Genomic DNA, 72089 nt, shown 5'->3' with positions numbered 1-72089 from the left:
AATTTTGACCCCATTCATCTCTAAATTTAGCACATGTAGGTATATTTTTTATTACATATTTGAATTAACTAAGTGAAAAATAGCTTTATGCTAATTTTCGTAAAAAAAATCATCACCGTGTCATCAAAACTGTATCGTATGCCCTTAATGCATGATTTTAAACATGATATCTAAAGGCAAGATAAACAAATAAATGAAAGTAATTTGTTATATATTTCATACAACCGAAACTCTTTATTGATAAATCTTCAACAGGAACGCTCAAATCTAAACATTTGAAAGCAATGAATGTTCAAATACGTAGAAGTGTTAGGACCCATCAGACGTAAAGGGACATAAAAGCATAGCTAAATTCATATAATGTGAACTTTACCTCAGGGAGTTGAAACCTTAGTTTCGTAATAATTTCCTAATTTATCAACGGGGAATTTTGAAGTATTATGTTATAAATTATGTCATTAACGACACACTGACTACTAAACTGAGGATAACCTTGGGGACTAACAGGCTACCAACAGTGGTATCGACCCAGTGCTAGCAAATGAAAATTACATACTATAAATATCGTGCGTCCGAAGTGATTCATGATATCGAAAGTTATAATTTTATTATCTGGTTAAAAAAAAACCAATTCGATCATATTTTTTAACAAAATTAGATTTCTCTTAAAAGTACTTTTTATGGATTAAATTCTGGGGAAAAAATTTGTATCGCAAAAAAATTAAAATAAATCATATAAGTTATCAAAATGACATATCTAGCAGCTTTTTCATGAAAAAGCTTCCGTCTAGATTACAGGTCATCAGATTAATTTTGAACAATAGTTCAAGCAGTGATACGCATAATTTTTGTTTCATTTCAGAAGGTATTCAGTGGGAAAATGGCGCTATTTGTTGTATTTGTATACCGAATTATCATTAGCAGTATTAAGAGGTGAAAAATTCTGACTTCAGTGAATAGAATAAAAAAGTTTTCAGGGCTCTGAAAAATGGCATGAAATTTTAACAATTCGAAGAGAAAGCCTACATGTCTATTGTTAACATACTGACAATAGTAACCGAATTTTATCATGATTGTGTTCAGCTCATTTTTTTAAGCAATTCTATCAAAATAGAATATACATATAAGAACTTTCTCGCTCCTTCTTTGACATATGAAAGTCTTCTGTACCACAAGTCCTTTCATTTTAGATAAATAGTATTATCGCTTAATAATTCCATGCACTCATCTCCATGACCACTTCATTGGTCCACTTAAATCAAAATTACTTTTAAGAATAGAGTTATCAAATCAATTATATTTAAAGGCACTAGCCTCTTTATTACTTTTTCTAATAAGGAAATCATTATCCAAAAAAAGAATATGTAATTTCTTTATCCAATATATCAACAGCGTTGTTGACAGGTCTCTAGTGATCAATGCTATCTAAATCCTTGATGGTTTTTCTGATTAAAAGAAATAAAAAATTACCTGGGTAAGGATGGGTTTCTTTGAAGTTATAATTACAGAATTAACATGAAAGTCCAGCTTAATTGTGGGTTGATTACATTTTGTTTCTGTCATTCGAGATATTGTTTGTCGTTCGCTCTAATCTCGATATTCTAATGTTCATTTGTGTCAACTGCTTAATTAGTTCTCATATCATAAACAAAGTTTTGTTTTCAGAAGATTTACCATAAGGCCACACCAAATTAATTTCTAGTTGTTCGGACTCTTTCCGTAAAAAAGGATAGCGAGAAAGCGAAATTTTTTTATTTGTTTTTTTTTTCGAAGTTTGATTTTTGGCAGGCGAAAGCATTTTTTACTAGCGAGCGATATTATTTTTGAAATATTAAAAAAATAAAATCTATGAAAAGCAATTTATGCAAGCGAGCGATCAGAAATTTAAACAGTTTTGGTGCTTGATGTTTTTATTGTATCTCATATCCTAGTACTTATATTACCCTACTTTGCTACTTAATTTGTTCTCAGACACCCTGTTTAATCTTTTCACAATATTTCCAGTGCAAAAATGGTTAACTTGTAGCAAAACCTACAACTTCATATAGTCTGCTCAAATAAAGATCCAACTGAACATGAAATAGTACAACAGCATTGAATAGATAGATATCCATGTTTGATGTCAGTTATAATTGATGCATTATAAAAAAAATAAGGAGATGTGGTATGATTGCCAATGTAACAACTATCCACCAAAGTTAAAATAAATGGATATATGCAATCATAGGCAACCGTACAGCCTTCAACAATGAGAAAACTCATACCGTTTACTCGGCTATAAAAGGCCCCGACATGAAAAATATGAAACAATTCAAATGAGAACATTAACGGCCTAAATCATAACAAAAAAATTCACGAAAAACAAATATGACAGATATGAAATAGTGAACTACAGGCTGCTGACTTGGGACAGGCACATATAAAATGGTATTTTGTTTGAAATAAACGTATGTAAAGCATGTATGCGTGTATACAGATTTCATATACAACTATACATATTTGTGTATACAACAAGATGAAAATTTATAAAGGACTGTCTTTAAAAACTACACCAATTTTTACTACTACGTATGCATCACACCAGATGCGATATACTAATTAAACAAAAGGAACATTTCAATACATTCCACTTGGTCATTGTGATGATTGCTTTGTTGAAGAGATGTAATATGATTGATTGATTGTTTGTTGCTGAACATACAGTGGCAAATATTTCATGCATGTTCAGGACGAGAACAAATTAACAATAAATACAATGGGTAAGACATGAAACAGAGGCCGTCCGGGACAAAGGTCAATGAAATTTGGAATTACACGGGAAAATGAGGGTACATTGGATAGGAACAGAAATTCAACCTTGCAACAGGCCACCTACGGACCCCTCAATGAGTTGTTGCAAGGGTTCTTTACGTGCAAAGAGCGTATCACTCTCCCTACACGAGGCATCATATTCAACGTCCCTATTCTAACCGGACGTGTCTGCAAACTTGTACCCGCACAGCCAAACGAACGCCCAACTCTGCTGGGGGTTTTACTACCTATGGTGACCATATTTCTATTCTCCAGTCACCCTTGTGTGGGGGGGGGGGGGGGGGGGGGGAGAAGAATTAGCAATCACATCTATATGTATATGGGGATATTGCTCTGCGTTGAAGGCCATAACGTGTACTTTTCTGGTTGCAAACCTCAACAAACTTCGTCTCTGGTGGAAGTTTGTCTCATTGACAATCATACAAATTCTTATTTTTAGAAGATTTTGTAAATTGTAAAGATAGATTGATGTGTTATATTCAATTACCACAAACACTTTCTTGTCAAATTCCATGCTTTATCACTTTGTAAAGATACTAGCAAATATAAATAAAAGTTTCAAGGGAAAAAAACTTTATTCTTAAAGGTAAAAAAAAAATATATATATAATAGTATCATTGCGGTGCCATTTAAACGCATGTACCGTCATCTTCGGGACTATCTTTTATTTTCATGCATGTTATATTGCCATCATTCACATTTAAATATTTCAATTCGGAGGCGTTAGTGTTTTGTGGTCCTGCACGGAGTACTTCAAACATATCGGTAAAAGAATTGTCCAAATAACATTTTTTTAAATTTGGTTCATCTATATGTTTCGGAGTTTAGTGTGACGTCAGTTTTTTCTGAACTAGTACACATTTTTGTTTAGGGGCCAGCTGAAGCCTGCCTCCGGGATTTTCGCGCTGTGTTGAAGACCCTTTGACACATTCCCCGTTTCCATTCTTAATTTTATGTATTTCATGATATCAAATACAATGTACACAGATAAAAATTCTATCAATTCTTGAAAAAGTTCGAAAAGATATTTTCGTTTCAAAAGAACAAATTTTGAGAAAACCCAGAGCATAATCGAATTTTAAGAGGCGGAAGATACCAAAGGAACATCCAGAACTCATAAATCGAGAGAAATTGACAACACCATGGCAAAAACGAAAGACGACGAAAAAACAAAAAGTTCACCAAACACTACATAGACAACTAAATACTGAGCATCACGAACCCTACCAAACACTGAGGTTGATGTTAGTTGCTCCGGAAAGGTGAGCAGATCATGCTCCACTAGTGGCACTCGCCGAGTTGCTCATGGTAACAACAAATTCGGTGAGGAGTCTCAATCTTATATGTCTCATTCGAGAAAAAGAGGAAGGGTTTGTGGTTACGAAAATTGAAACATATCCGTGCGTGGTCATCAGCGACACCGATATTCCATAACGTAAAATCTTCGAAGGGATAACTTAATGTTTAGCGTTAAAATCCTTAGTTCAATAGCTTCCTTGTCAGCGGAAATTCTCTCATAATGATAGGAAACGCAAGCTCCGGAATATCTTGGAGATATATAATCAATATGCAGGCGCTGCTTAAATGTTGCTACATAGAAATGATACTTCACAATTGGAAAGCTGAAATCATCCCTTTTGTCGTAAAGATTTGTTATCAACCAACCCTCATTGTATATTTCTAGATATATCTAATTAAATAAAAATAGGCAGGGTTAACACTGCGGTATCCTTTATTTCCAGTTCGTTGGTATAGAAGCGTTCAACATAGTTACTAAACTTTGAAGTATTTAGTAAGAGGACAAGTACTACATGGAGGAACCTGAATATAAAGGATAATACTAGCTTCTTGCCTCATATAAAAAAAGGAAAAGTCGGTAAGAAGAGGAGCACATTTGGTTTATATATGAATGTCGATTGTTTGTCGAAAAACACGTCCTCCAAACGTAACGAATATGTTGTTAATAAAACAAATCAAGAAGCTTGATGATATCAGCGTATTGTTTAGTTTGTTTTTTTGCAAAGTATGAAATATCCTTTCCTCAAGCAAGAAATTTGTATCTGCGTTGGTCTTTCTTTTTAATAATCAAATTAGGACTTTTTATTTCAACATACTTTTCGAGTTTAGAACGGGAAATGCTAGTGTAAAGGATAGATGAGTCAAATGTATTTAAACTGTTGCAAGAGGAAAGAGATGTTGATTGTATGTACTCTAACAGATTTTTTTAAATGTTTAAGTATCTACATTAGATTCACACCTAGTCTAGAGCAAAGATATTGATGTTAATAGGTTTTGTGGGCCTACCAATCAATATAAAGGTGTTTGGTAAGAACACATGTGTAATTTTGGTATCCAGTACAGTGAAGTTAATTGTTTGTAAGGAATGGTTAAATTGTTATGTACCTTTACCAATGTTTATCGGCGTAAATAGAATTGGAATTATAAGTAAATATAGATAAGAAGATGTGATATGAGTGCCAATGAGACAACTATCCATCCAAGTCACAAGGTGTAAAAAGTAAACAATTATAGATCAAAGTACGGCCTTCAAACGGAGCCTTTGCTCACACCGACGAGCAAGCTATAAAGGGCCCCAAAAAGACTAGTGTAAAACAATTAAAAAAAAAACAACGGTCTAATCTATATAAAAAACGAGAAACGAGAAACACTTATGAACCACACCAACAAACGACAACCACTGAACAACATGTTTCCTGACTTAGGACAGGTGCATACAAATTATAATCATATCTCGTTTTATCCATTGATGATAGCAATTAACCTAACACCATGTAGAATTAAACAATACGGCTGTACAGACGTTGAGACGCATTTGACATAGCAAAAACTGCACTTGAAATGGCAATGTATTAATCGTCAGGTCAGACTGTGTTGACATTTTTAATAAGTCTAATAAAAAATTAAGAAGGAATTTACCGAACCAAGACTATGTAAGGTAGTTTTGATCATTTTATTATCAACTAATAACCTTGATAACACTAGTTTAAAATCCAATTTAATATGAAATGACAACAGTCATGGTTTCCTGCTCTTGGATACCAGTCAGTATACCTACAAATTCAACGTAAAATGTTATACTCTTGATTTCGTCTCAGTGGTTACAAAGGATTTTGTCCAAATATTGTCAATATTATTTGAATCAGTTGATTTTTTAAAATATTATTTTAAACATAACCTTAAATGATGATTCATAATGATTTATAATAATACCTTCTGAAATTGCCTGTTTACAAATTTTGAATTTATTGAGAAAGTACGATTCCAATCTCGCATCCAAAGTTGACCATAGATGGATCCGGCTATTATTTTTTTAGGTCCCTTATGGCTTCTTATGTGTTTCGGTACTTATACATCCTAGGCTTTTGAATATCTTTAACTTTTCAGAATCAGTGTATTTGTGACAGCGCTGAATTATGCTAAAAACAAAGAAATATATTTGTGGATATCTTAACCTTGATAATAAGGAGATATAAGAAGATATGGTATGAGTGCCAATGAGACAACTCTCCATCCAAGTCAAAATTTATAAGAGTAAACCAATATAGGTCAAAGTACGGTCTTCAACACGGAGCCCCAAAAATTACTAGTGTAAAACCATTCAAACGGGAAAACCAACGGTCTAATCTATATAAAAAAACGAGAAACACTTAAGAACCACATCAACAAACGATAACTACTGAACATCAGATTCCTGACTTAGGACAGGTGCAAACAATTGCAGCGGGTTTAAACGTTTTAATGATACCAAACCTTCACCTTTATCTGAAACAATAGTGTAACATCACAACATAGAAAGGCACACTATAAAATATCAATTGAAATGGCTTAAGGTGGCTCGGCCCTTTAACAGTGCGCATATTTTAACGCATGTTACTAACGACGAGCGCCTTGGAAACGGTCGCTTTGAGGGGTTTTCTCAAAAATAGTTTTGACGACATTGGAACGCGGGCGTGTATGAAAGCACCCTTTCCCGATGTCAACAAACCATGCAAAACGTTCTACAAAAGCCACAAAACAGGAAGTACGTACGGTCAGGACTACAGAGTGGTTTGTTCATTTTTCACATAAAAAGGAAAGAATTATACATGATATATTAAAGCATAACATTAAAAAAAAGAAAATATAAATATTGACTTGTACGACGTACGCCGGTACGGTATCTGGTGCGTTCGCTCCAAAAACACATTCTCACCCTACACGTTCGCCCCTTGGATGCGTTCGCACCCTATTTTCATTTAAATACTGGTTGAATATATCAAAAGATGTCTTTTAGATGTATTAGTATATATATATGAAAATATTTTGCCAATGACGCAATGTTTAACCGTAAACAAAGGATAGCGATGTAAACAACTGCATGTCACCTTTCGGCTTTCAAAAACAAGTAAAACCCATATAGTATGCTCAGAGACATATAATACATTATATTATAATGTATTATATGTCTCTGGTATGCTATAGTATAAAGGCATCGGGGTTCATCTGCACGCTATAAATAATAAATAAATAAAAAATAATAAATAAGCTTTATTTAGAGTCGGCAAAGTATACAAACAGAGTCAACATAAGCTCTAATGAGCTTTTAACCGTTTTATCCGTTTGGCGTTTTATAACATTTTGTTACTGTCATATATAAATCTCTTTTTTACTTGAAATATCTTCATTTCCAAGTATTGGTAGGATCTTATTCCGGAGTATGTGAAATATTTTCCCACTGCAAAATTTTGATAATATATATACTAGTAGTTACGTATTTTTATTTGCCGAAAATTTTTGAACATAACAATTCCGGAGTATGGGAAATATTTTCCCACTGCAAAATTTTGATAATATATATAGTTACGTATTTTTTATTTGCCAAAATTTTTTGAACATAACAATTCCGGTGTATGGGAAATAATTTAACACTGCAAAACTTTGATAATAGTTAAGTATTTTTTATTTTCCAAAAAATTGTTTGGACATTACAATTTTCAAATAAAGACTAAATACTTGACAGTCACACATAACATTTGTATTTAAAGATTTATATACTTTATCAAATAATGGGCACGAAAATATCTAACAAATTTTCTCGTATTATGATTCTATGAAATTTGGAACTCTAGTACTATAACATGAGACCTCGGGGCCAATGTTTTCTATTTATAATATTTTCCTTTTACTTATTTTGCTATTTGTTAATTTTCTATTTTCTGTTGTATCTATCAATATGCCAACAGAGTTCGCATTAAAAAAAAGAAAGAGGAAATAACAGCGTAAAAACTAAAATAATTGATTAAGAATGAGTTATTATAATAGACTAACGGAACTCGAGCAACACATTTTTTGTTTTACGCAGAAAAAAACCCGGACATTTCAATAATTTGCAGTTTTCAACCTTTGATCATGTAGATGAAAATTGGTCAATAGCAACCGGGACCTTACTAGTATTACGGCCTTATATATCGGTATATGCTATTATCCCTAAATACCACATGCTTTGCGGCGCAAAATATTTGGCTTGACCAAGTCGGGATTTTGTCTAGGACACACATCCGCAGTCTACCGGGCAGTTCCAAACACTACCAGTTAAAGACATTATATATACACAAAATCTATACTACTTACTAGGTTCAGGAAAAGTTGGGATTATAATTTTAAAACTCCGCCCAGTACACAGGGACGCTATAATAGTCGGTGATATTGGCAAACTTTAACTTCTGTCTTACTTTTTGACATGCGTTTTTTTCAAAAGGGAAGCTAATAAGGAAAGTTCTTGATTTAAAAATATTAAAGTGGAGTGTGTCATTGCGGCAAGAAATATGCATGACAACTTTTTTAATGATGTGTGAACACTGGTTTGACCCACCTGCTAGCTGCAAAGAAACGTAATTATCGGCCTATGATGATAATATGGAGATGCAATTTTTTTTAATATTGACTTTTAAATTTGAACTTTGGTGGATAGTTGTCTCATTGGCAATCATACCACATCTCCTTATTTTCATATCGTAGGGTATAGAAATATGACTTCCCTAATCTGACAGATAATCCCTTTCTATGACCGGGGGTTCATACAGCTGGATGTATAAATACCTCCGGCGGGGGGTCACTTCAATACATTATTGATAGGGGGTGCCGCTGGGGCCCACCTTTTTCAAATAAAATGCTTCGCTGGGGCGCAGCTTGATACGACCGCAGAGGTCGAACCCTGAACAGTTGGGGCAAGTATGGACACAAAATTCAAGCTTGATACAGCTATGACTTTGGATTGTCATTAAATATTTGACACAGCATAGGTTTCTGACACAGGATGAATGTGGTGTAAGAACTGGAAAAAATTTAATTTACCTATTATGGTGGAATATCCATAAACTAAATTGTTTGTTAATTTCAATATATCAAAGAATATGTAGAATTCAATGTTTGATGTAATGTAATAAAGTTGAAATTTGGACCGTTTTTGTTCAATGTGGACCAATTTGGTAACATGTATAAATAATCAAAAATCTAAATACATGGGAGCCCATTTAAATACATCATAAAGGTATTAAAATAGAAAGTGACATCATAGTCATGGCTAAAAATAAACAAAAATCCTTAATCAGCAACATTTAAAGTAATATCTAAAAATAAAATTCCTTTGTAACCATAAAAGCCCATTTAAATACATCATAAAGATATTAAAATAGAAAATGACATCATAGTCATGGCTAAACATAGCAAAAAACCCTTAATCAGCATCATTTAACAGTAATATCTAAAAAATGGAAATTACATCATAAAGGCATTAAAATAGAAAATGACATCATAGTCATGGCTAAAAATAAACAAAATCCTTAATCAGCATCAGCAACATTTTATAGTAATATCTAAAAATAAAATTCCTTTGTAACCATAAAAGCCCATTTAAATACATCATAACAGATATTAAAATAGAAAATGACATCATAGTCATGGCTAAACATAGCAAAAACCTTAATCAGCATCATTTAACAGTAATATCTAAAAATAAAAATTTCTTTGCAACCATAAAAGTAAAATAGAAAATGACATCATAATCATAGCTAAAAATAAACAAAAATTTTTTTTATTGGCAAATTTTAAATGGAGTTTATTATACTAAAACAATAAATTTGCAACCATAAACATGATAAAACCCCATTTAAACACATCATAAAAGTATTAAATAATTCAACTACATCATAAGGCTATAAAAATAGAAAATGACTTCATAGTCAAGGCTAAAGGTAAACAAAAAACCTTCATCAGCAAAATTTTATATTGGCAAATTTCCAATGAAGTTTATTACACTAAAATTGTTGGCAAATTTCCAATGCATTTATGAACAATAAAATTATTGGCAAATTTCCAATTTACATAATTTAAAAGCAGTGTAGATGAGATATTTAAATGACTGGTTTGAATTACCAACCTTACACTGCTTTTAAATAATGTTCTTTACTCAATTATTTGTCTATTAAAATGGAAACCCTTGTTTTTTAACCTTTTTTCCCCTTATTCCTTAAACATTAGAGCCATAACCACACCCCCCCCCCCCCCCCCCCCCCAAAGCCAATTATTACTTTCCAATGTAACCTAAATTTCCAATATACATAATTTTAAATTTCAATTCCTCATGATATATAACCGTATCATTATTATTTTCTTTCATATATAAATCTGAAACAACCATCTTTAAATGGAAAATTTTAAAGAAAAAAAAAGGAAAAAAAAAAATCCTACCCCCCACACATTTTTTCAACCCCCTTTTGATTCATCATCCCCCACCTCAATCACAACCTTCAATTTGTGGTATGGTACATTGCAATACAATTTCACAGAGATCCATACACTTGAACACAAGTTTTTGTTGCAAACTAAAAAAATCCTTATTTTCGACCAATATTTGGCCCCTTATTCATAAATGTTTGAGCAATTAACCCCAAAACTCAATTCCTACTTTCTCTTCGTGATAAAAAATAACTAACTTAAAATGTAAATTTTAAACAAAAAAAAAAGGAAAAAAAAAATTACCCCTTTTTTGACCCCCGCCCCCATTATGATTCATCACCCCCACCCCCCTTTCCCCCCAAACCAAGCTCAATAACAGCCTTGCCTTTGTGGTATGGTACCTTGTAATACAATTTTAGAGAGATCCATACACTTGAACACAAGTTATTGTCTAGAAACTAAAAAATGCTTATATTAAACCCCTTTTTAGGCCCCTTATTACTAAACGTTTTGGGAAATTACCACAACACTCAATTCCAGCTTTCCCTTTGTAAAATGGAACCTTGTAGTAAAATTTCAGAAAGATCCATACACTTACACACAAGTTATTGTCATGAAACTAGAAAAATGCTTGTTTTTTGCCCCCTTTTGGCCCCTTATTCCTAAAATTTTGAGGCAATTAACCCCAAAATCAATCTCAGCATTGACCCTTTGTGATATGGAATCTTGTGGTACAATGTCAAAGAGATCCATATGCTAACACACAAGTTATGTCTGGAAGTTACAAAAATGCTTATTTTCGGCCCCTTTTTGGCCCCTAATTCCTTAACTGTTGGTACCATAACCCCCAAAATCAATCCCCACCTTCCTATTGTGGTATTGAACCTTATGGTAAAATTTCATAGAGATCCATTCACTTAAACTAAAGTTAGAGTGCGAAAACCATTGTGTATTCGGACGACGACGCCGGACGACGACGACGACGACGCCAACGTCATACCAATATACGACCTCAAAATTTTTTTGCGGTCGTATAAAAATTATATTTCAAAAATGTATACCTTTTCATATATTGAGTAGGTAAAAATGTAACCTTTTCCCTATAATGCTTGGGTTTCATGTAGTGTAATGTAAGACTAGAATACCAAAGTGTTAAAAGAGAAAATTTGGTTGATAAAATCACACCCGGGAACACCAAGAAAGATGACAGACGAAGAAGTTATGGAAACTTTATTGACCTTTTCATATATTTTTGATAGTTTTCCCGACCTTTTCACATATTTTCAAGCTTGAAAAGGTGACCTATTCCAGCGGCACGTCCCATCACCTTGAATATAGGAAGTGCCCCCTCCCGAGATAAATACGCAGCCTCGTATGGTAAAAAGGAGGAATTTTGTCCATACCAAGCATGCATTGTCCATTCATTTTCTAGCGGCAGTCCATATAGTTTTTGTGTTAACAAGAGTGCACAAGCTGAAATGTCTCACCTGCTTTACTAATCATCATTCATGATTGGTTTTATGTTGATATTCCTAAAGATAAAGTTTCACTACAAGTATCAGAAAAAATTAATATTATCAATGATCATGAAAATGATCAGATAAACCAATCCAAGCCAGCCTTACACAGTGGCGGAGCCAGAATTTTTCATGAAAGTGGGGGGGCTGACTGCCTAAGAGAGGCCTGCTCCAGTCATGCTTCCGTGATTCCCTATATAATCAACCAATTGGCCCTCCCCCTAAATCCGCCTCTGTTACAATCACCCCATCAACCAAATATTTTAAACATATATATAGTATGCCAGTAACGGACAAAACCATGAACATAAGGTTAAGTTCAGATAGACCCTGCAAGACAGGCATATTTGTTTTTCGTTCATTATTTTGTACATAAATATGCCGTTAGTTTTCTCATTTGAATTGTTTTAAATTGTACATTTGTCATTTGGAGGCCTTTTATACCCAACTATGCAGTATAGGTTTTACTCATTGTCGAAGGTCGTATGGTGACATTTAGTTGTTTATTTCTGTGTCATTTGGTCTCTTGTGGAGTGTCTCATTTACAATCATATCACATCGTTTTACTTTATATTTCAATATATACATTTAATAATCATACCATACACCAAATATAATAACCCATTGATTACACAATGTAGCATGTTAAAAGAGGACTTACCATTGACCAATGAACCATGCAAATGTGGTCAATGACAACTGCCAGACAGACATGTACTCCTTACATTTGTGAATCATTGCATACATATAGTTTATCTACTACATGTACTTTTAGTATTAGAAAAAACAGACAAAAACACAAAAACATGACATTGACAAATGACCTATTGCTAACAGTATCTGATAAACAACCCTAATCAGGTAACTTTAACCTTGATCACTGATCCTTTTGGTTGTTTTGTTTGGTTGCTGTCTCATTGAACAAAACTGTATTTTATTTCTCCTTTTATCAGTTTATCCAGAAATTATAACTTTTGAAATAGGAACTGAATAGCATATGGATGGAAAACAAATGCCAAATGATGTAAAATAATTCCAGTGGCCATTTAGGTCAGGGGTTGGTGAGGTAAAAGATGAGGCAAAGGCATGTGCATTTACCACAACTGCCACTTGGTATTATGATTTCCAAAATTTACAAATCTCATAGCTACCTTCTGTATTAAAGACAACTGCATATATTGCAGTTTGCATATCATGAATTGTGTTTGCAGCAAAATTCACTACAGACAGCAAAAAAAAAAAAAATAATTCAGCTCTGTTAAAATTCATTTTTTGAAACACTTTTGATTTTTATTCCTAAAATGTCTATGAGATCAAATTTATAAAACATTTATTAGCATTGTTAATTTCAATATACTAGTAATTGTTGACATGTATACATCATGTACATGTACAATCATTAGCTGATCAGCTCTATATTTTCATTATTTTTATATCAATATTCTTCATCAGTGTTTTTTATAAGACTCAATAATCTGTATTCATCATTGGGACGGGTAGGTAAAGTAGGTCCTTTTGATCTTGGATTTTGACAGCACTAAAGCATATAGTTCCAAATTATAGTTGATCTTGGCTTCTTAAGTGGATTCTGACAACACTTTGCATATAGACACCAAGTGTAGATGATCTTGGGTTCTCTCATATGGATTCTGCAAGTACTTTAATTATACATGTAGTTCCTGAGTTTCTGCACTTTACATATAGTTCCCAATTGCAAGACAAGATGATACTGGCTTCTCGTGTAAATTCTGTCAGTTCTTTGCCAATAGTTTCCAGGTAAAGTTGAACATTCCAGGATCTTTCACAACAAATCATTCCTTCCTCTTACATGTACTTGAAGCCTGAAATTAAATGTCAGAGTAATTCTGTCAGAAAATCAACCATGATTGACATTTAAAAGCATAATGTAGTTCATATTTTAAATAAATGGGGAATGTGTCCATGGGACACAGATGATGCCCCCACTTGCATATAAAGTTATAAAGGATCATAACTAAAGAATGGTAAGAGTGACACTACCCAAAGTTTTACTTGATCTGAATTTTGTTGTAATAAGTAATGTGTATAAGTTTCATAACATTTGGATGAGGCAAACTAAAGTTAGAGAAAGGAAACAAAAAATTCAGCAATTTTTCCATTTGTAAAGGGGCATAACTCAAGAACAGTAAAAGTGACACCACAAAAAAAAATTCAAACTTGATCTGTGTTTGTTGGTAATAAGCATTGTGTATAAGTTTCATTCATAACATTTGGTTAAGGCAAACTGAAGTTAGAGAACGGACACCAATTTTGGGACATACGTACAGACAGACAAGGGTAAAACTTAATGCCCACTCCACTACGGCGTAAAAAAATGAAGAATTTGTGGCAACAATAATGAGCAAACAAAATAAAATTACATGCACAGCAAGTGTAAATAGTGATTTTGTTTTTATATATATGTTGAATACAGACTTCTCGGGGCATGCTGTTTTGATGCCAGGGACAAGTTATTTCTATGCCTAGAAATTCTAAAATGCAGCTGAGCTACATTTGTACTCCTCGTCAACCAAATTATGCTGAGGTGTCTTGTAACCTGTTTGGAATATGGGATATACAAATTTTGTGTTTAAAAATACTAAGCACAAAACAATAATGAATTTTTCAACTCAAATGTATGTGTTATTTGGTAAACAAGATAAGCCCTACATGTATGTTTAAACCTGATACTTGACGTTATGAAATTTTTTATACAAAAGAGAGACAGGAGGGGGGGGTGGGTGGGTCGTGTTTAATTGTAAACAAATTGTGATCAAGACGAATCCATCAATAAAATGTATTGCCTCGTACTGTAGTGGTTATAATTTACAAATCAGGCCATTTATATTCTCAAGAAGACAAAATCGAACCCCTTGAGCGGGTGGACAGGGATAAGGGAACATGGGAATGAGGGATCAGGAAGCGAGGAAAGGGGGTATCATGTGCAGGTCTGTTACCGTTAGTTAGCCTGGTCTGAGTGAAAATAAAAGTAACCAATTTGGTAGAAGTAAATCTTATGAAGATTATAAATAGAAAAAAAAACCTTTGATCTCGTGTGAGTCACTTTATTTTTAAACAATAAATATAAACTTAATATATCTTTATTTTATTGTTATAGAACTATACTAACAAAAGCATGATTTAGATAAAAGGAAGGGTACAAACAGACTCAGGGTGGGAATGTAAAAGGGATGAACGTGAATTGGAGGGAACATGATTTTGGGTGAAAGGGGATAGGGAGTGGTAATCATGAACCCCTGTCCGAGGGAAGTTATGGGGTACCCCATTTTACAGGTTGGGAACAAACCCTCTATATGGTGTTCAGGGGCGGATCCAGCCATTTATAAAAGGGGGGGTTCCTAACCCAGGATAAAGGGGGGGTTCCAACTATATGTCCCCATTCAAATGCATTGATGGTAAAAAAAAAGGGGGGGTTCCAACCCCCAGAACCCCCCTCCCCCTGGATCTGCCACTGGTGTTTAAACCTGTAAGGGGAATAATCCTTCTATAGAGGGATAAAATTATAGATTATAGCAAATATAACTAGAGAATGCCATTCTGCCCTATTTTGCTTTAAATCCAGTCTAAACAAAAAATACCCCTCTTTTATCCCTCTATAGAAGGATTATTCCTCTATACAGGTATAAACACCATATAGAGGGTTTGTTCCCAACCTGTTTTACTGGTCATTACAGACGCTAACGATAAATATTTAACTTCATTTGACCCTAACGTGGCTACGAAATTAGATTTTACGAATGACGATATAAAATCAAGACTCATTTGACGCTAACGGTAGCGCAGATCATGACATGAGATGCTGAAAATGACCATCCCCTCCTCTTTGACTGTTTGACAGGGATATTTTTTCAAAACAGGCTATACATGTTCACAACTTGCCAGTTAACAGGTTAAGGGTCAAGTAAACACATAAATAAGATACCAACCATAACGATTATACATAGAACAGAAATTTAGCCCATGCAAGGTTTCAGCCGCAGTGATTTTCTACAGTAGCGAGTATTTTGAGATAACCCCCCACTTTGTATTTTTCGTGATACTGATAACATTTGGCTGTCTAATATATTAAAATCTATGTTTTCTTATGTAATGACTCTACCTTCATCGTTGTCTATTCGCCACTATGTCTGTTATTCATGCACATGGTCGTATTTATCAGTGCAGTATGCTGCTCAGCAATGGCGACCCTGAAATTTCTGTTGTCCGATTATGGCGCCAGATTAGAGGGAAGCAACTCGCGCCAGAAAAATTACCGTATTTCACCAAAATAATCAAAATTTCGCTTTTTTATAACAAACAGTAAAATATTCATCACATTTATATATAGCTTTCGTCCATTGATATAATTACAAACATTATTTATTTAAAGACATCAATAAAAAAATCACAATAAAGTAATTAATGGAGTGCATTGAAATCAGACCTCATGGGGTAGAGGGGCTAAACAAAAGCTCGTAACTTTTTTAAAAGCCTGGTGACCCCCATTTTATTTTACCTTAAAATGTTCGAAAAGTTCATAGCTTTGACATATCCGTTTTTAAAAAAAATCTACCGGGGAAATTTTACGAAAAATCGATTTAACCAATATTTTTAGCCTTAAACTGAAATTAAAAAATGCCAAATTTAGACATAAATCTGAAAATAAAATGATTTTTAAGTCTAAAACAACCAAGGGGAACGTTTACATTTCACATTTAATTGTTTTTTCACATAGTTATCATACTGACATGGTTCTAAAAGTCTTTGAATTTGATGTAGTCGTTATTGTTGAAAGGGTGTAAAAGTTTGGAAATAGGGTCAAAATCGCACATTTCGCTTACATTTGAGGGGAAAACGAGCCTGGTGACCCCCTTTTTTCTTTGCATTTTTGGATTCAGCATAAAAAAATCTACAAAATAAGTGAAAATAAAAAAATTCTACCGGGGGTCCTTATTGGGGTGAGCCACCTTAACTCAATCAAAAGACATATTAACACCAGTGAACATACACTGAACAAGTAAATTTAATCTATGATACAATGTAAATATAAAATAAATTAACTTAGGGAAGAATAATTAAAGTAACATGTTATACCGCTGTGAAATGTTAAACAATTTAAGAAAAACAATGTGCTTGTACAAAAATATCAGCCATTTGAAATTACTTTAAACACAGGTAAATGAAAATAATTTTGTTGTTAGGTATACGTGTACAGTTCAAATGGAGAAAGGAAATATTTTTACAAAATAAATAGTTTTGATGTTCATAGTACGAAGAAGTGAAAATTTATAGTAACTCCAAACACTTATCAAAGCTGGTATATAGACCAGATATAACCCTGAATAAGTAAACATTAAATAACAAAAAAGCATTACAATTAGTATCAACCGGTCAAATAAACAAGAAGGTACGAATAAAGGCACATTTACATTTTATATTTATGACATGTTATTGACAGTATATATGTAGGACTCGGAGGTGCGATGGGGACGCTGCAGTGCGATGGTCACACTGAAGTGCGATGGTCTACGCCGAAGTGCGATGGTCCGTTCGCTGATGTTTGATGGTCTATTTGACGCATGATGGCTAGTTTAAAATCTACAGATGTGCAATCATTATGAGAATTAAGTTCATGTAGATTTCTTTAAAAGTTAGTAAATGAATTTACATTCATTATTGTATATAAAATTGAGAATGGAAATGGGGAATGTGTCAAAGAGACAACAACCCGACCATAGAACAGACAACAGCAGAAGGTCACCAACAGGTCTTCAATGCAGCGAGAAATTCCCGCACCCGGAGGCGTCCTTCAGCTGGCCAAATAATATATATACTAGTTCAGTGATAATGAACGCCATACTAAATTCCAAATTGTACACAAGAAACTAAAATTAAAAATAATACAAGACTAACAAAGGCTAGAGGCTCCTGACTTGGGACAGGCGCAAAAATGCGGCGGGGTTAAACATGTTTATGAGATCTCAGCCCTCCCCCTATACCTCTAGCCAATGTAGAAAAGTAAACGCATAACAATACGCACATTAAAATTCAGTTCAAGAGAAGTCCGAGTCTGATGTCAGAAGATGTAACCAAAGAAAATAAACAAAATGACAATAATACATAAATAACAACAGACTACTAGCAGTTAACTGACATGCCAGCTCCAGACTTCAATTAAACTGATTGAAAGATTATGTCTTCATCATATGAATATCAGGCACAATCCTTCCCGTTAGGGGTTTAGTATCATACCATCATAACATATATGAGAAGAACATAACCCGTGTCATGCCAACAACTGGTTTTTAAATAAATGTGTTTAGTGCCGATGCAAAGACCCTATAAGTGAATCAATATTAACGCCAAAATATGCAATCTTTAATGACCTGACAACAGTATCGTAACTATATCCCTTTTTAATAAGTCTATTTAAAGGTTTTGTTAGCTTCAGAGGTGAATACTGACATTTTTGTGCTTTATAAAGAATATTTCCATAAAAAATTGGATGTGAAATACCTGAACGTATAAGAAGTCTGCATGTTGAGCTATATTTACAAATGATGTCCTTATACCGATGATAAAATTATGTCTGTCCTTAATTACAGTTGCATACTAATTGAGAGATCGTCCTCTTTGATTTTCTACATGTGGACATAATTCTGCATTAAAATTTTATCTTTACTTTGTTCCTCTCATGATTCCTCGTTTACCGTAATATAGTAATACGGAGAGTCTGTCTGCGGACCCGTATGTATTTACAGAATGTCACGCTCCATCGTACGCAAAGAGGAACCTTTTGTAGATTTCGAAAAAAATCGCTACAGAAGGTTAACATTCCCCTATCCACCCCGTTTCTCGAAGTATTTAAGTTTATAAGCCCATTTTCAACTTAAAAACCTGGATAACGGCTCTTAACATACAAATTGACTTCTACATCGACATAAAAAGTATTGCAAATATAGTTTGTGTTGACCATCGCACTTCAGCGTTACCACCATCGCACTTCGGCGTGGCTATCAACATGATAGCGTCACAATGCCACGATCATACTTCAGAGTGATCAAAAACGCACTTCAGCATCAAACCATCGTACCTCAGCGTGACCATCGCGGTTCGGAGTACCATCGCGGTTCAGAGTCCTACATATATAAATATTTATCTTGTTAACCCAAATGTTCTGGATAAAGACTTTTAGATAATCATTCTTTTAAAATTGACAATAAGTGTGAGAGTGCATTATCTATCTGCACTTGAAGTTAACATCTTTCAAGTGATTATCTATAACAACAAAAAAGTATCTCGTAAGAAACCAGAACCAAATGATAATAAGCATAAGATTGTCTAATGACATTTAGATCTTCAGTCGTAGTGTCTGTATTGTACCCTGACGCAACCACTGCTGTTAGATTGCACTTCATTGCAGCATCATTAAAGTTTAAATCGCTGAATGTAATGAGTTTGCATCCTTGTGCATTTTTTACCGGAATTTTAAACAATTGACTTTGAATTTAAGTCAGTATAAAAGTATAACTAAAATACCGGACTCCAAGATAAAAAAAAAGGAAGCCCATCAAAACGGATTATCAACCAACGGAACGAGTGAAAAACAACTGTTATATTCCTGATTTGGTAGAGACATTTTTCAAGGAAAATGGTGGCTTAAACATCCCACTTGAATAACAGTTGTTTATTGTTCCGTTATATTTGCAAAATAAGGTGAGCAACCCAAACATACATAATAGGTTAATATGACAATAACTGGGACCTAGCAGCAAAGACTGCACCAGGAACGTCAAAAGTAAAAAAAGGATAGCGGTATGCATGAATATCCTGTTACTTCCAACGTAATTCAACCATGACATATTATTGTAATTCCGATAAACTTCTAGGACGTCTGATTGATAACAATTATTTTGTCCTAGGAAGAAGTATAAGGGTTGTTGTAATATGGAACATCTGCTGCAACTGGTTATAGTTACAATGTTCTCAGTAGTAACAAGTATTTTCCTTGTCCAAAATTGGCGCAGAATCTTGGCGTGTTGACCTTTAGAATAAAAATGCGATTTTGATACCTCAAAATGCAAGCAATAGACGATCACCGTATCACTGAAAACAGAAAAATAAACATCAGACAGTGATGGAATACAATCTACGACAACAATGAAGAGTATGGGATTTGTATACCATCAAAACCTGTTTTGTGGAAGATGTACACATTTTGATAGAAATAGACATTGTTTTTCTTTCACTCATCAATATTTTCTTTTTATGTTGTAAAGTATGAACATTATGCTCGGAAGAGTTTTACTATTGTAAAGAAAACGAAATGATCAAACTCCAAACTGAAAATTAAAAAGCAGAAAGAAGGAATTAGGAGACACAATGAAAACTGTTTTGCACGAAGATATGTATTCATATGAACACCAAATGACTTCCGGAGCACTTGAGATAACCCCAGGTTGTTGGTGGGGTTCGTGTTGCTCAGTCTTTAGTTTTCTATGTGTTTTGTGTACTATTGTTTGTTTGTTGGCTTTTTTCATTGTAGCCATGGCGTTTTCAGTTTATTTTCTACTTATGGGTTTGAATGTCCGGATTATAGAGAAAATTTATCATGCAACAAATGACCCTATATTGAGCACACCATATCGTTTACAAAGAGAAGACTTTTAGATTAGAGAGTTGGGAACAGCCATTCCCTATGGATGCAATGACAACATTGATATTGTAGGTATTTTGTCTATTCCCAGGTGTAGTACTGTCAATAAATTACAATTATTTAACACTTCTGCTCGACGATATAGATTTTATACATATATTATACACCACCTGCTGTTCATACCGTGATCATTTATAGTCTGTTATCGTCTGTTCAAAAACCTTCACCATATCAGAACTATATTATACTCAATTCCATTATCTAAACTTTAGATGCAATAATCATGGACATTGCTAACCATAGACTATTCAAACCCGTATCAACTACTTCCAAAGATGAGGAAAAACGTATTTTTTTTAAAAGTAGAATTCGCCAATAAAGGTTTAGATGCTAGCAATATTTTCCACCATAAATCTGTATAAAAAACTATACCCGATTACTTCAAAAAATAAAGCTACACCTGTAATTTCATATACGTACACCAAGCCTAATGCATCCAAGATTTTCAACCACAAGAGGATTTTAGTGGCCTTTAACCTCAAAAATGTGAAATCCAAAACTCCGGATTGCTAATGTGCATCGTCAAAATACAATTATAGTCATTACTGGTGACCTTGGCATCGTAGCCAATGAACAAATAAGAGGGTTGATAGCCAAGGGACCAAAATATAGTAGAATTCCAAAGCTTATCACCTGGTAAAAGAACTTCAGGTTACTGATGGATGCAGTTGAGGACTATGCCAGAAAATGGGTAAAACGCGAACCAGATGAACCAGAACTGGACACTTTGTCTGAATGGATCAAAGCTATTCCATCATGCATTCAGAAGCGCATGCAGAAACTATGATGTACTATGAGCACACGGGTTTCTAACCCATTCTAAAAAACCGGAGGTTATGGATGCTTTATCCTCTTTTCATGACAAATATGTCGTTGTTCCAGATAAAACCTCCAATAATATTGTCTTCATATGTAAAAACTTATTATTTGGAATGTCTCACAAAAGAGCTTGGAATAAACAGCAAAACTGGTAATCCTACATATTCTTTAACATCATTTACAAAGGATGAAATTTTTGAAAAACCACAAATCTGTCCTTCTTTCTTTTGGTATTAACATCAAATAAGACGAAAAAAATCTATCGTCATTATACTGGATACCAAAACTTCACAAAAAATTCCTTATAAAGAACGCTACATAGCTGGTTCGACAAAACATCCTTCTAAAGTTCTGACTACTATTCTTTCTACAGTAACAAATTATCCTTCAGAAATATTGTGATGAGACATATTCAACCAGTGGTGTCAATCAGATGTGAATTCTTCTTTTTCTACGCTTTACACTACTATTCCCCATGCTCAGTTGAAAGATCGACTTCACCATCCTATTAAGCAGAGCTTTTCTATAAAATGGGAATCGTAGACATAAATTTCTTGTTTTGGGTTATAATAGTTCTTATTTTGTGAAGAATCACACCGATTCTATCAAAATATACACTGAAGATGATACTATCAAAATGCTGGACTTTTTGATTGACAAGATATTTGTTGAATTTGTAGGATTGATATTTCAACAGATAGTCGGTATTCCAATGGGTACTAATTGTGTACCCTACTGGCCGATTTGTTTTTGTACTCGTATGAAGCAGAATTCATTCAGAACCTTTTAAAAGACAAAAAGAAAAAGCACCTTGCGAAATTCTTTAATTTTACTTTCAGATGATGTCTTGTCAATGAATAACCAATATTTCAGTTAGTACTTGCATCTCATTTATCCCAGTGAACTTGAAATTAAGGTTACAACTGATACCAGAAGGACTGCTTCTTACCTTGATCTTTTCCTCAATATTGACACAGATGGAAGTCTTTAGACTAAAATCTATGACAAACGGGATGATTTCAACTTCCCAATTATCAATTTCCCATTTCTCAGCAGTAACATACCATCTGCCCCGTCTCAATTGATCGTGCATGTTCACACTATATGGACTTCATATACAGGAGTGTGCTCCTTACGCAGAAACTGCTTCAACAGAGTTATGAGGACGAAATACCAAAAATGACACTCCGTAAATTTGATGGACACCATCACGAATTGGTTGAGCTATACAATGTGTCTGTGTCAAAGCTAACTAACGACATTTTTACCACGCCTTAAATTGTGATTTACCATCTACGTCGTCTGATCTGCTTAGTAACAAACGTGACCTATTCCCGAATATGACTGTTTTTGCCGAGTGTGAATTTGCATTGCTATACGACGTGTCTTGGTATTTATATATCCAACATTCATGTATTTAGTTATGATGTTTCTTTGGTAAGCCCGGTAAGATATTTTGTTATGTCTTATGTTCGCTGGTGGAGACGACGTGCTTCGGTATTTATATATCCCGCTTTCGGGCATTTTGTTGTTACTTTCTTATACATGTGGATTCCATTTTAATATTCTTGTCATGGTTGGAAATTACATAAAATAACACCATTACAAACTCAATCCCAATTTAATATTCTTGTACGTGTCTATACAAAAAATAAATCTATTTTATTTTTAGAAATTTACCTGTGATAATATAAACGTCAGAAAAAAATACGTCACTTTTTGTGACGTTGTCCATTCATGTGACGCGCAGTTTATATTTCGTTTGTGGACTCCTGGTGTGCTGTCGTAAATTCATGGGAGGTGTCCGTTGTTATTCTGCGGTTTACATGTTGAAATGTACTATTATATTATTTATTTATTTATTTCTCTGTGCTGAGTGCCCTTGCGTTTGTTTGTACTGTATTCCTGTCACGTAGTGTTGTCATTTTAGCGGTATTTTTAACATTGCCATATAAGCGGGAGGTTTGGCTAGCCATAAAACCAGGTTCAACCCACCATTTTTTTCCTAAAAGTCAGGATTATGGCAGTTGTTATCTACAGTCCGTTTCTATGTATGTTGGCGTTTGCTTTTGTTGTAGTTCAGTGTTTCTGTTGTTCCGTTGATTCCCTCTTATAGTTGATGTGTTTCCCTCAGTTTTAGGTTGTTACCCGGATTTGTTTTTGCTAAATCGGATTATGACTATTGAACAGAGGTATACTACTGTTATATAAAAATAAGAAGATGTGGTATAATTGCCAACGAGACAACTCTCCACAAGTGACCAAATGACACAGAAATTAACAACTATAGGTCATCGTACTGTTTATTTCGTATCTGTCGCCTCTCTTTTTAAACGATGATTAATTGAATTTCACAAGAATTTCACAAGATAAGAAATGTTTAGCAGAAAGAATATTTGAACATGAAAACTGGAAAATCTGCTTAATGAGAATTGAATATCAAGATTAGGAAACAAAAATACCGAACTCAAGGTAATTTTAAAAAAGGGAAGTCCATAAAAACTGACAAAATCAAACGATATCAACCAACGGAACTAGTGAAAAACAATTGGCATATGCCTGACTTTGTAGAAGTAGTTTCCAAGGAAAATGGTGAGTTAAACATGGTTTTATAGCTAGCTTAACCTCCCATTTGTCTGACAGTTGTTCATAGTTCCGTTATATTGACAAAAGTAAGTGAGCTCAAACAGACATAATAGGTTAATGTGACAATTAATGGGATCCAGCAGCCAAAACTGTGTGAACATACATCACAGACATACGACACAAATAACTAAAATATTCAAACAAACATACAAAACAATCTAACAAAGATGCCAACAAAACGTTGTAGTAGATAGTAAATTTGTCAATGACTCCAACAAAAAGATTTTTGAAGTTGATAGTATACTTTCCATTTTTATGTAGCAACATTCCAGCAGCGCCTGCAAGTGGAGTATATATCTCTTAGTTGATATGATATTCACGAGCTTGCATTTTCTATCATAGTTTCTATCGTAAAGTGGTTTTACTAAAACGACATGTATAATAATAAAGACGTCTAAACTGTATGAATTTGTATTGATGACTAAAATACAAGATAACGTTATAGGTATAGGACGTTGGATACAATAATACCGCGTTACGGTAACATATTCTTCTGTTCGTGATTTCCAACATTCACCGCCCATGAAAAGTGAAAATTTACAACTTTTAAAATAATTAAAGTCTGTTTAAATAATAAATATGAAATTAACAGTTTATAATACGGTGTCACATTTATTTAACGTTCAAATGTCTTTTGAAGTTCACCCTGTAAACCAAGTCCTCATTCGGTCTACTGATACACGTTTCGCCCTGCGATCTTTCGGTGTGTTCGAATCATTGCCGTGTTCCTTTGTGTCACATAAGTTAACTTCATTCATACTTATTAAAGGTAAAGTTTCTTTATTGGCCTTGATGTTATTCCGTTTTTCGTCCTCAATACGACTGACCTTTTTAGTCCATCTTGTCCAATAACAAGTTCTTTTATAAGAGCTATTTGCCAATTAATTCTGGGAGTTTCATCGTAATTTTGAACAATGTCACCATGTTTGATATCCTGTTCATTATTACCATTGATTCGATGAAATGCACGTAAAGCGGTCAAATATTCCTTCTTCCATCGACACCAGAAATGCTTAATTATGTGGCATTGTACTGTATAAAGTCAGTTGGTCCTTGTCTATCGGATCTGTAGATACGTATGTCAACAGACGGTCATTATGTATTGCTTTTACTTCTATTATTGTAGTATTAAGTACACCTAAACTCACATAAGATCGTCCTAAAACTTTTTTGATACAATTTTTTGTTAGTCAGATGAGTTTTTCCCAAAAACCGCCATATCAAGGCGCTCGCTTGGTTATACATTTCCACTCTGTCCCTTGACTATTCAATTTGCTTGAAGTGTTGGTGATGAAGTAAGCTTTTCAATTTCTCTTGCTGATGATACGTATGTTGTCGCATTGGGGGATACAATGATTTTTGGTAGTGATTTCTTACTTGAGAATCTACGGAAAGCTAAAATAAACTGTTCTTCTGTTAAATCTGTAACAATTTCTAAGTGTACAGCTCTGGTGCTTGCGCACGTAAAATGTATGCCTTTGATGGAGAGTTGTCTCATTGGCATTCATACCACATCTACTTAAATCTACTTACCGTCTTTTCCATTCTTATTTTTAACTTTTAACGCTCAAGTAAAATCTACACCAGTAACAGAGAAAGGGTGGTGCTTCTTGAGTAAGATAATGTTGTCCTGTTGCTTTTTTTACATGTGATACATTTACGCAAAATGGTTTTCACGTTTTGACGGATTTGTAAGATTGTCTTAATAAGGTAACTGTACTACTTACTCTTGAATGTAAGCTTCGCGTATGTGCATCTTGTATAATTGTAATTACAATTGAATTTGTGAGTTAGTCATGTGTCGGTAAAAGTATCGGATATTTCGGCATATCGCTAATCGGTACATTGTGTATTCTTCCTGCACAACGAATTAAGTTGTCCTCGTCCAAATATGATTTAAGTTGTTTGAACAGTGAATGTTTTGATTTTCCAATTCTTTGTCGTCGTAAATATCCAAGTATTTGTTTTGTTGAATGTCTCTTATCCACATTAATGCTAATCTGGCGATTTCATTTACGGTCAACGGACTAGTGGTCCTTTGTTTTGACCTACAATTTTGAATAAATCTAATGCCGTACGCAGTTACATGTAATAATGTCTTGTAATTATCAAACCTTGAAATGTCTACAATTCTAGAAATATGTTCAAAGTTAATAGTATTTCCTCTGTTTTATCCACGTCTTTTCTGTGTCTTCTAAACTTGTAAGAATTAGTGTTTCATTGCCATTCCATGTGGGCCACAAGTTTTCATCTTTAATACACGTTGGTCCCTTAAACCAAAGGTCGCTCTCGGCAACTTTGTCAAAGTCTATTCCACGCGATAAAAGGTCTGCTTGATTTGAGTTTGTTGGGCAATATTTCCATTGGTATTTCTCCGTTTGTTTCTTCATCTCTTGTACTCTTTTTTGTGAAGACGTTAAGCGGTTTTGTTGCAGGACAATTTGACTGTCATTTCATAAAAAAGCGGTAGAAAAAGGTGTATTTTTTCCTATATAGTCCAATAAACTTGCACCAACAACTGCTCTCATTAACTCTAGTTTTGGTATTGTTATCTTTTTCATCGGAGCAACTCTGTTTTTTGTCATAACAAGAGAGCTTTGTTTTTCTGTCACAATATACGCGCATGCTCCGTAAGCTTTAGCACTTGCATCTGCAAATATATGTAGGGTTGAGTTCGAGATATTTTCCTCTCATTGTAGGTACATACGGGGTTTTCCAAATCTAGCGCTTTTTCTGTATTTTGAGCTATTTATGTCCATTGTTTGGTAAATTCTGACGATAACGACTGGCTCAATCTAATCCATTCTTCCTTAACTCCTGTAAAAACATTTTATTTCTCAATGTAATTGGGGTTCAAAGTCCCAACGGGTCGTATATTCTAGATGTCTGTTTTAGTAAATTTTGTTTTGTAACAGCTCTGTTTGTATTACCAAGTGCATCCTTTTAAGCAAATGTAATTGTGTCATCCTCAACATTCCATTTCAATCCAAGTACCTTGATAATATTGTCATTGTCCACAACACTGTCTTCTCTGTCAAATTCCGCTGTTTGAAGCCCATGATCGTAGATTAAATCCTACGTTGGCAAATAAGGGTCGAGTCTGGTTGTAGTAATTAATTAAAGCGTTTTCATTCGGAAAATAATGTTGTCGAAGTACAAGTCTTTTGTTAACCTCTCTGTCCAGGTTCACACGTTGTCTTTCAAATGTTTCCACAAAACAAAATAAAAGGAGAGCACGTTGCACCGAAAAGAACGGATTTAAAACGGTAGGCTACTTAATGTCCTGTTGGGTCTGTTGGGTTGCTGTACCAATAAAATATTGTAAAATCTCTGCCTTTTTCTTCTAGTCCCACATTCAGAAACCCTTTCTCAATGTATGTTGTTACTGCATATTTATTTAGACGAAATCTGAGAAGTATTGCAGCTCTGTCGTTCAGATTTGGTGGAATGTTCAATAAACAATCACTCAGGGAAGGGATATCAGGTGTTTCACGGCAACTGCAGTCGTAGACTATTCTTATGGGGGTAGTAGCAGAATCCTTTTTCACCGGGTGGTGTGGAATATAATTCACTTTTCTGTCGGTCGGAATTTTGTCGTCAACTTTTTCTATGAAGCCCCTTCTCTCTTGTGTTGCGATGATTTTCTCCATACTTTGTTAACATGTTTAGATCTTTGCTTAGTCTATTAACAACGTTTACTGTTCGTCGATATGCAATATTTCAATATATTCAATGGTAGTGTTGGGTGTTGGTCTTTCCATGGAAGTTTTACAAAGTAGCGGTTGTCATTGTAACGGATCGACGATTTTTCATACACGTCCTGGAATTCTTGGTTAAACTTAGATTCGGCATCCAAATTTTCGGTTCCAGTTGTTTCAATCTTCCAGAAACTCTCTAGATCAAACACTTCACTTTTGTTTGAAACGATCACATTCATCGTTGATGCGTTTGTATTTACTGAGTGGGTTCCTTTGAGTGGTCCTCAGAGTAGGTATCCTAGTTTGGACTTTACTGCTGCTGGTCCCTTGCCTCTGATGATCTCATCGAGTATATTCCAGTATTAGTCAACTCCAACAAGAAATCCTATTTCAAATGATGCATCTTCAGTTACGGCGTGCGCTAATCTAAAGTTTTGCAAATACGGCATTTTTTGGCAGTATGAATGTAAGTCTTCAATGGTGCGGCTATTTTTGGTACAATTAAAACATCGACTGAAATATGTTCGCCATAAATAGTTTGTAACTTAACTGTTGCTGTGTCTAGTTGTTGAACTCTGCTGTTCTTGTTCGTGTCTCCAAATCCCGATAAGGCGATTGCTTCACTTCCTGTTGGTCTTACATCCAATTTCTCTGCTAAATGTCTAGCCTTTGGTCGGGCGCCTTCGTCAAAAAGGATATTTGAGTCAATCGTTTGTTCTCTGTAGCTTAGTGGTGCAATTGCGGTCTTCAACAAAACATTTAGGCGATCACGATTTAAAGATGAATATAAAACAGATGTCTCAGATTCCTCCGGGTTGTGTGTTTGTACTGTACATGTACTACTTGTACTTGTAGTTTCCTTATTACGGTCATTGCTGCATAGGCTTGTGTGGTGACGTCTTTTACATTTCTTGCAGTTTGATCTAGATTTGCGATCTGCTACGTTGTGTCGCCCTAAGCAATTAAAAAAAATCTATCCCTTTCTACAATTTTCATGCGGTCGTTGTGATCTGTATATCTAGTACATTCAGACAAAAAGTGGGGTTCCTAACAGTATGCGCAGCTTATTGAATTAGATTTCTGTGTAGAATTGGTTTTTGGCCCGATTTTACACCATTTTGTGTTGTGTAGAACGTAGCTGTAGCTCTCGGACTTTCAACTGTTTCTAAACTTCTACCAGACTCTAAAATCCTTGAAAATAGATCTCATAAGATCACCGAGAAACCAACCTGTTGAACCGTGTTCACGTGTTAAGTTTTTGCGTATATCACTTGGCATTTTGTTGAGTATGACTTGTACCAATAACAAGCCGTACGAGTCTTGAGCTTGTCTGAGAGATTCTAATCCTCTTATGTATGTTTCTGTCCTGTCGTAGTAACTTCTGAGTTGTGTTAGCATTTTTTTTTGATGCGGGTATGTCTAGTAGTGGCTGCATGTACGATTGAATGATCTTATGCTTTTGTCCGAAGTTTAAAAGCTTTGTTGTAGTTTGTGTGCGTAAGGGCAAAACCTGCAATGGTGTTTGACGCTTCTCCTTCTAGTAAAAATTTTAAGTAATTGAACTTTTGAACGTCGCTATGTGTGTTGTTTTTTGTGGATTTCTGAATCAAAAGAATCACAAAAAGGATTGCCATTCAAGTATATGGGTAAGTTCAATTTCGGAAGTTTATGAAAGTTACTCCTATTGACGCTTGCATTTGAATGCAAAGACGTGAAATTTAGGCCTGTATTTTGTGACTCATCTGTAAAGTTATACGCAGGGCCAACATTTTGTATGGGTTGCAGTGTTTCATTATGTGGCGAAAAACTTCTAGCGGCTGCATTTAAATTAGATGTTTGTACGTGAATAAATTTACGAATCTTCCGTATTTTTGTCTCTAAATTAAATCTATACTCATCCGAGTCAAGTATTTCTTGTTCTATATCCTGCTCTAGTTCACTTTCTAAAATGTTCCTATCTAAATCCTTCAGATTATCTTGTTCTCCTTTAAGGTATCAAGAAATATTTCCAACTCGTCCTCTTCCGGTTTTTCTTCTGATTCACTCCGCTCGTCAAATCTTCTTAAAAACTGCGCTTCTGTGTCCCGCTCGAATAGATTTAAGCTTTGAAGTCATCTTCTTCGGGTCACGGCACAAATATCGTAAAGTTGTTTTACTAAAACTGCATGCGTAATAATATTGACGGATGCCATCACAAGTTGTTTGACCTTTATAGAATATCTGTTTCACAGATGACGACAGATATGTTCCAGTTGTCGTTACCACAATCCCGGTCTCTTTTTCTCGTGTGACCTACCAAATTAGACTTCTCACCGGGTTTGTACATACATGAAGTAGCACTCCACAGTTAGAAAATAAAATTAAAATTGAACCACAAAATGTTTAATCATCTTATATTCCTGGCTTTCTAATACATTAAGCCAAGTGTTTGTGTCATACATGTGCATATGTATGTAATCAGTATCTTCCATAGATTTGATTTTTAAAAGTTAAAATGGTGAAAAATACTTTCTTTTTGTGTATCCATGGCAACATTCTGCATTTATTCATCATAAAATATTGCAACAAGGGGCTTGAAAATGTCACAAATTCCCCCAAAATTTGGTTAAAACTAAAATTTCAATGCCTATGAGTGATACCTTTTCTGAAACTGTTGACATTAATCTACCAAATGATCAAATAAAATTTGGGTGTCTTTCATCTCATTTTTTCGTAAAATTTGACGGGTGCCACATGTAGAGCAGGACATGCTTTCCCTTCCGGAGCTCCTGAGACTACCCCGACTGTTTGTGGTGTTCATGTTGCTCAGTCTTTAGTTTTATATGTTGTATTTTGTATACTGTTGTTTGCTTTGGAAGTGGCAAATTGTTTTCAACTTTGAGTTTGAATGTTCCTTTGGTATTTCCCACTTATATGACAGTTGTTTATAGTTCCGATATACTGACAAAATCAGGCGAGCAACCCAAACAGTCAATGTCGCATATAGATAAAGAATCCTTTCATCATACCTACATAAGTGCAAAAGGAGGAAGAGGACAATTGCGTTAATATACGAAGGAGGAGAGAAAATGTATGACAATGCCATACATTAGGTTTAAACCAGTTCAAGGGTAATTTGCATAGCGCAGCTGCTGCAAAAGGTTGGAGTAACAGTGTTTACAGTAGTAACTAGAACTTACTAGCTTGGTCACACAAAAAGGCACTTTGTCGCATATTCTTGAATTCTGATACACGTCTAGGACGTCTGATTGATAACAAACGATCCTATTCTGTCCTAGGAAAAAGTTTACTGTTGAAAATATTTGTATATATAGCTAAATGAAAACGGAAAAAAAAGTTATGTAGCAAGGAATTGCAAGGGATTTTGCCTTTCGATTGTCGGTTTATGAAACGCTCTTATATTAATGTGTGATTCTATACAGATTATTTGTGATTCTGTACATACATGAAGATGCGAAACGGGCTTACTTTTTTAACAGATCTTTCTTTAACTTTATAGACATTTGATAGTTTTCTCTATATAAACTACGTACATGTATTAGTATTAATTTATTTTGATAATATATTATAATTGGGGAGTGGTTGGTTTTGACAACGCGGACACTGTGAGCAAGGTGAATAGACAAGAACATTCTCGGGCCAACCTTTGAAACGAAAAACATTAGGATTTTTGGTACATCGAAGAAAAGGCGATTATGAAGTGTTATTTTCTATTTTCCTTGTTGTGTAGGCACCGAATTGTAAATGTCGAATAAAAGGAAGTTATACATTTCGTTTATAAAAAGACTGTATGAGTTTATCGATGTTTAAGCTCAAACATACATAAAGGAGAAACAAATCAAGGTAAAAAATAACTGAGCGGATCGTATCAAATTCAAAAGGAGCGAGACAGGGTGGGTAGAAGGTTTATGTAAGATGTTCTCAATGATTTAGCAAAACGTATGAACACCATGTTTTACAGTAATTTCAATTGCATCAACAACACTTTTCTATTTAAAGCTCCACCTAGACCATGCAAATGTGCTAAACCCACATCACTTGCACAAAGTCAAACGCCACTTTTAAAATTTACCTTTTTGAAAACATAAAATCTGAAAAAAAATATTTCATCTTAAAACCCATTCAACATACTCATATTTTTCTAATCTTTGTAAAAATATGTAAAAATAGTCATTTTCACTCAAGTTATTGTTTTAACAAAACCTGATGCGCAAATTCCATAATATTTCCACAAAAAAATATTCACCCTAGATATTCAAATGAAAATATGTTAAATTTATCTAAATTGTTACGTGAAAAAAATCTATAATTCCATCTTATTTTAAGGTTTTAGTTTGTCATTGTTCGTTTGTGTACTTGACCTTGTATAATACTAGATTTTAATCGACATGAACCTACGAGGTAATTGCTGAACAATTACATATTTATAAAAATCATTGATTTCAAATGCAAAATAAAATCCATTTCATTGCAGTACATTGAAACATGTTCTACACGGACTAAATGAAATCATTGAGCACATTTTATCGAACAAGGATTGAATACCATAAGTGCAAAAATAAGTATAATAGGCTTAAAGTTGACCTGTTTCCAAATTAACCAGGTGTAGCTGTGATAATAATTCGGAAATAGCTACTCTAATTTGAAAACTTAATTTGTTTTTCATTATTAATATTGCGAATCGTAAATAACCTTATGGCAGCTGATGATAGTGCAAGTCTTACAATAACATTAACAATACCAATATTTCTCCACTATAAATGTCTCTTCATTTATGTTCGTGGCCAAAATATTTGAAAATCCAAAACTTATTACAAAAATGAAGAGCTTATAAATAAAAAAAGGATAAAAAGTATAGCCACAGCCTTGCATTATAAATGTTGTTTCTGAATGATTCCATACGGCTGTAGAATACTAAACCAATGATCAAAACGCCATGTATTCCTTATTCGGCTGGAAATGCTAGGGTTATATACTGTTCAGTTTTATGAAGAAGAAAAAATGTCGTTGACATACGTTATTTTCTCTCACTAATTATTTTTCAAATGATTATTTACATTGTCCTTACACCAAGAAGGAATTTGTCTTTTTGAGTAGTTGTTTAAAAAGTTTTTAAAAAGTAATGTTAACGGAAGGTCTACATGATACACTTGTGTTTTCGGATCCCCAAATGGTCTAAAATATATACCACATTCTGTTGGGTGGTTGAAACTTTCATGTATAATGTAAATGTGAATAAAAAATTCATCCTAGATATACGTTCAACATGCATTTACACAACTGTCCTAGGTTACGGGGAGAGTCGAACGCTCACATGTTTAACCCCGCCACATTTTATGTGTGCCTGACCCAAGTTAGGAGCCTGTAGTTCAGTGGTTGTCGTTGGTTCATGTCTGTCATATTGGTTTCGTAAATTGTTTTGTTATAAACTAGGCCGTTAGTTTTTTCAATTAAATTGTTTCATATTTTCATGTCGTGGCCTTTTAAAGCCGACTATACGGTATGGGATTTTCTCATTGTTGAAGGCCGTGAGGTTGCCTATAATTGCTAACATCCACTTCATTTCAACTTTGGTGTAGTTTTCTCATTGGCAATTATACCACATCTCAATATTTTCATGTCGGTAATGGGGAAAAGGGAAAAAAAAAGAATACAATTATGGTTGTTTTTTTAGGCAATTATTATTACAATTGTTATATTTAATTGAAATTCTGCATTTATAGGAATGAAAACAGAACTTTAATAGATATCATCGACATGATTATTGACATAACTATTCACGTAGTATTCCACAACTTAGGAACAATAGTTTAATGAATATGGTAGTAAAAATGGAAACAGCGAAGAAAATAAAATCTTATTAGATGTATGCATGCAAGAATCCTTTTTATAAAATGTTTGCATAAGATAATCATTCATGTATGTCTGAGTGTGCTTTCCAGAAATATTTTTAAAATCCTAACTTGTTAGATAATCTATCACAAAATGAAAATTTATTAACGTTGATATATATAGTGTTGATTGATTATTGGTGTTCTATCTGGTTTTAGATCTATGTTTTAACAAGATTTATAAAAAGAAGGCCGTTATTCCAGGTAATTTTAGACTATTTAACATATGAAGTTGTCAGCTGATTGGATAGTTTAGAATATAAATTCGTGCGGATTGGACGCCAGATATCAGATCGCTTACACAAGGTTTAGCTGTAAAGGTAAAATACATACAAAAGAACAAGAGATGGATCTTGAGAGTATATTTGATGTTATTTTACGAAAACATCAGAAAAACAACCATTTAAATAGCACAGATGGAAGTGAAATCTTGTATAAAAACTTTTTACAAGAAGACTTTGTAATATCATCAGTTTCCTTGGTTATTATATGTGTTGGGATCAGTATAGGAATTGTTGGTAATATTTTGGTAAGATTTTTTTTAAATATTGTGTACGATATCTGTACAGAAAAAGTTTTTATACAGCCACTGAAAATAATGATTGCAAATACCTTATGGACGCTCTTTTTATGTTTCGGTTAATACGTTCAAATAATCATTAATTTATAAGTTTTTAATTTCCAGTAAGAAATATTACATGAATATTCAGGTTTGTATCTTCTTTGTGTCATTCTAATACACCATATATTTTTTGTTAAACCGAAATGCTGAGTCGATTTTTTAGGCTGGTACGGGATTTAGCCAAAAATAGCCAACCTGCCAATATGTTCATAAACGCAACAGGTCACTTTCGGAGACCAAGCTACCGAAAGACCAACGATCATGAGCTGTAAGGGACAAGGCAGTATATGTTTAGCATAGACTGTTGTGTGTTGATAAAAAAAGTGGCTAAAATATATATTTTCAATTCAATGTCAATTCTGTAAAATAAGCAAAATGATAATACTTATGAAAGAATAAACACAAAGTGATAAGATTCACAATGAATGTGATTCAACATACTTTTGTGTTAGTCGTAATTCATTTTGCTTGTGTACTCAAAATGCAAAAATCAAACACTCTAAATGAAACAATGGCATGACATGATAATTAACATAACATTTCTATATTTTCGTTGATAAATTTAGAACAAATTTAGAAAAATAAACGTGGGTGCAATTTTATTTGGCAAATTTGTGACATCCCACATGGTGCTCCTCATGTGTTTGAGTTTTTAAATCAATAAAGTGATATTTTCGTTTTTATTCCCTGAATTGAATGTTACTTGACCAATGAGTTTATGCTTATGTTGTCCGAACATGCGTATTAAAAGTATTAAACAGTAATAACTTGTACTTGAATCTATTATGAACGATACTGGTCCGATTTATTATTTGTTCTTGACACTCACTAATCAAAGAATGAGAATAGGGAGGATATCAATGGAGCAATTAAAACCATTAAGTGAGGTAAAATCCAACAACGTTATGGCTCCCCCAAAAAGCATAAAGATAAATAACAGTCCACGAAACGCTTAACAGAAACCTAAAGATAGAACAATATGATCACCGCAAAAACTTGAGATAAACTGAGGTGCTCCGGAAGTCTAAGCAGTCCCTGCTGCACTAATCGCACCCGTCGTGTAACACGTTGGAACTACTCATTCGCAGTGCGTAAAATGATGAAGCGGGTTCATAGTACATATCGCAGTAAAAAGTTACCTCATTGACAATCGTTTCGCATCTTCTGATTTTTATAGAATTGAAAAGGAACTCTTCATATGTTAAAAAATCGGATATCTAAAAATGTGTACTTGTTAAACTCTGTAGTTTGAAATACACAAGCAAGCCATATTACAACATGTATCTTATTTGCATTCTTTATCGAGAAAATTGAGTGTTACGGAGGTATAATAACTAATATTCCAGTGTACGTAAACATGTTTGCTATTAATTGAGACTGTGAGTACTTTAAGCTCATATCGTTATGTTTTACTTGACATCGTTCTTAATTTTTCATTATCATAAAAATTATATCTTAAACTAGCAATACATAAAGCTCAAAATAATTTATATCGATATATCTCTGTAAAGACAATAACAAACATGTACTATCTTTAAAAAAGATATTCGACGCCTTAAGATAGGAGAAAAAGTCTTTCTTTATAAATAATCATAAATATGACGTCAAAAGTTAATTCTGAATATTGAGCACACGCGCTTGTTTCTAACAAATATACACATACTTTACACAACACTGTTAGGTCAACAGTGAACGGGAGAGTTTTTTCGCTCTTCTTTTCCTGTGACATTACCTGAAAAACCCAAAACCTTATTTATTTGGTAACTTGAACCCAGCCTAAGTGTGGTATTCAATATGTGGGACAGACGAGACGAGAATATTACAGAAGAAATCAAGAGCACCTTTACCGCTTTCGAAAATCTAAAAAATTCAAAAGTTTGATATACCAACATTTAGATAAGCATGATCACAATCTAAAATTTATAAAATTCCAACCACTTGAAACCGTTCAGAAACAACCAGGAAAATCACACAAACAATTTGAAAAATCCCGTTAAGTTCGCGAACTATTTTGGATAAAAAGACTTCAAACAGCTTATCCTCTCGTTCTCAATGACAAAATATTGGGACAGGGGAACATATCTAAAACTTCTATTGATGTCATGAATATTGTCGATAAACGGCTAAGAAATGATAGGTCTTATGGTAAACGTAATCAAAGTACAGAAGTACTGAACATAGGATGACCGCAATTTCTTGTGGATGGTCACAAGCACTTGTCTCAGAAAAAAAAATCAATCTCTATACCTGAAAGTGAGGTTAAGGTACATAGATATTTTTTTTCAGAGACAAGTTAGTGTGTGGATGATGAATAAATGACAGGGAATTCAATCTCACCGTAATAACTATCATATTGTAGTGATACAAATCAGTATACTCTGGTTTGTTGTTATATATTATATTAATATTTGTATATAACAGTTACATGTATATATAATTTTCATCCATTTGTATATCATTCTATTCTACTATTCTAATAATAGTGCAGTGCAAGTGCATGGTGGACACTCTTCTGTAATAATTCGATTTTTCTAATAGATTGGATTTGAGTAGGCATTCATATTTTCCCGCAAAACGTTCTTGAGATATTCTTCCGCATGCGTTAACTCAAATTTTCGGTATTCTTGATTTGTTATTGATATATATAAATTTCTCACGACAAAACATTTTCATATCATTTATCTATGTTCTTAAAAATTATTTTCATGAATTTTTATTGATGAAATTGATATATAACAAGCGATAAGGAATGTTATTTTGCGTTCGGTTATCAGTCAAAAACGAAAGTCACGTGGGTAGAAATGTCTGTGGCAACAATACACCGGAATGCCCTCACGGTCATCCGATGTAAAAACCGTAATCTACGTATTAAAAATCGTATAAATTATACACATAAAAAATAATGGTAAACACCAATTATTATGCAAACTTGGTCATATACCAATAATTAAGTAAACTATATGATATTTTTCTGGAGTGTGATAAAATTTCATTTTTCAGCCCGTTGTATGAATAAACCCGAATTATTACAGCCTTTTGTCATCACAGGCTGTTTCTTAGTATCGATAAACCTGAAAATCAAAAACGGCATTTTCATGAATTAAAATATATGAATACAGGTATTGATTTTATTAACTTATCTAGTATATTCAATGACTCTACCATCCATAGCCAAATACCTCCATATTTTAATAATACAGAATCACCTATTATTTCGTAATCGTACAAAAAAAACAACAAGTCTGAATTTTTTTAATTATACGTCAGTAACATCGGACGTCAATATAGAAAATAATACTGCTTCCACTTGAGACTGTAAATCATCTAGTTTTAGATATGTTCCCTATGGTCATGTCTTTACAGGATACCTCAACATCGTTGAAGATGAGGTCAAAACTTTTCTTGCGAAAGGACTTAAATATCATCCTCCATCTATTATAGAATGGAAACAGTGTCTGCCTACTGTAATAAAATGCTCAGCAGGGCGCAGCTTGATACGACCGCAGAGGTCGAACCCTGAACAGTTGGGGCCAGTATGGACACAACATTCAAGCTTGATACAGCTCTGAATTTGGATTGTGATTAAATATTTGACACAGCATAGGTTACTGACACAGAATGAATGTGGTCTAAGAACTTAAAAATTTTAAATTGGACATTCACCTATTATGGTCCAATATCCAAAATCTAAATACATGGTTAGATTCAGCATATCAAAGAACCCCAAGAATTCAACTTTTGATGAAATCAAACAAAGTTTAATTTTGGACCCCGATTTGGACCAACTTGAAAACTGGGCCCATAATCAAAAATTTAAATACATGTTTAGATTCAGCATATCAAAGAACCCTAAAAATTTAATTTTTGTTAAAATCAAACTAAGTTTAATTTTGGACCCTTTGAACCTTAATGTAGACCAATTTGAAAACGGAACCAAAAATTAAGAATCTAAATACACGGTTAGATTCGGCATATCAAAGAACCCCAATAATTCAATTTTTGATGAAATCAAACAAAGTTTAATTTTGGACCTTTTGGACCTCAATGTGGACCAATTTAAAAACGGGGCCCAAAATCCAAAAACTTAATACACAGTCAGATTCAGCATATTAAAGAACCCCAAGAATTCAAGAATAAAACCCCATTGAAATTGGTCAAGAAATAAGCAATTTATACGAATTATCTTCTTTTGCACAATACTGTGCAATTGAAAATTTCTTGCTATTGCGCAATACTGTACAATTGACAATTTCTTGCTATTGCGCAATATTATGCTATTGGATATTTCTTGCTATTGCGCAATACTGTGCAATTGAAGATTTCTTGCTATTGTGCAATACTGTGCAATTGAAAATTTCTTGCTATTGCACAATACTTATTATATAATAATTTACACATCCTGTTTGGTGTGTATCTCCTACCATATCATTATTATTTGCTTTTAAATATAAATCAGAAATAACCAACTTAAAATGGAAAATTTTAAAAGAAAAAAAAAAAGGAAAAAAGAAAAAAAAGGAAAAAAAAAAAAAATCCCCCCCCAAATTTTTTGAACCCCCTTATGATTCATCACCCCCAAACTCAATCCCAGCCTTCCCTTTGTGGTATGGTACCTTGCAGTACAATTTCAGAGAGATCCATACACTTGAACACAAGTTATTGTCTGGAAACTAGAAAAATGCTTGTTTTTAGGCCCCTTTTTGGCCCCAAATTCCTAAACGTTTAAGGCAATTACCCCCAAACTCAAACCCAGCTTTCCTCTTGTGATATGGAACCTTGTAGTTCAATTTCATAAAGATCCATACACTTACACACAAGTTATTGTCCTGAAACTAGAAAAATGCTTGTTTTGTTTTCCCTTTTTGGCCCCTAATTCATAAAATTTTGAGGCAATTACCCCCGAAATCAATCCCAGCCTTCCCTTTGTGGTAAGGTACCTTGCATTACAATTTCAGAGAGATCCATACACTTGAACACAAGTAATTGTCTGGAAACTAGAAAAATGCTATTTTTGGCCCCTTTTTGGCCCCTTATTCCTAAACGTTTTGGGCAATTACCCCCAAACTCAATTCCAGCTTTTGCTTTGTGATATGGAACCTTGCAGTTCAATTTCAGAAAGATCCATACACTTACACACAAGTTATTATCATGAAACTAGAAAAATGCTTGTTTTTCCCCCCTTTTTTGGCCCCTATATCCTAAAATTTTGAGGCAATTACCCCCGAAATCAATCCCAGCATTCCCTTTGCAATATGGAACCTTGTGGTACAATGTCAGAGAGATCCATACACTAACACACAAGTTATGTCTGGAAGTTACAAAAATGCTTATTTTTGGCCCCTTTTGGCCCCTAATTCCTTAACTGTTGGTACCGTAACCCCCAAAATCAATCCCAACCTTCCTTTTGTGGTATTGAACCTTATGGTAAAATTTCATGGAGATCCATTCACTTAAACTAAAGTTAGAGTGCGAAAACCAATGTGTCTTCGGACGACGACGACGACGACGACGCCAACGTCATACCAATGTACGACCAAAAAATTTTTAATTTTTGCGGTCGTATAAAAATTGGTGTAAACGTGAAAAATCTGATAAAAAATCTCTAGACAGTTATTTGAAAAAAAATATGAATACTGTTGATATTCGTATATCTCATTTTGAAAACAATTCTGAAATCAATAATAGGGTTCATGATATACCCATTTCTAGAATAAAAAATAAACTCAAAGTACTCGCAAAGCGGTTTGTGTTCTTGCCGGCAGACAAAGCAGCCAATAGTGTAGTGGTGGTGTGACGCATGTACTACACGGAAGTTCTCCAAAACAAAATTATCAATTCTTCTACATTCAGGTCCGTATGCTCAGAGTCAAGTTGTAAACAAGCATATCACTGCCACTACCCAGCTTAATTATTTTTGGAATCTTAAAAATTCTTTAGAGGTTTTAGATAAAATACGTGCTTTTGATGGTCCTTTTAATTCTGTTGACAGTTATGATTTTTCAACCCGCTACACCACACTTCCACACAATCTTATCAAGAAAAAGTTTTCATATTTAATTAAATGGTCTTTTGAAAAATCTCACTGCAAATTGATTTGCTGTAACTCGTTTGAAGCCTTTTTCTGTAACGACAAAGGAAAGTATTCTAGATACACTTACTGGAAATGTGAAGATATGAAGCTTTAAATTTTATCCTGGACAACATATATGTACGTTTCGGCGATAAAGTGTATCGACAGGTAGTAGGTATTCCTATGGACAAAAAATGCGCCCCTTTAATAGCAGATTTATTCCTGTATTGCTATGGATCACAGTTTATGGCCAAACTCAGTAAAGACACGTCATTGTTACATTTGGTTGACACATTCAACAATACCTACCGTTCTCTTGATGATATTTTTTTGTTAAAAAATCCAGAGTTCTTTAATTATACTACCGAAATTTACCCAAATGAACTTACTTTAAATAAATCTAACATTTCAATTTCTAAAGGGTAACTCCATACTAAAATTTACGACAAAAGAGACGATTTTTCATTCCCTATTGTTAATTTTCCTTTTTTAGACGGCGATGTTCCCTTGGCTCCATCATACGGTGTTTATATATCCAAACTCGTTCGATATGCCCGTGTGTGTAGTGATGTTATAGATTTTAACGAACCTAATCCATGCATCACTGGTATATTATTAAATAGGGATTTCGTTACCATAAAAAACTTAAAACATTTACTAAATTCTTTCATATATACAAAGATTTGATTAGTAAATTTGGCTGTTCCTGTAGAAAAATTATTAAAAACTGTATTTCACATCCTAAATTTTACGGTAATATTGTACTAAAAGCGCGGAAATCACTATGTAATCCGTGTAAACTCATCGAACCTTTAAACAAACTTATAAGTAAAGGTTATCTTATTAATGTTGTAATAAGATCTTTGAATATTGTTTACATTGGCACTAACATCGATTTTGTCATCAACACATTAAAACATAACTAAATTTTTTATTCTTTTCGAATGTTTTTTTTTTGGGGGGGGGGGATGTATAAATAAACACCCACGTTTATTTTCTATTTAGAGATTGCTTTTAAATATATATAACATGATACATATTTATTAAAATCCTAACGATCCTACTGCCTGTCGATACTTTTATTTTGGCATTGCACAAGTCATGTCTTCTTTGACTGTCCATGGCGTTAAAACACTAAATCCCTGGGATGTGTTTTAGTTGATTTTAGTCTTTGATGCATGATTTTTTTATTATTAATTGTTTTTGGTTTTTAACTAGCTTTCAGTAACTGGGAGTACTCTCAAATCGAACTTTTGTGTTAATTTGACCTGTTGACACAATTTGTAATTCATTTTTGTTATTCAATGTTTACTTATTTGGTGTTACATCTCGTCTCACTATTTTTAATATGTACCACCTTTGATAAGTATTTAGTATGACGATAAATTTTCACCTTTGTACTCAAACTGTGAACATCACATTTATTTATTTAAAAAAAAAATTTCCGTACTCCTAACAACAAAATTATTATATTTAAAGGAGTAGGTCCGGTAAGGGTCGATTTTGGCCTCAAATTTCAGGTTCATCTGATGAAAGATTTTGGTCACTTTTTAAACACTTAAGTGTCTACTTCACTCGATTCAATTAGTTTATGTGACAGATTTGAACTGATTTTATCATTAAAGACGCTCAGATTCAAGCTTAGATATGAAAAATCTATCAAATATGCCATAATATGTCACTTTTCAGACGGTTTTTGTCAAAAATGAAAGTGGCCGCATCCGTGTTCACTCTCAACCTTTATATATGTTATGTATTATCATCAAATACAACTTGCATTTAAATATTAAGAATGAACACAAATGCGGCCACTTCCATTTAAGGCGGAAACCGTCTAAAATTTAACTCAAATGCTAAAATTGTGAAGATTTCCGTAATTTAGCATGACTTAATGATGCTAGTACCCGATATATATGCATTGTATTGTTAAAAACTGCCCATATTTATGTAGCAGAAGTATTGTACTTTCCAATAAATAGCTTAAAGTTTACATTTTAGCAATTTTGTAAAACTACTATATTTTGGGGCCAAAAAGGGGTCTTACTGGACCTACTCCTTTACCTGTGTACGTTATTTTATTTAACGCCATTTTGTCCCAGGTTAGAGTTGTCTTTTTGACATTCTTCTACAACTTTTATTATTAATATTGTATTTTTATTGTGTCATATATCAGACTTATTCGTTCAGTGTATGTTTACCTGTTTTTGTTTATATGTCTTTATGATCGAGTTAAGCCATTTCAATTGATATTTTATAGTGTGTCTTCTTATGTTGTAATGTTACACTACTGTTTCAGGTTAGGGTGAAGGTTGGCGCCTGTTGAAACGTATAAACCCGCTGCATTTGTATGCGCCTGTCCTAAGTCAGGAGCCTGTTGCTCAGTGGTTGTCGTTTGTTGATGTGGTTTTTAAGTGTTATTCGTTTCTCGTTTTTTTATATAGATTAGACCGTTGGTTTTGCTTTTTGAATTGTTTTACACTAGTCATATTTGGGCCCTTTAAAGCTTGCTGTTCGGTGTGAGCCAAGGCTCCGTGTTGAAGACCGTACTTTGACCTATAAGTGTTTACTTTTTATACATTGTGACTTGGATGGAGAGTTGTCTCATTGGCACTCATACCACATCTTCTTATTTATATCTATATACCGTAAACTTGTAAAGGTATGTAGAGAATTTTCTTAGAGACAAGTGCCTGTAAAATTAAAATAAAATAAAATAAAATGTATACAATGTAGCATATAACGAACTGAACAACAAAAAAAAACGGTCTGAATAACTGGAAAGAATTGTCATTGATACCTTTACAAGCATAAATCTAACAATTGGAGACGCAAACCCTTTCGGCGCGAGTAACTGACGGACGCCGAATGGAAATGATCTATAACACATTTATTGACAGGTAATTAAATTTGCTTTATATATATTTTTTAAAGAACTCCCACTTTTTATACTCCTTATTTCAAGTAAAACATTTTATTGTACCTATATAAATATGCATATATCGATCTTTCACATTTTCACTGCACTTGCATGTACACAAAATTGCCACGGGTAATATGATTAATGTGAAAATTGGAATTTCCCTTTGAAAGAGTCAATGCAAGATATGTTTATATCATTCAAGCTTATAAAGCTGCAATTGTAGATTTACTGAACCAGGTATAAAACAAGATGTAACTGTAGAAATGGTATTGAATGGCATAAATAATTGATGATTGCGATGAAACCTGCAAGTTGAGAAATAATTTCGCATTGATGATAATAATAATTTCAATGCCTTCATTATGATTATCTTGATCTTAAAGATGTAAGATTTTCCGTCCGTAAATCAGTCTCTTTGTATGTAGCGTGTGCTTTATGGATGGTTTGATTGTTTACGTTCTCTAAAATCCCGCGAAAAATACTACATGAATGAATGTGTTTTAGTGTAATTATACCAACCATAACGAAGTTGAGTTGGTTATTTTGTGTTTGACCCGTTAGTCCGTATTCTGTCTGTCCGTCCGTCAGTTCTGTTCTTTGCACCGCAACTCTTCTGAAACCACACAGCATAATTTAATGAAACTTTGTAGATAACAAGGACATACTATGTTGATGTGCAAATCGACAGGAAATAATGATGTAATTTTTTTTTTAAGAGTTATGCTCCTTTGAACTTGCAATTTGCCTAAATGTACTACTGCAACAGTTTGTCAACGCAACTCCTTTGAAACCACACAACAGAATATGATGAAATTTATAGTTAATGAGGACATGATATGACCTGCATCGGATAGAAATCGACCTTATTCAAGTGCACGTATACATGTACATGAATAAGACTTTGATTGATCTTGGAACATTCAAATACGAAATAAAAGATGACTTTTGGTCAAACAGTTACAGACTTTCCATAGAGATTTTTTTCAACCAAAAATAGGTTAACAGATGTATAGATATTTATATACATAAGGTCGACTTCTATCCGACGCAGATCATATGTAGATGTTGTTACGGCCAGAAATCACCTTTAAATTGTAGCCAACAAAACACACAAAATCAAAAATAAAATTTAACAAGATTTATTATACACAAGTTTACAAGAAATATTATACAAATTGAAATGTCAACTTAACTGTTAAAATATATGTCCGATCCTTTGTCTTTTCTTTATCCAGAATTCTTCTCTTAACTGTACGGAATATGTCCAATCCATAATGATGTAGTTAACGTAAATAAAAGTGTCAATCCAACAACTCCAGAGAACTTCTGTGAATCCAAGTGTATTAATGTCTAATCTGAAAGTCTAACTTTAGTGTCTGTATATATATAGTTGTCACGGAAATTTCTAGAACATTAGAACATTGTGGACGGGAAACTCCTGGAAAACTCTAGAACGGAAACTTCTAGAATACGGTAGAAGTTTAAATTACATATATCAGATTATGATCATTCCAGAATTATTATGTAAGTCAAATAGAAAGTTCTAATCATTCCATCAGTATCTATGATTGTTCTAGTGATTTCTAAACTGCACAATTATTTTGTAAAACAACTATAAGTATTATGTAAACATATTATACATGCTATAAGGCCACACAAAACAAATTAGGCCAATATAAAGATACATCTGCTATTACATTATCTTTACCTTTGATATGTTTTACAATAACATCATATTCCTAATGAAGTAACCCTTCAATAAATCAAATTTGATCACAAATTTTGCTTGTCCAATGTTATCAATGCAATCGTCTATCCTTGGAATTGGATAGGAATCAGATTTTGAAACTGAATTTACTTTTCTGAAATCAGTAACGAAACGAAAGGTTTCATCTGGTTTGGGCACAAGGAGAGCTCCATTCACTGTTATTCGGCTCATAATATGATTGTCAAGCATATATTTAATTTCTTGTCTCATAAAATCAAGTTTAAGTGGATTGAGCCGGTAAGGATGTTGCCTAATTCGCCGACATCAACATAATGACAAACAGCAGTGGTTTTGTTTAGCACATCTGGAAAAAGATTTTTAAAAGAAAATACCAAAGTTTTCCATTTTTCTCTCCGATCGAAAGTCAGATGTGCAAGTTTTGAGTCTAAATTTGACAAAATTTCTGTATTTTTCAATCTAACAGTTTGTTCCATAGTCTTGGAATCAAAAGATGGTTCAATTATATCTGGTTTGTCATGAGTGATCATCAATTTAACCATAGCTAAAGTGGCAACTGGTTTAGTCTCACCTTCATTAGTACGCTCAAAATATGGTTTTAACATATAAATATGACACACTCTATTTTGTTTTCGCCGACCTGGTATTTTTACAATATAATTCAAATCATTAATTTTACTCTCTATTGTATAAGGACCACAATATTTAGCCTGTAAAGGATTCCAGGGACTGGCAAAAATACAAGTACCTTATCATCAGGCTAAACAATTCTGTCCCTGGCATCTTTATCATACCATATTTTCTTATTCATATCATCTTATTCTGAACATTTTTTAAATTGTTTTGAGCAATTCGACAAGCAGTATACATTTTTTTCTTTAAATCTAGATACATAGTCTAGAAGATTCAAGTCAGTGTGTTCAATAGGCCATTTTTTCTTAACCAATTTCAAAGGTCCCCTTACAGTATGACCAAACACCAACTCAAAGGGACAAAAACAAGGGATTCTTGAACAGCCTCTCGGACCGCAAAAAGTAGAAAGTGAACACCATCATCCCAGTCCCTGTCAAATTGATGACAAAAAGTTCTAATCATGTTCTTCAATGTTTGATGAAAACGTTCTAAGGCACCTTGAGATTCTGGATGATATGCACTTGACCTGTACTGAGCAATCCCTAACTGGTTAACGACCTGCTGAAATAAACCTGACATGAAATTTGAACCCTGGTCGGACTGTATAGACTTAGGAAGTCATACTAACGTGAATAATGTGATGAGAGCTTTGACAATAGTTGGTGTCTTGATATTCCTTAACGGAATAGCCTCAGGAAAGCGAATGGATGTACACATGATCGTCAATAAATACGCATTTCTAGTCTTGGTCTTTGGTAAAGGTCCAACGCAATCAATTAGTACTCGGCTGAAAGGTTCTGCAAAGACTGGAATTGGCAGAAGAGGTGCTGGTGGTATTTTCTGGTTAGGCTTGCCAACAACCTGGCATATATGACATGATTTGCAGTATTGTGTGACATCATCCTTAAGTCTGGGCCAGTAGAAATGCTGCAAGATCTTAAGGCAACTCTTTCCTATACCTAAATGTCAAGCCAAGGGGGTGTCATGTGCAAGACCAATGATTTCTTGCCTATAGACTTGAGGCACCATCACTTGGTATATCACTCTCCATTCCTCTTCTGGAATAGCATTTCCTCATTAAAATACCGTCTTGATGGTAGTAGCATTCGGCCACTAAAATGTGTCTGCTTCCTGCTGTGGTTGAGCCCTCTTGCGGAGCTGAAGAACCTCAGGATCTTTATGTTGCTCTTCTGCAAACTTTCTTTTGTCTAATGAATGCCTGTTCACGTCTGGCCATGGCATAATTACATGCTTTTTAGTACTAAGTGGTATTATAATGGCTTTTTCTGAGCCACAGGAACCGTCAATGTCGGTAAGGAAAGTGTCAGAAAGGTCCATGTAATCAAACTGGTCTTCTTGTAAATCCTCATTTTGTTGTTTTCTAGCCATCGCCCTAGTAACAACACAAGCTGGATACAGTTCAGCATCATCTTCAGGTGATTTAACAGCCACCACCGGTTCATTATCTCTTTCATTCTTCTTCTGGATTCTAAAACAATCAGCCATCAGGTGACCATTTTCTTACAATAAGCACAAGTTAGTGACTTCTTCTCAAGAGGATCAAATTTTGAAATAGACATGTTATAACTAAACTGACTCTTATTCTGTGTAACAGGCTTACTATCAGTACGCTCAGTACTTTGATTTTTGTAATTTCCTTTCGAAGTATTAATATTTTGACCTTTGATACTTCTTTTATTTGAAAGGGTATAATTATCGGAAATAACAGCTGCATCTTGCAATGTCTCAACAGTTTTGTCATCTAAATGTGTTTTTAAGTCTGAATGAACACACTGCTTGAACGCAGTCTTCTAATAACTTATGTTATCAAAATTGTTATCTATTTTCTTTGACGTAAGCCATTTTTCAAATAGATCTTCTTTTTCCCTAGCAAATGCAACATAGGTTTGTGAATGAAACTTTTTATAAGACCTAAATTTCTATCTATATGCTTCTGGCACAAGCTCATAAGCTTTCAAAACTTCCTGTTTTACCGTGTCATAATCAGAACTTTTTTCTGATGAAAGTGCTGAGTAAATTTCAGTGGCCTTGCCCTCAAAAACACTTTGCAGCATTGTAGTCCAATACGGCTTTGGCCATTTCAAATTTTGAGCAATTTTCTCAAACTGTGGAAAAAATTTATCAACTGTTTTTTCACAAAATTTGGGAACCAAACGTATATTTTTCGCTGCATCAAATTAAAATGTTCCTGATTTTGACACTACTTTAGTGTTGCATTCTTCTTTGACCATTTCAATTTTTATTTTTCCATCTCTAGCCTTTCTCTCATTTCAAGTTCTGTCTGTTTTAATTTAAATTCATCTTCCTTCTTTTATTTTCTCCATCTCTAACCTTTACTCTTTTTCTAATTGTTTTATTTTAACTTCGTTTTCCAATTGTTATTCCAATTGTTTTAATTTAAGTTCATGTTCTTATTCAAGCTGTTTTAATTTGAAAACATCAACATTTTTTAAGTGGATTCTAGACCATATCCCATTTACAATTCAAGTGCTTCATGGCACTATTGGAACGTTAAAGGTAGAACAATAGGCGGTTTTCAAAAAGGCTAATCCTTAATTTATTTCATTCCATTTTGAATATCAAAGAAAGGCGAAAGGTAGAAACGGATATTCAAATTCATAAGTCGTAAACAGTGACCTGGCAAAAAATTTAAAAAAGGTCAGAAAACAAACAATATACAAAACCAAACACAGATCAATAGCAAGTTTTATTCAGTAGGTCACATTCAGGGAAAAGGGGACGGGATTATGGTTACGACAATTGGAACATATCGGTTGTCATCTGTGAAACAGATATTACATAACGGTTAAACAACTCGTGATGGCATCCCTTAAATTTTCAAATGGGATGAACACAAACAGTCTACATACTTGGTATATTAAAACTAGAAAAAAAGTTAAATACAAAATGAATACGCAAAAGTAATTTTTTAAAGATTCAATGAAACCAATTCGACAGTTATAAAGCAATCAATAGCAGTTCATATGACTACGATTTTTGCTTTTGTGATAGTAGAATTGACATACTGTTATGGTTGCTATTAAAAAAAATAAGATGATCAACTTTTCTTTGACATGTTAAAATAATTTTACTGGTATGCAGAAGCTGTTACAGATTACACATTTTATCATTATTACCCCTTTCTCCCTCCAAAAAAAATAATTTGGTAAATGGAACTACCAAAATTAATATTTCATCAAAATGGAAAATGCTTTATACCATGTACAGATATCCATTTGCCAAAAAAAGTCAATCAATATTTGTGCAAAAAAATTAAATAATCCAATACAAAGACTAAACAGCTCATAGATTTCATAAAACTTAAAACACTTCGATTCTAGTTTACATGTGAATTTGAAATAGTTAAATGAAATGGTTTACAATTTGGGTTAAGATGAGATTATTCTCAAATAATAAACATGAACAAATACGGTTACCGTTTGTACACAACATTTTAGTAAACCACTACAGTGTGTGCCTGTACTGCAGATAATATTGTTGAAAAATGCATGATAATACCACATTGGCGAAGTTTGTTTGTAACTAATTTATCTTGCATGGACACTTCTAAATTAAAATTCCAAATAAAAAATAAGACAAAGACATCTTCTTTTAATTGCAATAATATTCCTCTTCAATAATTGTTTATTATTCCTCTCAACTGGAGTCACGCATGACACAAGCCAATCACTATAACATCTACTCTATTGTAGTCACGCATGAAAATATATAAAAATAAGGACATGTGGTATCATCACTATGATTGCCAATGAGTCAATTACCCACCAGAGTTGAAATAAGCAATTATAGATCACCGTACAGCTTCAACAACGAAAAAAACCCATACCGTATAGTCAGCTATAAAACTTTAAGGCCCCGACATATGAAATATGTGAAACAATTCAAACGAGAAAACTAACGTCCTAATTTATAACAAAATACAAAAAATTAACAGACATGAACCAACGACAACCACTGAACTACATGTTCCCTACTTGGAACTGTTCACATCCAACGGATTAAGTGTAAGACGTCATAAATAGTCTGAGAAACGCATGACCTTGTGGAATGCCAAGATATAAGTTATAGCGTAGATCGGTCGGTTGTAGTACCGGATTCGTCAGCCCGATACAGTTATAACGTAGATCAGTCGTCGATTACAAGTACTGGGTCCATTAACCCTGGCCATATAGTTACACCGTAGATAAGTTGGTTGAGAGTACCGAGTCCGTTAACCCGATACAGTTACAATATAGATAAGTCGGTTGAGAGTTATTGTGTTGTGGAAATATTTTGAATGAGAAATTATTTTATCATGTTTAGTAAGTGCACTTATATAACGAAATAGATGTGTAACAAAATAGAAAGAAATTACCGATTTATTTCGTAAGAGAAAGACGGGATTTCACTTTGTAGATTTTTTAATTATTTAAATGACCAAAAGCAAATGAGAAAAAGTATACGTATACGTTAACGTAACATTTCTTCCATATTATGTTTGCATTAATCCAGCAAAAAATGGTTATATCGTTTCAAACACCATCATTCACTCCCTGTGGTTTCGACTTGTGTTGTTGACCCTCTCCATTTTGGAATCTTATTGTAATGTAAGAATTTCTTAGACAAACTGACAACTAAATTGATATTTGTTTTATATAATTATGTTTTAACAGCAACGAATTCTACTTCCTCGTGACCCTGTGAAATGTACGCATTGGTGTCTAATACTGGCAAAATCTACATCTAGATGAATATCTGGTCCCTGATGCTATTATGACATGTCGGATTGCCTTTCACTACATGTAGCGTTATCAAGTGATCAATTATATTCGTGAAAATCATATATACTGAACCTAACAGATGCAATAAAATTATACTCCTCTGACTGAATGCAATACACAAACTTCATGAATAACTTCAGTCTTCTTGTCCAGGAATTTCAAAAGCTGAATGAAGTGGATCGCACAAATATAAAACCTACCTGACGATTGTGGAATAAAGTAGAATCGTTTTCATAACAGCGTAGACAACCGTAAAACTTTTGTTGGTAATAATACTGAATGATTTTACGCTTACTCAGTCTGTCAGAGGCCTTCCAGTGGGGATTTAAATAATGATCACTTGTTACACATTTCGGTACATAAAATGAAACTTTCTTTTCACAAAACTTTAAAAGATTTGTTTTTATATTTTTTTTATACCATCACATACAACAGTTTCATTTTAAAGAATAATAATGTTCAGAGCTGATATCATTAAATAATCCAAAAATACGTTTATTCATTGTAAAAAACTTTAAGTTGATGGGGATAATTTACAAAATATCTTATTGATTACGAGAATAAGTACTTCTACGTTGTAATCATTTTAAAAGAGTGCCTTCTATTCATTCAATGCATACATGTAGGTTTTGTCTGTGAAAAGTTCCGGATAATTAAAAAATCAAATTTATTTTTTATTTTGTTTAATACCTTGATTTTTTTTTACATAAATCGATTCATTCATTCAGATATTTATCAGTTTGTCTTGGCTATTCAAGTCCTACACAACGTCTCACGAATTTGGTCTTTTTCTTACAAAACTTATATTCTTGTGATGTATTCTTTTGTTGAAGAATGAATGTTGCCCCTTTTTTATTTTTTGTCGTTTTTTTTTGTGTCTCATTGACGTATAAGAAAACCGGACTACCCCTTTCTTCATATTTAAAAACATACGAGTGACATCAATGCCAATTCATGACACAAAATAACTAAGTTAAACTTACAACAGAAGAAATATAATGAACATCGCTTTTATTGTCTACTTAATATCGAAGTCAGAATGTGGTCTTTGTAAAGATGTTGTAAATTAATCAAAAACAACAAAAAAACAAAATAATTTGAATATTTATATTGAAAAAAGTAACGATGTGTAAATCAGTACAATTATTTTATTTCAAATGAATATCAAGCTGTTGCATTTTCCCGCTGCGAGCAAATTTTGACTGTTGACCGCATTTTTAAAATTAATTTTCTTGTTGTAATCCTGTTGGAAGCTGCGCTGTGTAGTTTATTTTTCTTTTATTGTTTATTGCCAAATATAATCAAGACAGACAAACAAGTTTGAAAGGTTACATGTTAAAATAGAGAATGGAAATGGGGAATGTTTCAAAGAGACAACAACCCGACCAAAGAGTAAACGAATTAGCCGAAGGCCACCAATGGGTCTTAACACAGCGAGAAAATCCCGCACCCGAAGGAGCACTTGAGCTGGCCCTTTAACAAAAATGTGTACTAGTTCAGTGAAAATGGACGTCACACTGAACTCCTAAACAAATAAATGAACTAAAATTAAAAAAACATACAAAATGAAGACTAACAAAGGCCAGAGGCTCCTGACTTGGGACAGGAGCAAAAAATGCGGCGGGGTTAAACATGTTTAGTGAGATCTCAACCCTCCCCTATACCTCTAGCCTATGTAGATTAAACAAACACACAGCAATACACCGCTACATATTCTGCCAAAGTCGGGCTGGGGAGGGTGCATGTTATACTGATTTAACCGGCCCACTGGATTGTGTGCCTGCACCAAGTCTAGCCAGGGAGGGATTGCATGTTAAACTGGATTAGCCCCACTAAATTTTGAGCCAAACGTCCGGCTATCCGGGTTTTGTGTTGTTCATTGTTGATTAAACGTATATTTTACTATTTATGGACAGGACTCGATGGTCTTTGTTGCTGTGGTCTCTTAATTTTCTTACTTTTTATCCTTTTATGTATTATTGTCGTATAACAGATCTAAAGCCGTTTAATTACGAAACTATCTGCAATATATTTAATAGTCCTAAACATGCATGACAAATTTGACACTAGACGTTACGCAAACAAAAATCAATACACCAATCTATCTAAAGTCACAATTGATACAACTTTATATAAAAATAAGGAGATGTGGTATGATTGCTAATAAGACAACTATCCACCAAAGTTCAAATGAAGTGGATGTTAGCAATTATAGGCAACCGTACGGCCTTCAACAATGAGAAAAACCCATACCGTATAGTCGGCTACAACAGTCCCCGACATGAAAAATATGAAACAATTCAATTGAGAAAACCAACGGCCTAATCTACAACAAAACAATTTACGAAAAACAAATTTTCTGCTCTTTGGTCGGGTTTCAATTTTCAATTTTATTATAGATTTAACTGCATATAAAAATAAGAATATGTGGTGTGATAGACAATCAGACAAATCCCTTCCAGTGGTCAACAGACGTTAGCAATATAGGTCACCGTACGACCTTCAACAATAAGCAAAACACACACTGTATAGCATGAAAGCTTCAAATGGCCTTGTCATGACAAACACGAAAGTTGAGTGGATGCAGAACAGAGCGAGTGAAAAAACACGGATACCGCATGGAAACTGGCAAATGGTCCGCAATGTTACTTTGGTCAACTCACTAACTTGAAATTAAAGACCTGGCGAATTTAAGTCCTTATCTATGGCTGAGATGTATGTTTAAAAAAAAGGAAAATCAAGGTTTGTTTGGACATTTTTATAATGCAAGTCGTCTTGGTTTTAAATTATTTGCGAGTAAGCTTAAGGAGTCAATAACAAATAATCACTTCCAGAAGGACGGGAAAATCCATTAACAAAAGAAAAAATGGATATACGAACTACAGTGCACAGTATATTATATACATATTTTATTTGCGATCATAAAATGTACGAAGTCGTCCATTACTAAATTAAATTGGGTCGATTAAAAAAAAAAGCTGAATATGTTTCTGTTGCCAAGGGTTTTTCACAAGTATAGTAGTTAGCAGAAAAGTTCACCAAACTATACATTTTACCTATTCAAAAACGTAAATGCAAATTTCACAAGGCTTGATCCAAATAGCTTTTTTACTGTCTAATAACTTGCAAGTACGAAAAAGACAGGACAGATGTATATTTTGTCTATATGTTTTGTGTTTGCACACTTTTTAAAGTTGATCATGCATTCGTTTTAAAATAAAATTTTGACCAGATAAAAGTTAAAAGATGACATAATTGGACAACCGCAATTGTTAAATCGCTTTGACGTCCGAAAAAAGATAATAATCAACACATGCATTGTAACTTTTAAAGCCAGTTAAATCCTTTTTTTTGCTGAAAGAACGTGCGATATCGTAAAAATTGATTGTCAAAACACAACAAAAACACAAGTAAAGAACGTTTAAGTATTCAATATAAATCAAAACACAAAGGTTATTCCTGATTAGTTTTTCGAATTATTTTATTTAGGCGTTGAGACCCTTTGGTGACCCCACAGTTTAAATGTCTATAATAAATACGTCGTGATTAGTGGGCGTTACAGACGAACGTTCACTTAATCTGACCCAGTCAATGGGATATTTTAGCGCGCCAATCAATGGTCTCGTCTACACTGTTATGCACATGATTCTATGTCTATCCACACTCTCATTTGAATTCGTTACGGATAGGTTGCTCTATAACTTTACACCGGATTTGACAAGGCTTCATGGTCGGTTATTTAGGGCGGACTTCTTACACCTAATACTAAAAACAGTGATATTGCTAATGTTTGAATCGTAGTTACTGCTGATTATAATAATAGATCAAGTGTGGGAGGCTCTTGGTTAACTGTAGTTGCCTGAAATACCATTTTTATAAGAAGTTATTCCAGAAATATTTAATAAAGTCTGCACTGGTCTTGTTCTTTTCACGCAAGTTCCCCTTATATATCTCTATGATTGAAATCCCCCTAGATCAAACGGGAGTCAAATTCTGTTAAAAAAAACATTAAAATGTACCAATCTGAAACCAGATGCACATTTCGATGAATAATATCTTTTTAATGATGCTCAATACGTAAATAGTTTTAATCTAAAGCTTTATAAAATCGTTGAAGATCTGGTATTTGTGATAGCGCTAATTTGTGTAAATTGTGCATTTTCATTTGGAACTATTTAAAAAGAGTATTTTTCATAAATCTGATACTTTTGGACTTTTCCTGACAAAATGTCATTTATATTGTTATACTAATTATGATCATTTAATCGAAATCATTTAATTTGCAGTTTTTGTCCGCGGTCAAAGTTATTTTATTAACATGTAACGATTTTTGTTTACAAAGCTTTTTGTGTTATAAGTAACAATTAAGGGTAAGTATATTTTCACAAAGACGGAAATTTGTTTCAAGACGATACTTAATAATAAATAATTATAGATAAAGTCACAACTTTACATAGTAAGTTTTCTTACGTAAAGACTAATTAATCCTTTAGTCATTTCAGTTAGCGCTTATTCAGCCGAAAATTCAATCGACAATTTTTTTTTATTCCTTTGTTAATCCTTTAAAGTGCTAACTGTGTGTTTTTTCATTGTCATTCGATAATCTTGCAAGTGACTAGGTCCTAATCATTGTCTATCGTAGGCATCGCCAACATTGCAACCGGTCGAGGGTTGCATCTCGTTATCATCTTCATTCCAGTAGCCAGTCTCCCGGTTACAATTATACCAAAATTGACCAAACGTATAGCTAAACCTGCGGACGGAATAAGAGCTATGCTTGAGATTAAAACATTCTTAAATCTGAATACAAAAAAATTCATATAAGCAATTTCAGTGTTTCATGTAAGTACCAGAGTACTGAGCTCCTGGTCTCGTTATACACTAGGGAATAACAGTCCACAAATAGAGGTATTGACTCAGTAGTGATAACATTAAGCGATGCCAATTTAACTGCACTAGCTGCACACGTTTACTTTACACGTTCTTTATAATGTTAAGTTAACTATTCTTATGAAGGACTTTTAAATACACGACCATAAATTACATTTAAGCGACCTTAATTTGAATTTTAATCCATATAATTATATCCTCAAATTCCCTCTTTTACATTGATTCTATTTTTAAAGTAAATATTTTTTTTTCTCTTATTAGTAAAATTACTGGAAATTTGTTCATGTCCATTAAGTGAGTTTTCCCTTATTTGAGCGCATAGTTCCGCTTATGTAACATAACACGTTAAACTGTAAATAATTCATGGCAACCAATTAAGTCATAGTCAATAAACCTTTCATTACGATGATTGTGTATCATATCCAACCGTAACAAATGCAGTTGTATTAATATTTGTGATGCTATCATACGTTGATATAGGTCATATAGTGCTAATAATATTTATCTGATTAGTAAAGTTAATAAAGCCATGTTTGAAGTTTTGAAGATGGATCGTTTACTTAACGTGACAGTTGACATGGTTTATAACAAACCTATCTAAAATTGTCCGTTTATAAAATTTGAAATTATAAAGAAACTAATTTAAGGTTTCAATTCCCTGATTTGACCTGAGATTGATTTGGGTTTTTTTTTAATGTCCTTTTTGGTCATATAGCTCTTCAACTGTTTCGGTTCTTATACATCATTGGCTTTCAAATATTCGGTTTTGAACGTTCTTGATGAAGGTAAATCCAGAAAAGCGCGTCGGACGCATGACATTTATAACATGTTGTTTTCATTTTTTAAATGTCAGTACTTCTCCTTTACCTAGATAACCTGCATAGCGTCTTTGACGCATTGTCGCAGGCTTGATGATGCATGCTTACCGGGAAAAAAATGAATTAAAATTCAAACAGGAGTATGTACAAATGAAACCTATATATATATACATTAAGTGGAGTGTTGCATGGAGGCTGTTCTTCAAAACATCTACTATTGATACTGGTATCTCATTCCACAAACTTATAGTTGTTTGGAAGAAGAATTATTAGTGACAATTGAATCCTGGAATACGGGAATTGGCATCATTGGTCATTGCCTCTGACGGTTGGGGTTACTTCTTGTGGAATAAATTATCGTTGGTTTGGTATAGCCATTACCTGATTAAATATTCTATAGAACATGATGGCTTTAGCTTTTCTTTTTTTCTACTCAAATTTAAATCTTCAAAGTGCTGAGGCATGGATGATTCTGTAGTTACTAATGACAAATGTTAATATTTGGATGAAATGTCGTTGGCTTCCAATTAAAGTATGAAATTGCTATGCATAACGTGCTCCGTTATTCTACAGCTAATAGATGCAATTAAGTCATAGTCAATAAACCTTTCATTACGATGATTGTGTATTATATCTAATAGATGCAAATGAGACAGGTCTATAGTTTAAAGTTTTCCCTCTATCTCTTTCATTGAATTGTGGGATAACGCCTGCCTTTAACCACTTGTCAGGTATTTTGACTTTGTGTGAAGATGTGTGAAGAGGCGTAGATTATTAATGATAGACCTGGTGTTATTTCTGTTGACAATTCCTTAAGGAGTCTTCCTGTGATGGAATAAGGGCCTGTTGCTTTGCTGGGGTGATGTTACGTCAAAGCATCAACACTCCTGTATTGGTAACAAATTAACAATTATATCTGGTAAAGATGAACGAGGACTGTTTCCTTTTGATGGACTATTACCTGGTAACTCGTGATAAAATACCGATGTGAACCGATCATTTAGGATGTTGGCTTTAGTGTTATTGTACCTTCTTTACGTAGAGATGCCATTCTTGTTGTCTCTATTCTTTCATTTTTAATGAAGCTCCAAATTGCTTAAGATTGTTACTACAAAAATGTATTCTAATCTAGCATACTGGATATATACACGACGGGTGCCACATGTGGAGCAGGATCTGCTTACCCTTCCGGAACACCTGAGATAACCCCCAGTTTTTGGTGGGGTTCGTGTTGCTTAGTCTTTAGTTTTCTATGTTGTGTCATCTGTACTATTATTTGTCTATTTTTATTTTTATTTTTGGCCATAGCGTTGTCAGTTTGTTTTCGATCTATGAGTTTGACTGTCCCTCTGGTATCTTTCGTCCCTCTTTTAGTATAGTTGTTATATGTTTATTTGTAATCTCTTTTGGGCTTATTTAGTTATGGATTTGACTCTACTCAAGTCTCTTTGATTTTACCTTTAGGAAGTTGTTTATTTTCCTCTTTTACCCTACGAATGACTATATATTGTACTGGTAATTTGGATGGAGTATGCTTGTACATAAATTTTGTGCATTTGTTTTCCAATTTTGTCCATTGTGCGTTTATATAAATGTCAGTATTGTGTTGTTAAAGTGTGTAGTAAATACTTCCATTTCTTGTTTAAGCTGCTAAATTTCGTTTTTCTTTTCTCTTAGAATTTATCTTGCGTCCAACTGGTCTTTGTTTGTTTTTACACTAGATTGTATGTTTTGTATGGTATCATGGGAAACTTATATCACATCAATAAACTCATCATAGATACAAGGAATCGACTCGTGCATTTCGTCTACAAGAGACTCATCGGTGATGCTCGAATCAAAAAAGTTAAAAAGGCCAAATAAAGTACGAAGTTGAAGAGCATTGAAGACCCAAAATTCCGAAAAGTTTTGCCAAATATAGCTAAGGTTATCTATTCACGATGTTTTGTTGCTTACATCCATTTCCTTTGGTTGTGTTGGATAGTTATCTCATTGGCAATACTATTACATATATTGTATCAGAAAATAAAAATCATAAGAATTTGTAGATTTCTTTTCTAAGTAAAAAAAATTAACATGAGAGATAATAAAAATGTAACAGTGTTGAAATATTATGGAGTACATGGTTTTTTTTTTAAATATTTACCTTTGATTGGTATACAATGCAACAATGATTGATGGTCATCATCTCATCGAAAGGCTCCTCTGTCACAAGTAATTTTAAACTGTTACAGTAAGTCACAAAGTCCTACCTTTTTATGAATATTACAGTGCAGAATGTATCTCTCCATTGGTTTAAAGCCGCAAAGTATGCATAGAGAATGATACAGAAAGCTCGACGTAAAATTAGCAGTAAACTAAACTGGTTAAGTATTTATTGGAAGCTGACGTACTATCCAAATGCATCTAAATACAAGGTTAGATGAGTCATCAAAAAAAGCATTTCTAAACAACATGGATGTAAGCATGAATGCTGGAATTTCTCGCTGCGCTGAAGACCCATTGGTGGCCTTGGACTGTTTTTGCTCTGTGGTCGGATTTTTGTCTCTTTGACACATTCCCCGTTTCCATTCTCTAGTCTATGAAATATGGGTCAGTGTGACCTACTTTTGCTTACTCTAAAAGATGCATGTTTACGAACTGTTAAATAATCCCCTAACTTAAAGGTACAGAGAAATAAAATCGAACATTGAAATTAGCCATGAATATTGAGGCATAAAATGTTGACCTACATCTGACCTGCTGCCAACTTCTTATCTTTTACAAGATACATATTTATAGTCACAGGAATATCTACTCAAACGTAAATCTAAAATCAACGAAGCGTGAAATGTATGTCATATTGACCCATGATTTATTCTTCTTTTGGTGACTCATTCCTTAATATACATATGTTGCATCTTATAACTTATACTCAAGTTGATACTTAGTCGGACGTTATCTTTAAATCGAAGAAGCGTGAAATGTGTGGTATCCTCGAACTAGTACTGCCAAAATGCTGACTACACTCAAAGTACACGTACATTACAAAAGGTTATATTATCCTGAAATTTATAGAAACTGCAATATAAACTGCTACCTAGAACTTATGATGAAATGTAGGTCGTAGTGACCTGCGTTTACCTGGTTGCTGGTCGACTAGCAAATATACATATTTACATATTAAGATTATATTATTATTTATTGTCACAGAGATTTAAATTCAGACGGAAAACTTCATAGAAATCGTCTAATAATGAATTATTAGTCATAACAAACATATTGCCATTAGTCACAACCTTGATCTTGTCGCACATAGATGCACAAAACGACACCGCAGCTAAACTGGATGAATAATATATTCGTTTTCATCTAACTGAATTAGGTTTCTTGTCAGTGGCTTGCATAGCAAAAAATATAAAATATATATAACCTGCCTTGTACTATAGACAGATTCATTTTCATTTCATCTTAATTTTATATCAATCAATTTATGATCATAGCCTGAATGTATTATATATTGCTCTGTAAGGCGTAAAACATAAAAACCAATCATTCATTGATATAAAAGAAATGTAAGAACAGTACGACTGATTAAGTAAACTTCATTCTTTTCCTTTATAGATAATAGGTGGCGTGACTGTATATGGAAGACTACGAACGACTGGTAATGTATTCATTGTGAATTTGGCCGTGGCAGATTTAGTAGTGGTGACTATTGTTCAACCATTTAATGTAATAGGTAATTACATCAATACATATATTTTAATCTAATAAAGTGATGTTGATCTACAATGATCTGATTTTTGTTTTACCTACACAATTTATGTTTTGGTTTGTTGATATTTCATGATTGATAAACACTTATAAGAACACCCCCCCCCCCCCCCTTTTGTGTTACCTACTATATCAGAATATTAAAGAGATAAAAAATGCATTTTTTCCCCATTTTTAGTTCTAGTCTTACATAACGCAATTGAATGCAAAATTTTATACAAATCTGTGTCATAACTCATTTACTGTACCTTGACCTTCAATACGAGTAGATATTTATGCTAAATGCAAACCAGTCACATTAAATCATTCCTGAAGCTCAATACCTAATCATCCTTTGCGTTCAAAATCATAAGATTTATCTTTCCATTAAAAATCATTCATTATTACCCAACAATCATTAAAAACAACCGTACAGGAGATAATTCAGAGTCGTTTGTCCTTAGTTGACCGTCATATTTTCTAAAGTATATTGTCACCATGTTAATAAAAGCATATCTTTCGTTGTTGAAAAACTAATTTAAGATCTTAATATTGATTCAACAAAGCTAATCTCATGTATGATTAGATGCAGACAATAACTATGTTGGTAAATGTTTTGTTTTCAGACGATTCTGTTGATTACCAGGTGTAAAGGCAGAATGGAAAAATACATTTAATCTCATAGACTTATCTATTTGATAAGTAGTTTATGTATCCGAAATAATTAGCAGCAATATGGTATTTTATGACTTCTTTGCTCATTGTTGAAGGCCGTACGGTGACCTATAGTTGTAAATTTCTGTGTCATTTGGTCTCTTGTGGAGAGTTGTCTCGGCAATCATACCACATCTTCTTTTTTATATTAACTACACTTTTTCGTATCATTGGAAAATTGCAATGATATGGAACACTATTAATTAGGAACTTATTCCAATAGTGAAGAATTTATATATCAGCATTTTATTGATTTCGGATATATCGGAATAAGTTTTCCTGACACTAGTATTCCAATCTTCCTCAAAACTTTTCAGTATTTATGACAAAACGTCATCGAGAGCAACCATATTATCTTAAACCTAGTCAATTATATAAAAAAAAAAAATGAAAATCAAGCTCAGTAAACATAACCTTCAACTGTAGATTCCAATTTTGAAAAAAAAATAAATAATAATGTTGTAATTTATTTTGGACTTCCAAGTCACTTCTACATTCCACTGGATATGAAACACCGGGATCTAACGAATATCTCCAATTACCACAGCATTGGGTCAATAGTGGACAACTTTATTAAACTCAGCCATTAAGATAAGAACTGATTAGCAGTTTAACTATTTCAGTTGAACTTTGTGAATTTTAAATAGCCTATTTTTAATCGACTTCAACATCTCATTAAACAGAGCTTTTTCTATAAAAATGGGAATCGTAGATATAAATTTCTTGTTTTGGGTTATAATAATTCTTATTTTGTGAAGAACCACACTGATTCTATCAGAAATTTACCACATGCTGGACTTTTTGATCGACACTATTCTTGTTGAGTTTGGAGGGTTGATATTTCAGTCGATATTCCAATGGGAACTAATTGTGCACCCCTACTGGCCGATTGTTTTTGTACTCGTATGAAGCAGAATTCATTTATAACCTTCTAAAAGACAAAAAGAAAAAGCACCTTCCGAAATTCTTTATTTTACTATCAGATATATTGATGATGTCCTATTACAAAATAACCCATAAATCAGTCAGTACTTGCATCTCATATATCCCAGTGAACTTGAAATTAAGCATACTACTGATGCAAGAAGGACTGCTTCATATCTTGATCTTTTCCTCAATATTGACACAGATGGACGACTTCAGACTAAAGTCTATGAAAAACGGGATGATTTCAACTTCCCAATTATCAATTTTCCATTTCTCCGTCGTATAGTATTTACATATCTCAATTGATACGTTATGCTCGTGCATGTTCACACTATACGGACTTCATATACAGGAATGTGCTCCTTACGCAGAAACTGTTCCAACAGAGTTATGAGGAGGAAAGATTAAAAATGACGCTCCGTAAATTTTATTGACACCATCACGAATTGGTTGATCTATTCGATGTGTCTGTGTCTAAACTAACTAACGACATTTTTACCACGTCTTAGATTGTGGTTTACCATCTACGTCGTCTGGTCTGCTTAGTACCAAACGTTACCTATTCCCGAATATGACTGTTTTGCCGAGTGTGAATTCGCATTGCTATACGACGTGTCTCGGTATTTATATATCCAACAGTCATGTATTTAGTTATGATGTTTGTAAGTCCAGGTAGGATATTTTGATATGTCTTATGTTCGCTGTTGGAGACGACGTGGTTTGGTATTTATATATCCCGCTTTCGGGTATTTAGTTGTTACTTTCTTACACGTGTGGGTCTGGTGGGTCATTTTGTGCTGAGTTGTTGTCTGTTTATTTCGTTTGTGGTTTGAATTCTGTATTTTCGGTACATATGTTTATTTGTCAGTATAGTCAAGTTACTCGTGGTTCGTCTACAGGGTTTTGTTTTATGTTGTTTGTTTTCATTTGTGTTTACTGTTTGGTCTTACATGATCTTGCCTTATATTACAGTTATTTTATTTTTATTTTTATTTTCTACATGTATGTAAAAGTTAAGATTTAAAATCAGCTACTTCATTTGTATGATTTTAAGTTTAAAACAACTATATGCACAGGATTTTTTTGTTTATACACTGTTTTGATTGAGAAGAAAAACCAACATGGTTAGAAAATACAAATAATAACACCATTACAAACACAATTCCATTTTAATATTCTTGTCATGGTTGGAAATTACATAAAATAACACCATTACAAACTCAATCCCAATTTAATATTCTTGTACGTGTCTATACAAAAAATAAATCTATTTTATTTTTAGAAATTTACCTGTGATAATATGAACGTCACAAAAAATACGTCACTTTTTGTGACGTTGATCCATTCATGAGACGCGCAGTTTATATTTCGTTTGTGGTGTCCTTGTGTGCTGTCGTAAATTCATGGGAGGTGTCCGTTGTTATTCTGCGGTTTATATGTTTTAATGTACTATTATATGTTTTTATTTATGTATTTCTCTGTGCTGAGTGTTCTTGTGTTTGTTTGTACTGTATTCCTGTCACGTAGTGTTGTCATTTTAGCTGGGTTTTTTTAAACATTGCCATATAAGCGGGAGGTTTAGCCATAAAACCAGGTTCAACCCACCATTTTTTCTTAAAATGTCCTGTACCAAGTCAGGAATATGGCAGTTGTTATCATACAGTCCGTTTCTATGTATGTTGGCGTTTGCTTTTGTTGTAGTTCAGTGTTTCTGTTGTTCCGTTGTTTTCCTCTTATAGTTCATGTGTTTCCCTCGGTTTTAGTTTGTTACCCGGATTTGTTTTTGCTTTATCGAATTATGACTATTGAACAGCGGTATACTACTGCTGGCTTTATTTATTGTGGTCTTAAAGTAAACGAAACTGGCCATTACATAATTAATCGTCCTTTGAAACAAACCTAACCAATCATGAAATGTAGACCATTTAAGATTCAGATATTGCTAGGTATCCTATATGTTGTTCAAAAGAAGAAAAAGAGGTAACATATAACTGAAAAAACACGCGGCTATAGGTTTACATGAGCTTAACGCAAAACCTTCACCAATTATAACTCAAACATGGAATTCGGGATAGTGACTTGAAATTTAGACTTTTGTCACGATTATTTCAGCATTATAAATGATCAGTTTTAATTGTTGAACTTTTTATGAAAATGTTTCTGTAATATAATAAAGTTATGTTGATGGATGGATTGGTTGTCTATAGAAAAGGTGTGTTACACATTTGTCAAATTAAAAAAATTTTTTTACGAGGAATGGCTTGATGCTTTACTAGTATTGATTAATGACTGCTTAATGTCAAGCGGAAAAAACAAAAAATGCATTTTCATGACAAACTTTATTAATGAGATAACAATTCCCTCCTATTCATTATAACGGCTGATTCTAAATGTGAGGTAAGTTTCCATAGGAACAAATAACAACATACTCGGACACATTATTCTTACTATCCACCGACCAAATTTGGCTCTTACTCCTAAAAGTCGCGAGCTTTAAAGAGAATCATGACATACCAAGTCTTTAGTTTGACCAAGCCGTGAATTGGGTCTACAACATCTCAAGGTGAGCACGAGACCATGGAGTGGGATGAAATGACTGGAAAAAAACAGGGACACGTTTTTGGACGACCAATATTGGTAAATATATGTCCAACACATTTTTGCCATGTTATAATAAATCTTTTTCATTTGTATTTAAAGGAATAATCCTTGGACCTGAATTTTTCCACGGAAAGCTTGAAGCACTTTGTCATATGGTTGCGACAGTATGTGTAATGAGTTGTGCAGGTTCCATGATAACACTAGCATCAGTTGCTCTAAATCGGTGAGTATCTCTCAAAATAGGATCTGAGAAACGATAAGCATCAAAGAAATGTTATTGCGGGCATCATGAAAGTAAAATAATGTTATCTTTATTTTTGGTGAAAAGTATTATAGTTTGCAACTGTAAAATCTTTTTTCGTATTTTATATTGTTATTTTATTTAGGTTAAGTCGATTGTTTCAATAATGTCATCAATTTCAAATCCTAAAATGAATCTTGAATTTTTATATATACCTGAAAAGTATTCACAGAAATAAAAGAATTTCTTTTTTTTAAATACAGAATAATACCTCAATAACCATACTGACTGATCCTTTTTCTTTAAAATTATAGTCTCAATTTTTTTTTCAAACTATACAGTTAAAAAAAAGAATAACAAAAATACTGAACTCCAAGGTAAATTTAAAAAAGGGAAGTTCATAATAACTGACAAAATCAAAAGTTATCAATCAATATAACGAGTGAAAAAACAACTGTCATATTCCTGACTTGGTTGAGGCATTTTCAGAAGTAAATTCGATATTGATATTGTTCTATTAAGAAGAATTAAATGGTCATAATCGTTTTAAAGATGCATATCTTTTTTGTTAGATAAGGATTCAGGAATCATATTCATATAAATTATATATTTACAGATACATTTTCGTGTGTAAAAACATTAAGTATCAATCCATTTATTCGAAGAAAAAGATTGCGGTATACATTGTTTTCATTTGGTTGCTAGTGAGTTTGATTGATTTACCCAACTATCTTAGATGGGGTGGTCATACGTTCGACTACAAAACAATGAGCTGCGTCTTTGATAGAAACTTTCTACCATATACTATGTTCCTCAGCACCCTTATTTATTGGATTCCTCTAGCTCTTGTTTTCTACTGCTACATTTCGATATACCTTTACGTTCGAAAGCATCGAAAGGCGTTTCGAAAACAAATGAGCAGATGCGAATCGATTAATGAGGATATTATTTTAGCCAGGCAACAGCAGGACATCCGAATGATACGGACGTTTGTTCTGGTAGTTATTATATTCATTCTTTGCTGGGTTCCTTACTTCGTCCTCGTTCTCTTCGACAGAGATGAGAAGATATCGAAAGCCGTCTATGCTTTCTCACTTGGTGTTGGTCATTGCAACAGTTCCGTCAACAGCATACTGTATGGAGCAACCAATAGAAGATTCCGAAAAGGTTATAAAATGTTCGTTGTCAACTACTGTTGTATGTGTTTCAACAAGAAAACGCCGAAAGAAACTGAGAGAAAATTGTGGTATGTCAGCAAATCAAGTTCAATTTACGATGAAGACAAACCAAACACAAATAGTTCATCTTTGCCAAGTCAGTAGATAACAACACAGAAAAAGCAAAGGATTTGAAAAAGACAAAGATGAACTGAATAAAACAGCACATTGCATTTATATATTGTAGAGCTATATTGATGTTTATTTTTATGTTTGTACATGATGTGTTTTTGATTTAAGTGCATTTATTGCTTGCGCTATTGCTATTGTATCTCTATCATTTTGATCACGGGATAGACATATGAGTATTTAGAAATTTAATTAAGGTAGAATATAAGATAATTCTGTAATTGAAATGGTGAGTCACAACTATTCGAAATATATGTGAATACGACTGATAAAATATCAAATACGTTCTCTTCAAATAATTTCAATATTTTAGTAATACGCATTACTTGTATAAACATAACTTTTTGTTCGTTGTTGCATTATTTCACATAAGTTTGCCTGTATCCGTGCGGTATCCGTGAGTCTGTCTATGTTGTTCTATTATGTCGTTCGGTTGATTCTCTCGCGAGTTTTATTATCTTTTCATTGCTACAGATAATATAGATATAGTTAATATTAATGGACCATTGCTTGACAAGGGAATTAGAAATTGAAATTCTTGGAAATTAGAAATATTGTAGTTATTGATTTTTTCTGTATTTTTGTCAACTACTTCTACAGACTCGGGACGATTTAGAGCTTGTCATATTATATCGACATATGCCTATTTTTTAAGAAGATTATGTTGCATTTGAGATGTCTTTGATCATCTTTGTCGTTGTATTGTTGTCACATTGACTTATCGAGGTATATTGACCCATTATATACTTCAAGGAAACTTTCTGAAAAGTAAATACTCGAACACCATTGGTTTGTTTATGAACCTTAAGAATTTTCCCTAAAATTGAAAAAAAACCCTTTGTTTTTTAAATAGACGTGTTAGGAAAGTCAATACGAATCTGGCGCTGATATTAGATACCAATAATACTACAGGCTATGGTGGCGACCATCTCAAAATTCCAGATTATCCTTCATTATAGTTACCTGTGTGGATGTGATTGATACTGCGGAGATGATGATAATTTATTCCACAATACATAGAAGAGGACCATGCAAAACAACACGATCATTTTTCATATATATATTAATATTTTTGTCATAAAATTGCATTGTTTTATAGTATTTAAGATCGTTGTTCCCTCCTGTTCTTACTATTTTGTTGAACGACTATAAGGGAAATCTGCAAAATGATAAAATAAAGGAATAAAAAAGCTACTGCAATCAAATCACACCAAAATCCGATGTTTTACTTTACATCAATCTTTTATGTTTAAAATGTGCTTTTATTTGAATTTTTTTAAATGTGATTTGTGTTTGTTTATTCCATATTGGCTCGATGTATTAGGGGGTGGGGAGGTTGAGATCTCACAATACACGTTTAGCTGACTACATGCGGTATGGGTTTTGCTCATTGTTGAAGGACGTACGGTGACCTATAGTTGTTATAACTTCTTTGTCACTTGGTCTCTGGTGGAGAGTTGTCTCATTGAAAGTCATACCAAGTCTTCTTATTTTATAGTAAACATAGTTGTTTAGGGGCCAGATGAAGCCCGCAACCGGGTGCGGGATATTTTGGCTGCGTTGAAGACCCATTTATGGCTTTATGCTGTGATTTGCTCTTTGGTCGGATTTGTCTCTTTGACACATTTCCCGTTTCTATTCTCTATTTTGTTTTCATATCGAGGCCTGTTATAGTTTTCTTATGTAGTATGTGTTTTGCTCCATGTTGAAGATAATACGGTGACCTTTAGTTGGAAACAATGTTTCTCTCCTCGCTCTGATAACGACTTCTATCATAACTGTTCATTCAATACAAATTGTTAACCATGTTTTCAAGAAACTTCGTCGTCCGTCAGTGGAGTCGTATATAATAAATCTGAAAGCGGAATTAAAGAAGTACTATAGCTGCAAAATATGGTTCCAATATCCGGTGTTAGATTTTTTTCACCCTTCAGGGAAGACATATTGTTTTGTCCTATTCAATTTTATTATCATTATTTTCGTTTTATCTAGGAATGCCATTATGGTAATTTAATATTATTCCGAAGGGGGACAATACCTGCAAAATCCCTTTAAAATGTGTGAATTCACATACGGGTACTATTAAAGCAAAGTGTTAAAGGAGTAGGTTCAGTAAGACCCCTTTTTGGCCCCAAAATATAGAGTTTTACAAAATAGTTAAAAAGTAAACTTTTAGCTATTTATTGGAAAGTAGAATACTTCTGTTTCATAAATATGGGCTGTTTTTGACAATAGAATGCACATGTATCGGGAACTAGCATCATTAAATCATGCTGAATTACTGAAATCTTCACATTTTTAGCATTTGAGTTAATTTTTAGACGGTTTCCGTCTTAAATGGACGTGGCCGCATTTGTGTTCATTCTTAATATTTAAATGTAAGTTGTATTTGATGATAATACATAACATATATAAAGGTTGAGGATGAACACGGATGCGGCCACTTTCATTTTTGACAAAAACCATCTGAAAAGTGACATCTTATGGCATATTTGATAGATTTTTAATATTTAAGCTTGGAATTGAGGGTCTTTAATGACTAAATCAGTTCAAATCTTTCACATAAATTAATTGAATGTACTAAAGTAGACACTTAAGTGTTTAAAAAGTGTCCAAAGTCTTTCATCAAATGAACCTGAAATTTGGGGCCAAAATCGGCCCTTACCGGACCTACTCCTTTACGTTTCGGTGAACGGTCGGTAGTTTTTTTCTTGACATCACGGCTTCCTCCACCAACAAAACAGAACACCGCGATTTATCTTGACATGTTGAAAGATGTTGTTGAAAATATCGTTAAGCAGAAGTTAATTTTATTGCCTTTGTGTCAGGAGGCTATTTTGAAAACGGAATATTCCTTTTCACCTGTTGTATGGCCTGCTTAATTATGTGCTGGGCAATTTTTTTTTCGATTTCATTCATTTTGTTTTGTCAAATATTCATTATGCTTTCCGCTTTATAGATAGGAAGGTATATAGTAATAGGTGGAGGGTTCATCCGTTCGTTCTTTCGTTCGTTCGTCAGTCTGTCCATTTTTGTATCTGATCCATGAACCTCTCGACAGAATTTTGTGAAACTTTCACAGAACCTTACTCACGTGATGTAATTGTCATGGGACATCGTTATATTTTCACACTAAAGTATAATTTTATATCTGTGAAGCACTGTAGGGTTCATACAGATAAAGAGTTGTGTTTTTTAAAGTCAAGCGCTGGAGATGTAAAGTTTAGCGCTGTAGATATAAAGTCAAGCGCTGAAGATGCAGAATGCAGCGCTGCAAATATAAAGTATAGCGCTTGAGATGCAAAGTTTAGCGCTGTAGATATAAAGTCCCGCGCTGGAGATATAAAGTCCAGTGCTTGAGATTTATAAACCGGCGTTGGAGATGTAAAGTTCGGCTCCAAAGATGTAACTGTTATGCCATATAGGAGACACCAATTAAGAAAAATCCACGAAAGGAAAAAAATTCAAAAAACTAGATAGAAGAATTTCAGAGTGTTGAGTTTTATAGAACACACCATCAGACGTTTAAAACATTAAAGGTTATCGGAACTTTATGGAGACATTCAAGACACGAATTAAATCAAATTGTTTAATGTGTGCTGGACTTGTAGAGAGACAAACTGAATTATTTGCCTATTAAACATATAATATCATATTCATATCAGTCATTGTGCACTCCTAAATCAATCAAATACAAATATTAATATCTATGAAATATCCGTACATGTCTTTAAATTTGGAGTCCACATTAACTGCTACGCCTGGATACTTTTCAATGCAATTGTATTTTGAGAAGGTCCACACTTAAATCTTGTATCGGTATTGTTATTTAACACCAGCGCAGTATTTAAATCCCTTTCCTAACACGTCTAATAAGAATGGCTAAAGTGGATTCAACTCACGGACTTGTTCCTTTCTTCGTATGAGACATAGTCAAACCAAACATGAGCTTCTAAAAATAATTGATAGAAGCTTTCATTATCTCTTTACGTAACGTCTATATAGATGAATCAGCAGATACAGTTCAGTCTGCTTAAAATATTAACTGAAACTTGGCCTTAAATCTAGGACAACAAAATAACGTCAATTTTCCAACCGCGAACTTTGTGACTTTCCATCGGTTTTTGGCACGACAAGAACAACACGATGGAATCAAATAATGTTTTAAATTGCCCATTCGGATATTTTACTATTTTAACATATCAAAATAAGTGAATAAGAACAGCCAATTTCATTGTACTGTTACTTTCAAAGGCTGAATACTTTGTAAATTATATTACGAATAGACATACGAGATGGCAACTTAAATGGTTGTTTACTAATAATGCATTTGACCCAGATATTGTAATTACAACTGTGTACTCAATGCTCTACAACATCGTACTTTATTTGGCCTTTCCAAGTTTTTTTTTATTCGAGCGTCACTGGTGAGTCTTCTGAAGACGAAACGCGCGTCTGGCGTACAACATTTTTAATCCTGGTATATATGATGAGTTTATTTACTTACCACCTAGCGGTTGCATTGTGACTTACCTCTTAAAGTTTCAGAGTACAAAAGACAAAATCACAAATTATAAATTTCAACATTTTGAAATAATTATATATGTAAGTTGATGTATCAGTTATTTTACTAATAAAGCTTACAAATTCTACCTATCTTGTTAATGTTCCAAATGATCCTTAAATTTTAAGCAGGCAAATTGCTAACAGTTTCCAGTGTCGGCGTTTTGAACGATCCTTAATGTTGATAATGAGTGACAACTCACGTAAGCGTTTATTAAAGTTGTCAGTCGATAACAGTTCGAAATGCAATACCAACTTCAAAATGTGGACTCTTGTATCATTCTGATTCTGTCATCATAAATGACTCGCTAAAGCTAAACTGGTTATACCCTCGGGGACTCACAACCTATAAGCACAGGTATCAACTCATTGGCTAAATAACATTAACGGTACCAATATGAGCATATCAACAATTTAAATTGTCCCTTCAGTGATACTCGAGGTCAAAAACTTGAAATTAAACTAATACAAACGTTCAGGAGCTTATAACACCAAACAGGACCAAAAGTATATCCAAACCAAGACCAGGAATCAGAGCTATACAATATGGAGATAAATTCAAAATTTTTTTAAGATATCCCAAGTTTTATATCAACAAATTTCAAAAAAGTAATATCCGTAATTTCATTTTCATAATTGCTACTGGGTTGGTGATATCCTTGGGTATGAACAGTCAATCAGCGGTGGTATTGACCCAGTGGTAGTAATAACATTAATGATACCAGTTTTACTGCACCAGGTGAGTATTTGGACAATTGATATCCATTCAGTGATGCTCCAGGCCAAATACATCAAAATCCAAAGTTGAATACAAACGTTATAGTGATGATAGGTAGAGAAAAATCCGGACAAGGAATCTGATTTATGCATGAGGGCAAAATATTTCGTAATTTTAAACAATTTTAAATGACAATTAAGAGCAAAAATTCGAAATGTATTTTAATTTTGATTAATCAAATATCATTATTTCCTGAGAGTCGCTCTCAATAAAATAAAATGTGTTTATAGAAGCCTTCTTAATCAATTTTTTTCCCCCATCATTCCTTGTAAGTATAAAGTTTCTTTTTTCAATGAAAAAAAAATTACAAGAAATAATAATAAGTTTTAGTTTCTGAACTTAATAATATGTGCATTCATTTTGATATAAAACACAATGAAATGTTATTTTGAAACCAACAATGCTTTCTTATCATAAATCATATTTAGTTACTAGAATGGATCACAATTTAATTTTACAAAACAACATGCGAAAAAAACTAAGATATTGTAGTTTCTAGCATTTGGTAGTCTTGTGTGTTTTTTTAAATTTTGGTTCATTTATATGTTTCGGAGTTTAGTGTGGCGTTCATTCGCTGAACTAGTATACATTATTGTTTAGGGGCCAGCTGAAGTCCGAAGCGGGATTTTTAACACATTCTCCGTTTCCATTCTCAATTCCAATAAGAATAGTCATTAGACAAATTAAGAGAGAAACCCATTAGATATGTCAAAAATCGTTGATTTTCATGTGCCTGTCCCAAGTCGTAACATCTCCAGTAGTTGTTTGTCATATCTTTATTTTTGTTGTTATCTGTAGAATCGAATGTAAATGATGGCAGATCCTTAAATGCTCGGATAAATGTGCTCAC

The 72089-nt window shown here is 33.5% G+C and overlaps 1 protein-coding gene across 1 annotated transcript; it reads left to right on the top strand.

The window, feature by feature from the left end:
• Positions 1-34089: 34089 nt before the first annotated feature.
• On the top strand, positions 34090-65972 carry LOC127730372 (melatonin receptor type 1A-like). Its single transcript, XM_052238750.1, has 4 exons — positions 34090-34382; positions 59938-60055; positions 64411-64534; positions 65169-65972. The coding sequence occupies exons 1-4, from the start codon at positions 34200-34202 to the stop codon at positions 65872-65874; spliced, it is 1131 nt and encodes a 376-aa protein (XP_052094710.1). The 5' UTR covers positions 34090-34199; the 3' UTR covers positions 65875-65972.
• Positions 65973-72089: the final 6117 nt, after the last annotated feature.

Source organism: Mytilus californianus, unplaced genomic scaffold (genome assembly GCF_021869535.1).
Source record: "Mytilus californianus isolate M0D057914Y unplaced genomic scaffold, xbMytCali1.0.p SCAF_2, whole genome shotgun sequence".
NCBI lineage: Eukaryota > Metazoa > Mollusca > Bivalvia > Mytilida > Mytilidae > Mytilus > Mytilus californianus.
The sequence above is the reverse complement of the archived record's forward strand: the minus strand, read 5'-3'. Positions and strand labels throughout refer to the sequence as shown.

Coding starts and splice junctions, on each gene's coding strand:
- LOC127730372 (XM_052238750.1), top strand. CDS start 34,200: ATGGATCTTGAGAGTATATTTGATGTTATTTTACGAAAACATCAGAAA. Junction 34,383..59,937: donor GAATTGTTGGTAATATTTTG/GTAAGATTTTTT, acceptor TTTCCTTTATAG/ATAATAGGTGGCGTGACTGT. Junction 64,535..65,168: donor GCATCAGTTGCTCTAAATCG/GTGAGTATCTCT, acceptor ATATATTTACAG/ATACATTTTCGTGTGTAAAA.